This window comes from Vitis vinifera, chromosome 18 (assembly GCF_030704535.1).
Source record: "Vitis vinifera cultivar Pinot Noir 40024 chromosome 18, ASM3070453v1".
In the NCBI taxonomy this organism is placed as follows: domain Eukaryota; kingdom Viridiplantae; phylum Streptophyta; class Magnoliopsida; order Vitales; family Vitaceae; genus Vitis; species Vitis vinifera.
Genome location: NC_081822.1, coordinates 14342334 through 14414422, shown reverse-complemented (window position 1 = coordinate 14414422; position 72089 = coordinate 14342334). Strand labels below are relative to the sequence as shown.

Genomic DNA, 72089 nt, shown 5'->3' with positions numbered 1-72089 from the left:
CACTCAGGAATAAAAAGTGGTTGCAAAGACCCTATTGGTCGTTGATGTTCAGCTTTCACCTATTAACACACCAAACACTGAGCCACAAATTGTGCAATATCTCGCTTCATACCTGACCACCAATAATTCTATCTCAAATCTTTGTACATCTTTGTCCCTCCTGGGTGGATCGCAAGCCTAGAACAATGAGCTTTCTCTTTAGGTCTCCATCATCTGGGACACAAAGTGTCACAACCCAAATTTCAGGCAACCCAAAATTTGGCCCATGACCCTAGGTCAAAGGTTTAACCCTAAGGGTTCCTCCTATTCCACGCTAGCAGTCAATCAAAACACTCTAAATTTTTTTTTTCTTCTACACATACCTCACACTAGAGTTTTCATCAACTAATAATATCCCAAACACTGCTCAAAAGCAATAAGATGTATTAATGTAGACCCCCATTTGGGGCTCATTTTCTGCAGCTTGATTTTGCCAAGTGTCACGATCTCAAGGAGCCACGTGTCCATGCATGGTTGGCTGTTGGGGCATCAGAGTGGTGTTTTTTATGGCCAACCAGAAGTCGACACGTGTCCAAAGAATTTGCAAAAAGCTGCAGACGGTTAGAGGAGCGGGGTGGCCAGCTGCTTGGGCTCTTTCCTGGCTGTTGGAGATTTTTTTCAGGGGTGAAATACCTGGCCTGCAGGTGGTGCTTTTGGAGAGAGAGGGATGGTGCTTTTTCAGAGGAGGGTACGTTTCTGTTATGGGGGGAGAGCCCATTGACGACTGTGAGAGATTCTGGAGAGCTTTTTGGGGAGCTTGGGCAGGAAGCTTCCGGGAGGGGGGTTTTCATCTTTCGGAGATTGAGTTTTTGAAGGAAGCAGAAAAGCTGCTTTTGGGTGAGAAAGAAGGAGAAAGGGATTCCAGAGGTTTTCTTTCAGGTGAGAGAGTTTTCTTTCTGGGAGTTAGGGTGTTAATCCATTGCCAGAAGGAGAGGTTGAAGAAGGTTGCCCGAGGGATTCCCAGACAGCCCTCGAGCTAGGTACGTTTTTGTTTCTCAATATACTGTTGCATTCTTTACTGATTTATGAGGATAGCTTTGATTGTTTGCCGTGGACGTCAAGGGCCACGGGGTTGTTTCGATTGAATATACTTACTCAAATATGATGCTCTGCTTCGTCTCTCCCCTGCGCCTGATTTTCTTTTCTTCTGAAAGTGATTGGATCCTCTTTGAACTTGGTTTGGTTCTGATTTGTTATATTGAAGATTTCCAGATCATCCCCACCAGTTTCTTTTGAAAGTCTCTTAATCTTTTAAAATAGATTTTTGGAGTTAAAGACATCACCCTCTTTCATGCGTGTGTTGTTTTCTTTTTCTTCAATCTCCTTCCACTGTCTCTGTTCTATCGGGTTTCTTAGTTTGACTTGACCGTTTGGATCGGAGCATCTCCTGGAGGATTCATGGTAAAGCAGCTAGTACAAATTTTCACTAGCTTTCATTTTAGAAATCTCATCTTGAACGCCATGATACCTGAGAAAGTTATATCTCTCCAAGGGATGGTTGGGCATAATGTCTATGAATATTTTCTGGAGCATGACAGTTTAGAAATAAAGCAAACAAAGTCGTCATCGAATGGCGCCGGCGGCGAAGCGCCTCCTCTCTGACAACGTCGCGCCTCACCTATCGACTCTAACTGCTGTTTTTTCCAGTCAACGTGTGTTGCCGAAAGACGGCGACGACGATGAATAATCCTGCTTCGGCTGGTCATTTACTGATTTCTGATGATGGAGTTTTTCTTAATAATGTTCTCCATCAGTCGCGAATGAAGGAATGGAGAAATATATCAGAAAAGAAGTTAGTTAACGCTAACATCTTCGATGGAGGTCTTGAAGCATTGGTAGGAGAGGTGGCGGCAAAGGCAACTCCTCTGCGAAGTTCATCGAAGAGAAGCAGGGCCGCCGAGGTCCATAATTTGTCTGAAAAGAGGAGTGATGGCGGCAGTGGCCGTGGTTGCTGTAGCGGCGACATAGGTAGCAACGAAGATGGGGAGGCCTTGGACAGGTTCTCTGCCAAAAGCCGCAGAGGCAGTCCGGCGCTACATGGACTATATGATGTTGTGCTAAGAGTGCATTTGAAACGCCTACAGGAACTGCTCTATGTCCGCTGCAACTATTCTTGAAACCAGCAATTGAGGATTTTAATTTCCCGAAGTTCCATGATGAATTTTCTTTAGATGGATCTCATGGGAACAATGGAAATCTCTCCAGACAAACACCCAATCAAACCTCATCGGTGAAAGCCTTGCATGGTGGCACTGCCACCTTAAGTCACGTGTTTTTTTTCTCTTTATTATTATTTATTCTTATCTGAATTTTGAAATGATTCCCTACACTCCAATTTTCCACATAACTTCTCGGATTCTAGTTTTCTTTGTTTTAATTTTCCCAAACTCTATTTTTATCAAATAATTTATTTATTTATTTATTTTAATTATCATCTTTAGAATTTTTAGGATCACTCAAAATCTCTTTTTAATAAAATTTGCTTCCGCTTTCTATTCGGCAAGCAATTTTTAAATCTTTCATGATCTTTTAAAATGTTTTAAAAATAAGCAAGAATTAATTTCCGTAATTCCGAATAATGGAATTTATGGAATTAATTCATGCAAAAATAAACGGGCTTTGGTGGGGGCCCAACATCAAATAATTTTTTATCAAAATAAAAGTGAATTTGAATGAAGTGTCATGCGTGCCTTTGATGATTTTGTACTCAATTTAGTGATATGTGAGCTATGTTTATGCTATTTATTGTGCACTAACCCTCTCTCTTGATAGCGCATAGTGGTTCACTGCTCAGGTACACACTCATTCCTACTCTATTTAGTCTATGTGCATTTTTTGACTCCCGTATGTGCATGTTTCGCTCTGAGTATTCATTGATTTATTCATCCATTGCCATGTCAGCTTCATTTTAGTAGTAGAGACCCGACTTTAGGGACTTAGAGGGGTGCTACGGTCTTTACCGTACCTTCCCGATAAGTAACCTGACCCCCGAACCCGATCCGGTTTTTCACAGACCACCTTTTCCAAAACAAGGAGTCACACTTAGGGTTTTTCTTTCTTATTTTGTTTACCCTTTAAAAATAAAACAAAAATAAGTGGCGACTCCAAGTCATTTTCAAACAATAAATAAAATCAATTTTTCTAATAAAAATTGAGCTTGCTATCGAGTGGGAAACGCATTGAGCCGAAATGCGGGGTCCATAATTAATTATCATTACAGTCCAAAATAAAAGTTCATAGTTAAACAAATTAATCAAATTGGGGTCTCATTACACATCCATAGTTCACAATTTATCAAAACAAGTCCTAATAGCACAAACATAAGAGATAAGACACGCTCCATTAGACCGCTCCAAGGGCATCCTGAAGTCCTCCTTGCCCCACCTATGGATCCTCATGAGTGATATCTGCATCTAAAAATATATAAAAAGGAAAGGGTGAGCATTTCCATATTGCTCAGTAGGGTGCCTAACACCCAAGGGGTTAATAGGGATTACTAAGTTTCAAAGAACACAAAAAAAAAAAACATTTCTATAGTATTAATCAAGCCACGTAATTTAATACACAATTCCACAACATTCAACAATTAAATGAAATGCATATGAACGTATGACACACAATCATACAATGCACTATTGTTCTCGGGCTTTCATCAAAGAATACGCTTCTACACCCAAAGACACTCCTCATTCGGAGTCTTCTCGGGGTAAACTTTTGGGTCTTTCACCCTAGGGATCTCTCTCCCTTCTTAATTCGCCTCATACAGGCTTTTACTTTTCATCACTATTTTTTTTTTCTTTTTCCATTCCATACACTTTTCACCATTTTGATCATTGCTTCACACAACCATGATGCAAATGAATGCCACAATTCTAAAATTTTCCAAAAATTTCAACAATTCCAGCATTCCCAATAATCCACTAAAATAAATTTTTCACATTAAAATTTCTAAAAATATCCCAACAAATTTTCAAAAAATTCACATATCAATAAACTTAAAATTATACCAAAATTTTGAAATTTTTCAACAATTCTAATAATTTCCGATATTCGAAAATAATTAATTTTCTACAATAAAATTACCAAAAATATTCCAAAAATTCTAGAAATTTCATATATTAATAAATTCGAAATTATACCACGATTTCGGAATTTTTCAGCAATGTCAATAATTTTTAACAACTCAAAACAATTATTTAACAACCAAAAAGAAATTCCTAAAATTACAAAAATTCCAAAAAAAAAAATCCAAATCATCCACAAAAATTCCTACAACACTAATATTACCTACTTAACTCATAATGACAAGATTTATAATTTTTTTTTTTAAGGAAAACGCATTTAATTAAAGTATTAAGGTTAGATTCCCCTATCACAAATTTAAGAATTCGATCGTTAAAATCATGATCGGCCATCGTAGAATCGTTCCTCTCGTCGAGTAGAACACCTCCTCAAAATTTGAGTCGAAACGGACGTCGTTCAGTTGTCCAAATGGTCGGCCAAAGTTCCAGCGGCAAGAAGAATTCTCCACAGTCTCGCAAGTCTCCTTCTTTGCCACTTTTTCCAATCCTTCCCCTTTTCGTTTTTTTTTTTTTTAAAGCCCACTTTCTTGGCCCTTTCATCTCGCCACTACCCAGTCCATGGCCCAATATCCAAGGCCCAATGAATAAATTCCTTTTTTTTCTTTTAAAACCCAATTTCCTTTGTTTTAACAACCCACGGCTCACGGCCACTATCCAATTTTTTTTTTCTTTTGTTTCATTTCCATTTTTTCTTATAACACACAAATTAATTTATTAAACATCAACCCAAAAATTTAATTTTCTCAATTTTATTAACGAACAATTTAATTTAATTTTTACTTAATTAATTCTAATTAATTTTAATTAATTCTAATTAATTTTAATTAATTCACTTTTCATTTTCGTTTTCGTTTTTCGTTTCCGGAAATTTTCAATTTCTAAAATCCTAAGAAATTTTCTAACATAAGGTTGATGTGGCACAAAATTTTCAACTCGCCTAATTAACCAACAAAATAATTTGAATTTCATCAATTCAAAATTAACATTTGTTCTCCAAACACTTTTCTTTTTTACTTTTCAATCACTACTCAAAAGAAGACTTTTCAAACTAAAATTTTCAACGTGGCCTAAATTACCCGGTCATTACACAAAGTCTAATCTTAAACCTCAAAATCCCATCATCTGATAAAACAAAGTCAGGTTTATTACCCCTTTTAACCTCTCTCATAAGTTGCACTAATTTCAAATCGTTCTTTTATAGGGCCTTAATTCTCTCAACTAAGTATGGTTGCACTCTAAAATTCTCCACAAGTGCTCCTAATTCCAGAACTCTAATATGGACATGTAAACTCCTCAAAACCTCTATTAATCGCCTCTAACAACCTTTAATAGCTACTAGGAAACTAACTGATTTCCTGCTTAAGGCATCAGCTACAACATTTGTCTTCCTTTGATGATACTGAATAATACAATCATAGTCCTTAAGTAGTTCAATCCATCTTCTCTATCTCATGTTCAATTCCTTTTGGGAAAACAAATACTTCAAGCTCTTATGATCGATGAATATTTCACAAGTTTCACCAAAAAGAAAATGTCTCCAAATATTAAGTGCAAAAATCACTGTAACTAACTCTAGATCATGAGTGGGCTAATTTCGCTCATAAGACTTCAACTGTTTAGAAGCATAAGCCACAACTTTTCCATATGGCATAAGGACACAACCTAAACCCTGATGAGAGGCATCACTATACACTACAAATCCTCCTAAACCTAAAAAGATAGTCAAAATAGAAGTTGTCATTAATCTATTCTTTAACTCCTAAAAACTATGTTGCCCTCATGACTTTAAAACGCGTCTACAGGATTAAGAGGAGTTCATACTTATATAGCGTCAGGAACTTTCCCCCTTATCCGATGTGGGATGTCACAAACACCCTCCCATGTAGACACAATGTTCTCATTGTGTTCCACGAGATTATAGGGTCAAACAGATAAATACCCTTACGAGGCCAAACAAACCTCACATCGAGGTCGGGGGATCGACTCTAATACCATTTGGAATGCTCGCACCCAATCGTGTAGATATTATCCGCTTTGGGCTTAAAGAGGCCCTCACAGCTTTAAAACGTGTCTACAAGGTTAAGAAGACTTCATACTTATACAGTACCAAGAACTTTCCTCCCTATCCAATGTGGGATTTCACAACCCCCCCACCCCTCCCATGTAGACACAACATCCTCGTTGTATCCTACGGGATTGTGGCACCAAACAAACAAACACCCTTATGGGGCTAAACAAACTCCACACCGAGGTTAAGGAATCGACTTTGATACCATCTATAACGACCCGCTCCCAACCGTGTAGATATTGTCCACTTTAGACCTAAAGAGGTGTTCATTTGTTTGGCCCTGCAATCCCGTGGGACATAACAAGGATGTTGTGTCTGCATGAGGGGTGTTTGTGACATCACACATCGGATAGGGGGGAAAGTTTCTAGCGCTATATAAATATGGACTTCTCTTAACCCTGTAGACGCATTTTAAAGTCGTGAGGGCCCCTTTAAGTTCAAAGCGGACAATATCTACAGAGTTGGGAGCGAGTCATTACAAGAGTCATCTTGATTGCTCCTCATTTTCCTTCTCATACCTAAAACATCTAGTCGTTATTGTACATGACTTGAAACCTTTTATATGTGCTTCTCACATGTGACAACCCCTAATGCCATAGTGGAATGCAAAAAATTGGTGACATCTATGGAAAACTAACAAAAAGCCTATTACTTAAGCATTATTGCACAAACACACAAAGGAAAGAGCCCTCATGGAGGATTTAGTACATTCCATGCAATAATAAGGACAAATAATAACAATATAGAAAGAGGTGAGCATAGAAAGGACTGAGATAATGAGGAGATTGGAGGAGTTAGCAAAAATAAGTGAACAACTACCTAACAGAAAATGCACAATTTTGGATCCAACTAAATAATGTCATTCACTAGCCTACCACCTAGAAATTTAAGAGAAGTCATGTATAGGAAAATGAGTAGAGAAAAAAAAAAGTGAGACAATGAAAGAGATTTTATCGATTCAATTGGTACTGGGTGAATAGAATGATGGACCATCCCATCAACCCTATGCAAAAGAGAGATGCTAGTGGGCAACAAACCTTAGCAAGAGAAAGTGTTTGGTCTGTAATTGTTAAAATAATCAAACCACAAACATTACACATTGTAAAAGGGATTGCGATTACCTTTTTCACACATGAGATTCTTAAGAAGACTTTGAATGGATTTGTTATCCCCAAAATTCAATATGTTTAATGGAACAGGTGACACTTTAAGCATTTGATGCATGTGAGGTAGATAATAGGCAAAGTATAATGATCAACTTCTTAACAAGGTCTTCCTCTCTAGCCTTCAAGGGTTTGTCCTCGTGAGGTTCTATTAATTGTTACCCCATTGGATAGCGAGTTTTGAGGATTTGGAGGTTATGTTCATTGTTTGATATATCCACTCATACAATAGCAAAAAGGGTTAGAGGCACTCTTTCAAGTACCTAAAGCCTCGAGGGAGTTAATATAAGCATACTTGGAAAAGTTTAACATTGAGTTGTCATTAAGTACAAGAATGCATTTGTAGACATCAACATTTTTAGTGAAACAAATTATCACTAAATTGATCTTCAAAAAAATGTGACTCCCCAATTCGACAAAATTCGAAATCAACAAGTGACAGGTTCTACACATATTTGACATGTGGTATGTGTTAAAAGGTGACATGTGACGAAATTTGAAAGACTACAAAATTTAGTCTTTCAAATAAAATTAAATCTTTCAATTACAGTCAAAAGAGAATTAAATATATATATCCTCTTGTTGACATATTCTTAAAGGAAACAAATATTTCAATTGAAATCAAAAGAGAATAAAGAATAAATAAATATTTTCTTGTTAGCAAATTTCCTTAATGAAGAAGACAAATTGGTAAAATTAAGCAACAAAATCTTAGAGAATTTCAAAATTTAATTCTCTAATTTCACCTATAAATAAAGGTGACTTCTTTCAATGAGGAGATTTGTGGGGATCTATAGAAAAACTACACACATGTTCTTCACTTTTCAATAAAATTGACGTCAAGCACAAAGTGCATTTAAAATTGAAATAATAAGAAAATTGAGGAAACTTAACTTTAAATCCATAGTTTCAATGATGCAAGAGTATAAGATAATAATAACTTTGGATGAATTGTCAATATGAGTGTAGAAGGGTACAATTTAACCTTTTATAATTTATTATATACTCAAATTAAGCTAATTATAGATCAACACAAGAAAAAATTAAGTGTACATAATTAATTGAAGTTGTGATCAAATAAAAAATCACCATATATCATAAAGTATATAATAAAATAATAATTGTAGTAAAATAAAAGTTGTCACTTGGTAATAATTCCATCAAATCACATTGTGACACATGCCACATAGACCCATACAATAGGAAGACAAGTTGTCTTCAATTTAAATGTGGAAATATATATATATGTAGTATGATAATTAACATATAATTCTTGGAATAAGTAAAAATATTAAGTTGGACAACTAAAATACTAATTATCAACTTTAAATATTAATTTTAATTAAAAAAATTATTTAAGGATCAAAACTATCTAAATACATCCAAAATCTCTTTAAATGTTAACTTTAATTAAATAATAAAATTTATAGGAGATTAAAACTATCCAGTCATGTCTCTCATAAACTCCCACAAACAAGGGGTCTTCTTAGTTTCAAAATTATAATGACAAATACAAACAGATTTTCACACTTGAGAAAAGTTTATAAAAGTTTGTCTAAATAATTTAAAAAATTCATCAAAATTTAAATATCAAGTTCAAAGATTCGAAAACCAAATTGGAAGATTCAAAAACCAAGTTTGAAGTGTCTTCAATTCGAGATCAAGCATTTGTGCCCGGCCCAACGATTCAAAAGTTATTCAAAGACACACTCGAGAAAAATTGGAAAAAGTTAGCTAGCTTTAAAAATTCAAAGATCAAATCAAAAGATTCAAAAATCAAACTCAAAGATTTAAAAACCAAACTCGATAATCAAGTTTGATACATCTTTTACATGAGATCAAACATTTATGTCCTCTATGAACGTGAGCCCAAGCTAAAGTCGAAGCCTAACTCAAGACATGCCAAAGTCCAAACCCAATCCTACTGTACAATTTTTCTTATATAATATGTTTAAAAAACTCAAACGTTAACAAACTCCATCAAGTAAGCCGAAGAATAAGTCAACTTGAGCTTCAAACCACATCACGTCCATGTAGCATCTCATCTTTAGCAAAAGCTTCATTCAAAATCGAGCTTTTTCATGCCCTCAATCAACAGTAAGGACAAGAAAAGTCAAAAGATAAAACAATGATTGTACCAATATTCCTTAAATTAATCAAATTTTGATTTTGGCTGCTAGTTTTTCTTTAATAGATTTAGACACAAAACTTAAGTATAAAATAACCAAATTCCTAAAACAGAGAATCCAAAACATTTCAAATTTCATTTTATTTTCCCAAAAAGCAAACAAAAAATTAAAATGAGATTTATTTACCAGGGGATTGGTTCTGTTTTGGCAATGACTCCTCATTTATCGTACATCTCTCAAAAAAAATTATTTTCACCATCACTTTCAGGATGTCACGATAGATTGCAAGATATGGTACATCTCTAATGCCTTGCGAAGACTGTCATTCGAATACCACAAAACAAAGCTTTGCCAACATCAACTCTACTTGCAAAATATGTTTGTAAAATATTTTTATAATTTTAATTATTATTTCTAAAATTCTATAAATAAATAAAAAAATTAAAAATCCTCGAAACTTGCTATTAAAAATAATCTCTTTCCGAAGCAAATTCTAAAAATTTTTTTTTTTTTTTTTATGAAAAGAATTTTAAACGTGATGTCTATTTTCAACAACTGAAAGTTGCGTTGAAGCTGATAGACAAATCTAATCTTGACTTTTTCTTTGCTTCAAGTCTAATTTACAAATATCTCCACCTGCCCTTTTTATTAACAATGTCTAAAAGTCAAATCATGAATTAATACGAAGAAGAAACATAGGAGAGAAAAGCCTCTTACAAAATTGTAAGATTAAAAAGCATTCACCCACCATCTACATTCAGCATTGAACCAACAGCATTAGTGGGGGTGTTTGGTTGCTGGAGCACGCAATGACCAGTTACATGGACTGCAACCTGTCCTTGCTTCATTGAGCTGCGTTAGCCACTTCCAAATATAACATCATTTTTTATGAATAATGAACATCACAATCCTAGTAAGTCGTGGTGGAGTCCACAGTCAGATATACAAAATCAGGACGGGACCCAATGTGTTACCAAACATGCCCCACCCCTCCCCCTCCCTATTCAATGAACCACGGCCGTAACATTTAACAACGCTCATGGCTGGTCTACCATTTCATATCTGTTTCTTTACTTCATTCATCATTCATAATTTTCCCCTTTATGATAGCGTCATGTTCCTTTTAGAAAAAAAAAAATGGAACCCATGGTTTTAGTTCTCGAGAACTTTACATTTAATTAAAAGTGGATATACATTAGGGAATTGAAATGCAATAAATTGTATTTAATCGTATAAATGTCGTTTGTTTTGAACACAAAAAAGTCTTTATATTTTTAAAACACATCTGCTCTGAACCCAAACATCCTTAATATAGACACAACATTTTTACATCTCATGAGATTATGGATCAAACAGGTAAATTCCCTTCATGGTATCAAATAAGCTCTCACATCAACCTTTTCTGACACTATTTATAATGATTTACACTTGATTATATACGTATTGTTTGCTTTTGGTCCAAATAAGTCCTCATAATTTTAAAACATGTCTATATAATTAAAAAAAAACTCATATTTATATAATTAGAAACTTTCTCCAACATCACTTGAAATCTCCAAAATTTTAATTTAAAAAGTATAGAAAATTACAAAAAAAAAAATATTTATATGAACTTTAAACTTTTAATATTTTTGTTTTAATGATTCATGGTTTTTCTTGTATTTGTCATTCCTCGCTCAATTCCCAAGGATTTAAATCTTCATTGTTGCATATTTTATGACATGATCGAGTGTTGGAAGTGTTAGATTAATTTTTGTAATTAATCTATACTTTGGGCCACACATGTAAATAATTAAAATGTGTGTGCTATCATTTAATTAAGCCTAAATATAGTGATCTAATTAATAATTGATTAATTGGCTTAAGGGTATAATTGTCATGAGATTATTGTGTAGATACCATTAGACAATTATTATTTCTATGAGGGGCAGAAATATAATTGTGATAAAATTAAAACTGCCCTAGCGGTTTATAAATAGGGTTATGGTCCCCATTCTATGACTACGCATTCCAATTTCTGAAAATCCTCTCAGAGAGAAATTGACACAGAATCTAGTGGCTAGAATTGGAAGACCATCTCAAAGGGTTTTTTTTTCTTATAAGGTTTCTCCTTCAATGGATTCAGGTATGCTTCCGCTATTATTTTTCTACTCATTGTTTTTTAATCAGGAGATTCCAGTGTATATATAAATTAGGGTATTCACCCTGTTAAATATTCCAGTACATATGTAGTTAGGGTATTCACCCTATTAAATATTTCAGTACATATGTAGTTAGGGTATTCACCCAGTTAACTATTCCAGTATATACTAAATCAGGGTATTCATCTTGGTTGAATTCTAACAAGTGGTATCAGAGCCTACTCCTTGATTAATTCTTTGAGTTATTATTTTAATATATATATGTCAATGGATTAAGATTTATGAAATATTGAGTTGATAAATTTTTTTTTTTTTTTATCATTATTACTATTATTATTATTATTATTATTATTGTTGTTATTTAATAGCATTTTATGATATTAATATTTAAGTTATTGATCTAGCATTTTTAAATAGGCTAATTAAAGCGGAAAATCACCAAAGTGACATCTTCCGTGTAGATTAGTCTGTTCGGGGTGTTAGATATTTGTGTGTATGTGATTCATGCGGGTATTGACTGGCCCAAAGGAAAGTTAATATTTGGTCAAATTGCATACATACTTGTGGTGATAAATATGTGATGATTATAAAGGTAACTTAATGTGAATAATAAATCAATCCAAAGATAGATTTATTATTTGACATAACTTATCATCAATGTTTGATCACTACAACAAGAGTACCACTTACAGTTAATATTACTGTCCAAAGACTTGATATTAATGTTGTGCTAGGTATCTTGAAATGTCATAATTTGCTTTTAAATTTAAAGATTATGTGTTTAATTGCTTATTTTATGTGAGCATGATGGTTTATTTGATTCATTTTATTTTGTTCTCGATTCAGCTTTTATATCAACTACTTCTATATCTGCCAACATCAATAATGTCCCTATGTTAAATGGGACTAATTTTAAGGACTGGAAAGAGAATATGATGATTCTCTTAGGCTGCATGGATATAGACTTGGCCTTGAGAATGCCCAAACCTGATGAACTCAATGAGCAAAGTACTCAAGAGGATGAGGTTTATTGGGGTAAGTGGGAACGTTCAAATAGGCTAAGTCTTATGATCATGAAGCGCGGCATTCCAGAAGCTTTCAGGGGTGCGGTAACCGATGAGGTTACTAATGCCAGTGACTTCCTTGCGGAAATTCAGAAACGTTTTGCCAAAAACGATAAGGCTGAAACGAGCACGCTTTTAGCAAGCTTGATTTCAATGAAGTATAAAGGCAAGGGTAATGTTCGGGAGTACATCATGGAGATGTCTCATCTTGCTTCAAAACTTAAGGCTTTGAAACTCGAGTTATCTGATGATTTACTCGTGCATTTGGTTCTCATCTCTCTTCCTGCACAATTTAATCAATTCAAGGTCAGTTATAACTGTCAAAAGGATAAATGGACTCTTAATGAGCTCATTTCATTCTGTGTGCAAGAGGAAGAGAGATTGAAGCAAGACAAGACCGAAAGTGCTCATCTGGCTAGCACTTCGAAGGATAAGGGCAAACGAAAGAATAAGGATAATAAGGTTGCTGCTTCTAATGGTCCAGAACAAAAGAAACAGAAAGTTGAGGTAACATGTTTCTTCTGTAATAAGCCTGGACATACTAAGAAGGAATGTACCAAGTATGCTGCTTGGCGTGTTAAGAAAGGGTTGCCTGAGTTACCGAAAACCAAGTGATGCTGAAAGATGCATCTATGTCGGAGACGGTCAGTCGGTAGAAGTAGAGGCAATAGGGCACTTTAGATTATTATTGAAATCTGGTTATTTTTTGGATTTAATAGATACTTTTATTGTACCGTCTTTCAGACAGAATTTAATTTCAGTTTCTGTTTTGGACAAATCAGGTTATTGTTGTTCATTTGGAAACAATAAATTTACATTATCTATTAATTCAAATGCTGTAGGAACCGGTTTACTTAATGTTTATGATAATCTATATTTGTTGGAAACTGTTCCGTCCTATAATGAAACCTTGCATGTGGAATCACGAGGTACAAAACGTAAATTGAATAAAGATAATTCGGCCTCATTGTGGCACAAACGCCTAGGTCATATCTCTAAATCTAGAGTTGAGCGACTTGTGTCCGATGGGATTTTGGATTCACTTGACTTTTCAGATTTTGATATTTGTGTTGAGTGTATTAAAGGAAAACAGACCAAAACAAAGAAATTAGGTGCCAATAGAGCTACAGACGTCTTAGAATTAATTCATACAGATATCTGTGGACCATACCCTACGGCATCTTGGAATGGTCAACAGTACTTTATAACATTCATAGACGACTACTCAAGATATGGCTACCTATTTCTTATACATGAGAAATCACAATCATTGGATGTGTTCAAAACATTTAAAGTAGAAGTTGAGTTACAACTCAACAAAAGAATAAAGAGCGTCAGATCTGACCGTGGTGGTGAATACTATGGTAGATATGACGGATCAGGTGAACAACATCCAGGACCATTTGCTAAATACCTAGAGGAATGTGGGATCGTCCCTCAATACACCATGCCAGGATCACCTAGCATGAATGGTGTAGCAGAAAGACGAAACCGAATCCTTAAGGACATGGTAAGGAGTATGATTAGTCATTCTACTTTACCCGAAAAACTCTGGGGTGAAGCACTCAAAACGGCAGCTTATATCCTAAATCGGGTGCCAACTAAAGCGGCTGCTAAAACGCCTTATGAGCTTTGGACGGGTCGAAAGCCCAGTTTAAAGCATTTTCATATTTGGGGATGTCCAGCTGAAGCGAGACCTTATAAGCCTCATGAAAAGAAATTGGACTCTAAAACAGTTAGCAGCTACTTTATTGGCTATGCAGAGCGATCAAGGGGTTTTAAATTTTATGATCCTGCTATTAGGTCAATTTTTGAGACGTGAACTGCAACATTTTTTGAGGATGTTGAGTTTGGGGGGAGAAATCAGGCTAGGAATATTGTCTTTGAGGAGGAAGAGGGATCTACTATTGCTTTTGATAATGTACAGGTTTCACTACCTATCATTGATCAAGAAGTAAATTTGGATCCTCAACCAACAGACAATATTGTTCAACCCTTAATTGCAAATGAGGACATTGCTCCTGAAGAACAAACTCAACAACCTCAAGAAAATATGTCATTAAGGAGATCCACTAGAGAGAGGAGAAATGCAATTTCGGACGATTATATCGTATATCTCCAGGAACGTGAGGTAGAAAGTGGAATGATGGAAGATGATCCAATCAACTTCCAGCAAGCCATGAAAAGTTCCAACTCTCAGAAATGGATTGAAGCCATGAATGAAGAGTACAAATCTATGCAAGACAATAAAGTTTGGGAACTTGTCCCATTACCAGTTGGTACGAAACCCATTGGTTGTAAATGGATATTTAAAACCAAGCGGGATTCAAATGGTAATGTAGAAAGATATAAAGCACGTCTTGTAGCTAAAGGCTTTACTCAAAAAGAAGGAATTGACTTCAAAGAGACCTTCTCTCCAGTTTCTACGAAGGACTCTTTCAGGATAATCATGGCACTAGTTGCACATTATGATCTTGAGTTACATCAAATGGATGTTAAAACAGCGTTTCTCAATGGTGACATTGATGAAACAATTTATATGGTACAACCAGAAAATTTTGTGTCCGAAGACTCAAAGAATATGGTTTGTAAATTGACTAAATCCATTTATGGGCTCAAGCAAGCTTCTCGTCAGTGGTACTTCAAGTTTCATCAAATTATTGTCTCATATGGTTTTAAGGCAAATCTTATGGATGAATGTGTGTATCACAAATTCAGTAGGAGTAAGTATATTTTCCTGGTTTTATATGTCGATGACATATTGCTAGCCACAAATGATATTAGCATATTGCACGACACCAAGAGATTTTTATCAAAACATTTTGAGATGAAAGATCTTGGTGATGCCTCCTTTGTCTTAGGAATCCAGATACACCGAGATCGTTCTAGGGGTATTTTAGGATTGTCACAAAGGACCTATATTGATAAAGTCCTCCAAAGGTATGGCATGCAAAATAGCAAACCAGGTGATACCCCTGTCGCTAAAGGAGACAAGTTCAGTCTTAATCAATGCCCTAAAAATAGTTTAGAAAGTCAAGAAATGCAGAAGATTCCTTACGCTTCGGCTGTGGGGAGTCTAATGTATGCTCAAGTATGTACACGTCCGGATATTGCGTACATTGTTGGCATGTTAGGCAGATATCTAAGTAACCCTGGAATGGATCATTGGAGAGCAGCCAAGAGGGTTATGAGATATTTACAGAGAACAAAAGAGTACATGCTTACATATAGGAGATTGAATCAGTTAGAGTTGATTGGGTATTCCGACTCCAACTTTGCTGGATGCCAAGACAGTAGAAGATCCACATCAGGCTATATTTATCTGTTGGCTGGTGGAGCAATTTCATGGAGGTCTGCCAAACAGACACTCGTAACTTCATCCACCATGGAAGCAGAGTTTGTAGCATGTTATGAGGCATCCAATCAAGGAATATGGCTACGAAATTTTGTCACTGGGCTGCGTGTTCTGGATGGTATTGAAAGACCACTGAAGATATTTTGTGACAATAAATCAGCAGTTTTATATTCCAATAACAACAGGAGTTCTACAAAATCAAAATACATTGATATCAAGTTCCTAGTTGTAAAAGAAAAAGTACAGAGTGGACAGATATCCATAGAGCATATTGGAACAAACTCCATGATAGCGGATCCGCTTACAAAGGGATTACCACCCAAGGTCTTTCATGAGCACACTGCTCATATGGGTGTTGTCTCATTTGAGGATATCCAAATTTAGTGGGAGTTTGTATTATTTATTGTATATTGCTCTATGTTATGTATAGACTTTATCTATACATTTGGATTGTGTTCTGCAGAAATAAAGTATTCATTTTATTGCACTCTGTTAAAATATGCTAAAGATTTGATCTCAGTAAAGTTAAGTTGGACCAGTTGGAAATAGGCATGAATAGATCACATTGCATGTAATTTCCATGCTATGCACTCATGATTGATCTATGTCATTTAGCTGTGCAGATATATGTGACCATTGATTGGTCTAGTAACAATTGATGTAACAAAGGCCACCTTGATCCTATGTCAGTATAGTTAATGGACGAGATTGTTCGGATATACCCTAAGGACATGATAGCAAATTTTGAGCTCATAAGGTTAAGCACATTTATTTGATTACATATGCATGTGGCCCAGTGGGAGATTGTTAGATTAATTTTTGTAATTAATCTATAATTTGGGCCACACATGTAAATAATTAAAATGTGTGTGCTATCATTTAATTAAGCCTAAATATAGTGATCTAATTAATAATTGATTAATTGGCTTAAGGGTATAATTGTCATGAGATTATTGTGTAGATACCATTAGACAATTATTATTTCTATGAGGGGCAGAAATATAATTGTGATAAAATTAAAACTGCCCTAGCGGTTTATAAATAGGGTTATGGTCCCCATTCTACGACTACGCATTCCAATTTCTGAAAATCCTCTCAGAGAGAAATTGACACAGAATCTAGTGGCTAGAATTGGAAGACCATCTCAAAGGGTTTTTTTTTCTTATAAGGTTTCTCCTTCAATGGATTCAGGTATGCTTCCGCTATTATTTTTCTACTCATTGTTTTTTAATCAGGAGATTCCAGTGTATATATAAATTAGGGTATTCACCCTGTTAAATATTCCAGTACATATGTAGTTAGGGTATTCACCCTATTAAATATTCCAGTACATATGTAGTTATGGTATTCACCCAGTTAACTATTCCAGTATATACTAAATCAGGGTATTCATCTTGGTTGAATTCTAACAGGAAGAGGATGAGACCACAGTTAATTAATGTTGCCTTTTTACTCTTGCTCGTTTCTCTACATTCCACGTTCTGCAATCAATGCTTCTCCCTATCTTTTTCTTATTTGGGGGACATGATCAAATTAAACTAAAAAAATGCTAAACTTGTAAGTATACTTCTTGGGTTTTATGGGGTAGGTATAATATTGACATAACCAAATTCCTATTATTTAAATTTATTTACATCTGTAAAATTAAAAAGAAGTATGAGAATTTATCATAACTATTCAATTTTTTTGAAATAATTAACAATTGATTTTTTTATAAATAAATAAATTTTATTTTGTTGAGTAATTATATTTTATTTTATTTTTGTATTTTTCATGTGTAAATCAAATATAAAAAAAAAAAAAAAAACAGGATAAGTGATTCCTTTGTAAAGTAATGAGACATAATAATGATTAGTGATTGTGTGATAACTTTTGTGCATCCCATTTATTTTTATTTAATGGTAAATGACGCCCCTGTCCCATCCATATTATACCAGAATATACTTGATGACTTTTCCAAGATTTTCTCCGAGTGGGTTTTACTCAATGTCCAAGAAGAGATATGCATGTCTTTAAATTTGTGGAATGAAAATTATTTGATATGATGGGGATGTTTAACGGACACTTAAAGAGGGCCCTCGAGATGGGCTTTTTCTTTAGTCTATCAAACTCCGGAATCCCATGATTCAAGGACTGGACCGGACAAGATGCCCTCGGTTGAGGGGAACGATTTGAATTCAAACAATCAATTTTATCTTAATTATACTCTAGATTGTTCCATTTCTGTAACAGTCATTTCATTTTTTCGCATTCCACAAACCATAATGAAACCTCTGGTCCCATGCATTGATTGATATGGACCATTTGTAGCTCGTAAAGGAAACCATTTACTGGAATTGCGGACTTTTCTCGATAGTACGGTAATTTTAAAAAATTATTCTTAAATTATTATAGTAGAAAAAGTTATTACAAATATATGGTAGTTTTTGCCAACTAGAAGAGAGGATGAACGAATAAATTTTTTTTTAAACCAAAATCGTCTTTTCAAAAGACGATTTTATTTTCATTTAAAAAATAAATAAATATTCAAAAGAGAAATCGTCTCTTCAAGAGATGATTTTTCATTAAAAAAAATTAATATTTTTTTTAATATTTATTACAAATTATAAAAAAAATTCTCAAGACGAATTCCCATGAAAAAAAATAATATTTTTTTTAAAAAATCCCAAATTAAAAAAAAAAAAAAAAAAAAAAAAACCTCAAGAGAATTCGTCTCTTGAAAAGAGGAGTTCCCATAAAAAAAAAATTAATTTTTTTTTTAAAAAATCCCAAATTATAAATATATATAAAAAAATCCTCAAGAAGAGACGATTTCCCAAATTTTTTTTTTATATAATTTGGGACTTTTTTAAAAAAATATTAATTTTTTTTAATGGGAAATCGTCTCTTCGTCTCTGGAAGAGACGATTTCCCAAATTTTTTTTTATTTTATAATTTAGGATTTTTTTTAAAAACAAAATATTAATTTTTTAAAAAAAAAATATTAATTTTTTTCATGGGAACTCGTCTTTTCAAGACACGAGTTCCCTTAAGGATTTTTTTTTTTTAATTTAGGATTTTTTTAAAAAAAATATTATTTTTTTTCAAGGAACTCGTCTCTTGAAACTCGTCTCTTCAAGAGACGAGTTCCTTTGAGGATTTTTTTTTTAAAAAAAAACAATAAATAAAGGCCCGCGAAATTGGGCATAATTGTGGCCCAAAATATGGCTTGGTGGGGGTGCCACGTGGAACACCCTCAAAATTCAAACAAAAAAAACAAAAGAAAAGAAAAAGGGTGGGGGGCGATCTGGCCACGCTTGAGCGCGCCACGTGGCAGCTGGGTGCTCAGGTGTGGCTACTGCCCCTGCCCTTTTGCCCAAGAGGGTTGCCGCCCGTCCGTTCTTTCCATGGCGATTCCTGCTATCTCGGGTGACTTCGGCAGCCAAGAGGGGTCTCTTCAAAAGACGAGTTCTCTTGAGGAAAAAAAAATTAATATTTTTTTTTATATATAATTTGGGATTTTTTTAAAAAAAAAATGAGGATTTTTTATTTATTTATAATTTGAGATTTTTTTAAAAAAAAAAATTAATTTTTTTGCATGGGAACTTATCTCTTCAAGAGACGAGTTCCCTTGAGGATTTTTTTATTTATTTATAATTTGATATTTTTTTTAAAAAAAAATATTAATTTTTTTTCATGGGAACTCGTCTCTTCAAGATACGAGTTCCGTTGAGGATTTTTTTTTTTTTATTTGGGATTTTTTTTATGAGAACTAGTCTCTTCAAGAGACGATTTCCCTTAGGTTTTTATTTTTTATAATTTGTAATAAATGTTAAAAAAAAATATTAATTTTTTTTAATGGAAATCGTCTTTTCAAGAGACGATTTCCCTTTTGAATTATTTTTTTTTTTTGTAAATGGAAATAAAATGGTCTTTTGAAAAGACGATTTTGGTTAAAAAAAAAATTATTCGTTCACCTTCTCTCATAGATGGCAAAAACTGTCATATATTTGTAATAACTTTTTCTACTATAATAATTTATGAATAATTTTTTTAAATTACCGTACTGTTGTGAAAAGTCCCTGGAATTGCCCATTTTTCTCACTTTATGGGTTTTATATCATGACATTTATTCTGTCTGTTTGGTTGGGAGTATTTTTATTTTTATTTTTTAAATTTTTTATTAAGTAATATTTAAAAAATACTTTTACCTAGAAGTAAAAGAAGAAAAAATGTTTGTCTAAGAGCTATTTTTAAATAATTTAATAAATTCTTAAAAATTAATTTTTAAAACTTTCTCAAACCAACATTTCAAAATGTTAAGAAATACTTATAGTAGAGTCACTCTAAACAAGTTTTTCTTATCCTTAACGTTAGACTATATTTAGTTGTCGAAACTTAAAATAAAAATAAATAAAATAAGAAAAAAATAAAAATAAAATATAAATGAAATAAATGAATTTAAAATTAATAAAGTAATTTTATATGTTATTTTAAATACATTTAGCTTATTTTAATTTTTTTTTATATGAAAATGAAGAGAGCGTTTGGTAAAACTTAATACTTACTACTTAATAACTTAAATTGAATTTAAGTTAAATTATATTTAAATTGTCGACTAAAAGCTTTTACTTAATTCTTACTTTTAATATTAAGATTGTTTGATAAAATTAATTTAAAATTTTTTTTAAATCATCAAATTGACATATTTATCCTCATACATTATAATTAAGATAAATGAGATCGAATAATAATAAAGGTCGTAGAGTAGCACCAGATATTATAAAGACAATTAGGACAAATGAGGATAAAAATATAAAATAAATATGTGAACTTAAGAATAAGTTACTTACTTTTTACTTATTATTTAAAGTTATTTTTTACTTTAAGTTATTTTATCAAATATACTTAATTTACTTAATGACTTAAATTAAATTATTAAGTGATTAAGTTGATTTGCCAAACACCCTCTAAATAATTAAAAATATAAAAGTTTTTAAATAATTTTAATTATATTTGTTTTATAATAAAATAAAATGTAATTAATATTTTTCTAGAATATTAAAAAATATAATTATCATGATTTATGATTACTCTAATAATATTTGAGGTAGAGGAGTCAAATGTAAGCATATAATTCTAGAGCTTTCCCCTATTGATTAAGAATTATTGAAGTGTGAAACTTTTTCTTTCACTTTAATATAATTTTTATAAGAACAAGGACTTTTAGGTGTGACGTGACATTATAAAATTCAGCCATCTTTGGACATGCAATGTGTTTCAACATTTATATACTACCATTGGATCTAGGCCTTGGGTGTTACATGACATTATCAAATTCTTGATTGATTTTTAAATTTTATTTTAATATTGTCTAGACTCCACCCATCACAATAGGTAATTAATTATTTCTTTTTATATATGTTAATAATGTGGTACTTAATTGATGACTCCACTTCTCAAATCAATTTTAAAATATACTTTTTATATAGTTCTATGCTTGTTGCTTTGATAAGATCAGTACATATATCTTGATGATTAAGACTAAGATATTAAAATGAGGCGTGGATCATGCCTACCTTGAAATAGTCTCAATTGACACACTTATTGATGGTTAAAGGTTTAATAAGGTCATAATTCATGTTAAGCTACCTATTTCAAGTGATGGTTAAAAAATCAAATATTTTAAGTAATATTGCATTTAAAGTTGTTATCAAAAGTTTTATTATTAGTTACACCTATATTACCAAAAAAATAGAATGATTTATTATTATTATTATTATTATTATTTGATAATTGAAATAATTTATTAATTTGTTAAAAAAATTTCCTCTCATCCCCTTCTCTTTCCTTTCTTTACCTTTTATTTTCACTTTCATAGGTTTATTAGTTGCTTATTTTCAATTTGATAAACTTTATGAACTTTATACTTAGAGATGACAACAAGACTGGTTCGGAATAAGTCATTTATATCCCAATTTCATGTTATTTAGTTATATATATATATTCTTATTCAAGAAAAAAAAAAAAAAACTTTATGAGGCAAGGTGGGATGAGTATAGGAAATTTTCATGCCTATCCGAGTACCACCTCATTTAAAAATTTTCAACATTTTTTAAAAGAAATTTCTTTTTAACATTTTAAATTTTATTAAAAATTAAAGATAATTTACAAATAAAAATATTATAAATATTAATGATTTATTTTTATAAAAAATAATATTTTATTTATGTTTAAAAAGTTAAAAAATTAAAAAAATCAACTAAAGTAATTTTTATTTAAACTTATATATAATCAAACAAGATGTGACGATGCAAAGTCATATTCAAGCCCACTTAGAACTCCTTTTGGAATTTTAAATTTTTTTAAAATCTACTCTAAACTTATTTATCTTTATCACAAACTATTTTTATTATAAACAGAACTCGTCTTATTATCATCTTTATTTATACTTTCCTTTTTGTTAAAAATTGGTTTACCTAAGAAGCTAAAAATGAAAGAAAAAAAAATAAACCCATGCATTTTAAGCTCCAAATCCAAACACCCTTCTTGAATTGTTGACACCTTTTTAAAAAATAAAAATAAATAAAAGGAAGGGAAGGAGAGGAAAGAGTGAGGATTAAGATTCAAAAAGTATAGATGATTATAAAAACATGAAGTCGTTTTTACTCTTTTATAAGTTATAATTATTTTTATTTTAAAAAAGCAAAGAACAAATGGTGTAAAGAGATAAGTATATTCAACATTTCTTTTAATTTTTTTAATAGACACGTCTCCTTGTGTAATTTACTCTTTATTTTTTCCAATTATCATTTAAGAAAATATCTAAATACAATGAGATAGTGACCTCAATGGAATCTCATAAAAGAAACAAGTAAAAATATATGTATAGAAAAAGAGGTATGATATCTTGTATACACTAACACTAAGATTATGCTAAATGGGTGTTGCCATATTCTTTTAAAATGTGCTCCCACGGATAAGAGGACAAAAGCAAGAAATAGTATATTCTTAGTTGTAAAGCATGGATTCCTTGGAATCACTAGCCATTAATTGTATAGAGTATAGGGTGCTGAAATGGATTCATAAAGTCTTCCCCTAATGGACCCAATTCCACAATTAAGAAATCCTAAAAGATTTGGGAGCAATCCTTATCTAGAGTGTGACAACATTTATTATAATGATGTATTCTTGGTTAAGTCAGCTTGATTTTGATGTCCCTAAGCATCCGATTAATGGGGAGATTCTTCAAAATTAATTGATTTTGTTTATTCCCCTCCAATATTTGTCCATTACAAATGCCAAATGGGGCATACGTCATGGACTCACCATGCTTGGATGGAGAAGGGTAATTTTTAATTAACTTGTTTACTGTTGGTTTTAATAATAACTTTTTTATAAGCTATGATGTACGAGTCTTTACCATTGGTTTTGATAATAGCTTTTATATAAGATATAGTATACAAGTCTAAAAGACTTGTATAAAAAAAATAATAATAATGATTTTAAATTTTGTTTAAAAATCTGAGATGTCAAAAGATTTCAAATCAATGGATATCAGATATTATAATACCGTGCTGTACATTGATATATATCTTGTTATTGGAAATTGAGAGGAAAAATATAAGAAAAATAAAAAATATATTCAAAATTAATAAAATAATTATATATTTTCAAAGTATTTTTAAAATGCGTTTAAGAATGATTCAAGAAAGTATTTTTAACATTTCTAATACTTGAAAGATAAAAATTTCTAAGTATTAAAAATATTAAAAACACTTATTAAAATTATTATCATGCGTTCTTAGTAAAAGTGTTTTTAATAATCACTTGTCTAGTGTTTCTCTGTAATATATTATAATTGATTTTTCAACTTTTTAAAAATGTTTTTTAAATTATGTTAAATGTTTATTTTTATTTAAAAAAAACACTTTTTATACTAAAAGTGCTTTCCACTCTTATTAAACCCTTATTGTCTTTATAAAGATCAAATTGTTTAAAAATACATAGTTTTTAATTAATTTCAATTATATTTGTTATCCTTTTATATTTTTCATGGTAAATCAAACTTGAAAAAAAAAAAAATCATTTTCTTATAATAAGTTCGGTTCTCAAAAATTTGAAAAAAAAAAAATACAAAAGAAAGAAAACAAAGAGAAAAGATAGGAAACAAAATGAAAAATGAAAAAAAAATAAAAAATAGATTTAAAGTCAATAAATTATTTTTATTTATTACTTTAAATCCATTTCACTTATTACAATTCTTTTATACAAAGATTATAAAATTTTAAAATACATTAGTTTCTAACTAATTTTAATTATATTTAATTTTATTTCATATATTTTTATAATAAAACCAATATAATTCTTTATATATATATATATATATATATGTATGTATGTATTGTCTTTTTTTGGTGCTAACCAAATATAACCTTTAGTTTTTCTTGTTTTTAAACTATTTTTTTTAATGCTTTCTAGGAACCAAACATATAAGATGTAGTGTAAATAAATGAGAACGGGTAAAAATGTTTCTTATTATTATTGTAAATTTATGTAATAATATTTTATACTGAGTCAATAAAAAATTGATTTAATTCTAAATAAAAAAGAAACAAGTTTTGTAACTTCCTATTTATTTTTAATTAGTGGCATGAGAATAAGAAATACAAAGTCGTAAATGAGTTAAAAAAATTTAAATTTGAGTTAATTTAATATCAAGGAAATTAAGGTTGTGTTCGCTTTTGAAAATGCAAAGAAAGAAAATAAAAAAAAAAGATTTAAAATCAATAAATTATTTTTATACGTTACTTTAAATTCATATAATTTATTTTCCCATTTCAATGTAAAAATTAAATAATTTAAAAATACATAAATTTCTAACTAATATTAATTATAATATATTTTCTTTTGTATTTTTTATAATGAAATCAAATACATTTTAATCAAAATATAAAAAAATAATTTGTCAAAGTTGAAAATGTAAAACAATAGTTGAAAAAGTCAAATAATTTTTCCCTTTTATCTATTTATTTAATTTATATATAAATCGTATAAAAATAAAAATAATTTATATATAAGATACAATTGGATCTATATAAATCAAGTATGTGACACCATCTCATTATTAATGCATTTTTGGATTAAAGAAAAGAAGCATGGCCTAAGGAAACAAGTAAAACCATGCCACGTGAGACATGGGCCAACGTGGAAGCGAGGAGTGTAGAAGCTACATTTTTTTATTTGTGAATTTGATTCCAGGTGGCAAAGTGGCAACCTTTCTTGTACTCACATTTGGCAACCTACTTTGTGGATTTTAACTCCTTCCTTTTTACCTCTTTTGGACTTGACTAATAAAGTCGAACCAATGCCATGTTTTTTACTCTGCTTTGGGAGACCATCCTCTCCTTACTTCAACTTCATTTTTGTTTTTTATTTTTTATTTTTTTAAATAATAAAAATCAACAATTTTTTTATATTTTCATCCTTGGTGGGTGGTTGTGCTGTGGTGCTGTGATGCTGTGAGGCCGTGACTCTAACATTCCTCCTCAGTAGAACGCCTACGGCGTGAGTCTGAGCCAGTTTAGGCTACGTGATAAAAATGGCATTCTCTTGAACTCTTTGAATCTTGGACCGTTTCAGAGTCACTTGGAGTTCGAGAAACCCTTTGAGGATACCACTTCTGTAATTTTCGGGCCAACCGAGGGTATTCTCGTGACTTCAGCCTCCCCTCTATTTTAAATATCCCAAATTCTCAATCCTATCCACTCCACTTTATTTCCAAAACCAAAAAAATAAAAAATTTTAAATATAAAAAAGAGACCAAATCAGTGGAATCAACGAGTCTACGTCTAGACAACCCTCTCTCTTTCTCGCTCTGACATTCTTCAAACCTTTCTCTCTCTAGAAACAGCAGTTACAGAGTCATTCTAGAGAGAGAAAATCACGACCTTGGTCACCACAGTAATGGCGGACGAAATTGCCCTTCGTTTTCTTCAAAACTCCTAATCTCGCCCTTTCCACTCTTAGATTCCATCAACCGTCAAAGATCCTCCTTGTCTCTCTCCCTCTCCTTGCCCCTGCCATCGAACTTCATCGGGCTTTCTCTGATTTTCCCGGAAAGCTTCTGCTGGTCAGAGGGGCCCGTGTTTCTTGAGTTTTATTTTATTTTATTTTATTTGTGCTGGTACGGTGGAGAGGCATGGATTTGATTGAAGGTGTGGGGGAGAGTTCGTCTCCTCCGCGGAGCTTCGGGTGCTTCGGTGTGTATGATGTGAGGAACGATGTGTATAATCGGTTGATGGAGAGTGGGAACGAGGAGGCAGTGAGTAATCCCGAGTTTCGCGAACAGTTGGATGCTCACTTCAATCGCTTGCCTCCTAGGTATCATATTCATTCTCTCAATTTGATTTCTTTGTTTTCTTCTGTTCTTTTTGTTATATTATTGTTGCTTGGGATTTTGAAAGGCAATCCTCCTGCGAAGTTTTGAACTTAATTTTGAATCTTTGATGGCGGTTGGATTGTCACTAAGAAATTTAGTACAGCGGGATATGAGACATTTTTTTTTTCAAATAATGTTTATTAATTCTGAAGTTTATTTTTGCATATCCAAAATTTGTGGATGAACTATTTTTTATGTTGTATGCTTACACAAAGACAGGCTTAAATTGATTTTGGTTGCTGACAATGGTGATTGTTTTTTAATTTTTTAAAAGTTTTTGCATTTACCTTGATTTTTAAGGTTTTTAATTTTTTAAGGTTTCTTTTCTGTATTTACCATTTTGAGTTATTTTTTAAAGATCCTGAATTTCAGAAGGTTTCTCAAATTTCTTGAATTGTAGTCTGGAATTGTTGAATGATGACTGCACCTTTATATTTTGTCACCACATGCATAGATTTTATTATTCACTTGGATTTTTTTTTATGTTATACTTGCAATTTTATGAATTTAGATTTGTCATATGTCCATGAAAGGTAATACCATGATAAGAGTTTTGAAGTTGGTTATGTTTTATAAAAGGAAATATTGCTAAAGTATTAAGATCACAAAGGGTTTTTGATATATATATATATATTTTGATAAGTAACAAAGGGTTTTTGATATTTTAAATAGCAAAGTGGAGTTAGTTTCAACTCTGAAAGGGCATTTTGCCATGTGGGTTAAAATTTGTTGCCTTGCATGTGTGGTTTTTTCAGTTATGGACTAGATGTCAATATTGATAGAGTGGATGATGTTCTGTTACATCAAAAACTGCTTGCTTTGGCGAAGGAACCAGATAAACGACCTGTTTATCATGTTCGTTTCTTGGAGGTACAGTCGTCTTCAATTTTCAGTGAATAAATGATTCAACTTTTGTTGTTGTCTAGTTCTGTTTAAAGTCATATTGGAAGCCTCATGTTTATCATTTTCTCATTGAGAGAAACCAATGTTAGGATGTTATATCTTGTTTTTGATTCTTTTTCTAATTCTCTTCTCATGTTTTTGTCATCAACAACAAATAAAAGGGATATTTCAATTCGAGGAAAACAATTATTTCTAGATAAGAATGTTAGGTGTTATGAAAAGTTAGCATTTCAGGGTTCATGGCAATGGAAAAAACAAAATAAAGATGATGACTAAAATACTATTTCAATAGAAGAATAATTTTCATGGTTGTCTTTTGCACCGATTGTCGTGTTCTAGGCCTTAAATTTCAGTTTCATGGTAAGTTTAAGTCAGTTTGTCTGGAAGCTCTTGCCAAGTTTAATTGGTTGAAATGTAGTGCTCATAACGGTGATATTGTAGGTTTGAGCCCTACTAAGCCTACCACCCCCTTCCTTTCTCTTCACTCGATACAAGGCAGTATGCACTAGTGCATGCTCAATGAATGTAATGGAAGGATCAAAATCATAAATGTTTTGTTCTTGTTTTCTAATTTGCATAGATTGCCATGTTTTAGGTATTAAATTTCAGTTTCATGGTACATTTCACATGGGTATATCTCAGTTTGTTAGGAAGCACTCTTGACAATATGCACTAGTGCATCAATCAATTATGAATTAAGTTTAGTGCATTTGGATACTGCTGGTCCAGTTCATTGTTATAGAGACCCAAAATATTCATTTGTCCTAAAAGCTTGGCTTGGTTTAGATGCCCATTCTTCAAATGCCTCACCCCTCGATGCTTACCTAGCCCCAAAAGAGTAAACAGGGGCAATTTTAAAACTGACTTTTACTGAATGCTTGCTTAAGGCCCTTACGAGTAGTGCTTTCTATTGGCTAGCTAGATTCCTAAAAGAATATTGGTTTCTTGGGAGGACGGACTTAGATCATATAATAGACAGTTGACCCAATAAGAACAGTACAAAATATTCCTGGTTGCATTAGAACAACTTATCAATGACACTCTCTGGCCAAGTAGTTGCCGAGGCTTGCTGCAGGGTGGGATAGCCTGAGGAGGGAAGTCGATGTGGGCAAGTTGGAGAGGAGAGGGAAGCTGGTTTCCTATGGTAGGAAGGATTGCTTTTGACTTGTCTCTTTCTGAAATCTATTAGAAAAAGGTGAAGATGCATTTGAAGCAAAAATTTGTATTCCTACAAGCAACAAATTTAGGACTAACTTTTTGGTTGAATGTTGGGTTTTGGGGGTGGGGAATTGCTCTGAAACATTTCTTCTCTGACTCGTGTAACACGACTGCCAACAAAAATGCTTGAGTAGTTGATTTGTGGGGTGGGGGAAGGATGATTGGGGTCATCTAAATCTATCATTTGAGCATTTTTACAATTAGGGAAGTTGATTTTGCAGCTTATCCATTAAGTGGTCGTTTGTGGTGGGGATGATGATAAGATGGTGTAAAGATTTCCAAGACCTTTTTTTCCCTCAATGAAGTCTTTTGCAAATCTTTAGGCTCGGGAGTTACTTGTTGTTTTGTGGATAAGCAGGTGTGATGTTCTAGCACTCCTTCCTAAGTTTATTTTTGTTTGACCCCTTGTTAATGGGTGTTGTTAGTGTAAAAAGGGGAGGAATTGGTGATTCATCCTCATCCACTGCAAGTGTGTGTGCTTGTGATCTTTTTTATATCCTCATTTGGAGTGTGCTGGGTACTATTTGGTTTGGTGTGAAGGCTACAATGTTGCTAGTTGGTATGGAATTTTTTTAGGCAAGGACAAGAAGTGAGCATGGATGATTGCATCTTTGTGGTTGTTTTGGTGTTTTTGAAAAGATGGGAATTGTTGGGATTCTTGAAGGATTGAAGCCCTCTATTTGTATGGAAAGATGGTTTTCTTCCAATTCACATTAAGGCATGAAGTGAGTTTTCTATGAAAAAGGAGAACCGTGGAAGAGTACATTATTTTGTGAAGAAATTTATGGGTCCAAATGACATGAGAATGGGTGCAATGAGAGCGTCCTTGGTTGATTGGTAATGTTAGTAGTCTACTTGGTATTAGGATAGGCGTAGGGTTTAGAGGTGCAACAAAGATATTAAGTGATGTGTTGGAAGTGCATAATGTACCGACTTATAATTACTAACTAATCATCTACAAACTATTGATGATGAGGAGGTTGAGAAGACCACTAGAAGCTCAAGAAATGGTAGGATCAACAAGTCACTCATCATTGTAGAGCTTCAAACGCAACTTATTAAGGGTAGATAGGGGACTGTTTGTCAAATGAGCTTGAGAAATCAAATTAGTTTTATATATTTTTCAGAAAGTAGATAGCCACACTTAGTAGGCATTTAGCATCTTGACATTAGAATTTTCAAAGAAAATGAACATCTTTCATTTTGAATTGGGCTTGTGAATTTGAAAAGAAAAAGATTGGGGTCTTTTTATAAGATGAAGTGAAGATAAGCATAGCTTGATTGCATGATTAAGGCTTCATTTGGGATAACTTCTCGTTTTTGGCTTTGGTTGGAAGTTGAAACTAAAGCCAAAGTCACAATTTCTAAAGGGGAATAATGATATTGTAAAAGTTTTATTAAACATGAAAGAACTTCTTGCATAAGCCAAATAGAGCTTCTACATGAAGTTATATTTTCCTAACCTCCATATTAAGCTATTTTTTTAAGTCATAGGCTCTTTGAACAAAACTAGTTAAATAGGCATAGAAGCTCTTATTTTTTTTTGATAGGCAGGCATAGAAGCTCTTATTGAACTTAAAAAAGAGATTTTGGCTTCTTAGAAGTCTATCCAAACAGAGCCTAAGCTTGTGATTATAGCTCTAAGCTTTTTTGAATTTCTAGTGAAACCCTGGTGACTGCTAGAAGATGGTACCAGTAAGCCAGTTAGTAGTAGTGAGACAGAATGATCATGGTCCAATGAACTCCATTGATTAAATTGGTATCAGGGCCTTCAGAAGGCATTTTTGCCTCATCTAGTTTGCTTTATATGGAATGGTGTTGAGATGTCTTATTATATGCTAAGCGTCTTGCCTTTGGATGGGATGTAAAGGGAGATGATCAAGATGATTTTGGAAGCAAACTCTTCAAATGTCATTGGGTCAATCATCATGTTTTGGCTTCTTGGAGAATTTTTTGTTTGCTTAATGAGATTATTTGTGTATCTATAAGGTGATGATTACCATATCATGGAGCCCTTGGTTTGCACATTCAAAAGGATTCAAGGAGTTGATGTTGGTCAAGTTCATATCTTGCTTTTAGGTTTATGTCTCACATGTTGATTTTGAAAGTGCATGCCAACATTTGTAGTTTCAAATCTTTTGTAAGGACTGTCTTGTGCTTCCCTATTTTGATGGCTAAATCTTTTCTAGCTTGCAAATATGCTTTTGTGCATGACAATGGTATTGTTTGTCATTTTTCTTGCTTTATTTTATTTTTCCAAAATTAAACTGTACATTACAAAAACTATGGGTGCCTTCCAGTTTTTTTAATTCCAAAATAATTTGTAAGTGGCTCTTTTTTTTTTTTTTTTTAATTTGTGAAAGAATTTGCAATAACCCCTCAAATGAATTTCTTGGCCCTTGTGGAACTCAAGATTTTGCATAAATATTGTTGAAATTTGAAATCTTTGTTTGTTTAGAGTTGGACTTAACATTATAATATGGGCCTTCTAATATGGTAATCTCTGTTGCCCAAATTTATTTTCTTGGAGTTTCTGGACTTTTGATCAAGTTTTTGTAAATAGTTAATATCAAAATGTGTAACACTCCAGTGTTTTTTTTTTCCTTGTTTTATTAGAAAAACTGGTTGATAAGGACTTTTTTCCTTGTTTTATCAGAAAAATTGGCTGATTTTTTTTTTCCTTTTAGACTAAAAGAAACAACCTGGTTATAATATTATTATTATTATTATTATTATTATTATTATTATTATTATTATTATTTTCCAAATTCCCATTCAAATGAAGTCTGGCACCCATTCCAAACTTAAATATTTTAAGTGCTCATAGAAAAGTTGACTCATAATAAAAAAAGGAAGAGGCTGCTTTTGCTGTGTCCTTTTAATTGTACAAATGCTTGGGTTCTATTAGTTTACAAAATATTCGAAAGTATTTCTATTTTCCTATGGTGTTCTATTTTCTCTTCTTTTTTCACCCGTTTAGTTAACAATTCCATGACTGCAATCAAGCAGACATTTGTTTATACATGCTTTCACAGGTGATCCGTTTGTGACTTATTGCTTGTGTATGCTCAGATCTTTTTTTTTTTTTTTTTCCTTTCCTATTCTCATTTTCAAATGTATGGCTGTTCAAATCTTTTTCCAACTTTTGCTCTAATGTTGTCGTACAATGTAGAGCTGTTATACATACAATTGGTTTCATAAACTCATCCTTTCCAAGTTTTTGCCCTTTTAAGAAATAAATCCCTATCAGAAGTTCCTAATCCAAAAATTTCTCTATCACCTGACTTTTAGAAGCTTGAAGCCATAATTCTTTGATTTTCTGGACAAACCAATATTCTTTTAGTTAAAAAATAAAATAAAATAAAATAAAGTAGGCAAGGTTGTGACAATTAGTTTGATTTTAGTTGATGATGATATCAGAGTGATTCATTTTTACCAACGGATCTGCTCTAATCACTCTTCCTTCAAGTTAAAAAATTTGGATTGAAATAGCAAACCCAAAATGTGAAGAATCTTATAGCATGAAATCTTTGTTTTTCTTTTCCTACTGACACATCATTGCTTATCTTTTTAGCTATTTGGTTTAATTGATTTATCCCATGTTCTGGTGTTCTTTATTTATGTTTGTTCATTTGTTTTGTTTTGTTCATTGCTGGGTAGAATTTATCAACTAAAGTAGATGGTAATGATGATCAACAATCTATGAGTGTTCTTTCTACCGCAAGGCCATGTTGTAATGCAGATAATGAAGGAGTTGTGCCATCACATAACAGGTATGCCATCTATGGGTACTCTTAGTTATGATGATGTTTTTATCAACTTTTCCTTTTTAACTTTAAATCAATTGATGTTCAGGATGGTCTGATGAAAATATTAGGGCTTGTTTAGTAACTATTTTCGAAAACAATTAGTAGCTATTTTCAAAAATAGTTTTCTATTCTATAGAATAAAAAAAAGGAAAATGCGTTTGGTTATTGGAAAACAGAAAACGGTTTTTTAAATTTGAAAAACAGAAAACAAGATGTTCTTAGAGAACAGCTTTTAGTTGCTTTCAGTTGTTTTATGAGGGTTTTAAAAAATAATTACGCAAATATGGAGAATGATTAAAAATAAAGCACTGCATCTAAAAATTGTTTTTAAGACATTTAAAAAAAAATTAAAAAACATGTTTAAAACATATTAGGTTCCTAAACAAACATTTGTTTTACAAAATATCAGAAAACAGTTTTCAAAAACAGTTCCAAATAATTGTTTTCCAAAACTATTTTTGAAAACAGTTTCCAAACTAGCCCTTAATAATTTTGATGTGTGCTTTGCTAATAAGGGTTTCAATTTGCATCATTCCAAACGTCCATCCTTGGATGCTTCTATCTTTCTTAGTTATTTATGACGTTGTTGTAAGTTGATACAGGAATGAGATTGATTTTGAACCTTGCTCTAAGCTTGAGGACCTAAATTTGGATGTTAAGAAGGATTCCACAGACATGGAGAGAAGATGTCTTATGGAGAATTCTTCTAGAAGGTACATCGTCAACAACTTTTATCTGCATTTTTGCTCTTCCAATTCATAAGTTAAATTCTTATTTAACCTACCAGTAAATGTGGAAGATTTTGATAATTAAGAATCTGGACTACAACTAGCTATTTAATTTTTCATAGATTTTACCCCGCATTACTTCAATAATCTCCTACTTTATGCTTCTTCTTTGCTTAAATATTATTTTTCTGTCAAGAATTACTTGTACTAACTGGATTTAAAATTACAAAGAAGGAAAAAAGGGGGCTAGTGGCTAACAACCTGTTTTTGTTTTTAAAAATTTATTTAGCCACATTTTACTTTTTTTTCCCTTTTATTTATTTAGTTATAGCATAAAATATTTAAATGTGTAACTAAATAAATAAATAAATAAATACATATTAGAGCATGGGGGATGTATCTGTGTGAAAATTCCTCAGGTAGAGTGTTCAAACCATGGATTGTACAAAATACAAATGCAAGTCTATAGGCGCCACAAAAAAAAAAACCCTAGCTTGATGAGTGTTGAAGAGAAGAAAATCATGGGAATTATGGATTGATTATAAAATTATGGTTATTTTTTTTAATTAAAGTTGGAAAAGTATATTCTAGAGTTGATTGTATTGAGATATTTCTCTCGTTGTGACTATTTTCTTAGGATTCTTTCTTTATTGGTAAAAGTTGATTGTAATTGGGATTCTTCCTATATTAGTAGTTGTATTGTTTATTATTATTATTATTGTTGTTGCTATTGTTGTTTTGCACTTCCTTTCGTGGGCACCTATCAATGAATTTCTTTCCTCTCCATGGATGTGTACACATTGCCAAATATCTGGAAATTTTTGTTTTTCTTGTGTGGATTGTTTGCATATTTATTTCCTATAAAGAGATTAATGAATTAGCCTAGAAAACCTATGGTGAACTAGGAATGTAATAATTTATTCATATATGGCATATATCTTGTGTATTGTTTCCAATTGTAGTTGTATAGGAAAATTACTTGGGTTCTTTATGGTTTTTGAAGTTTCCATGTAAGGTAGCATCTTCATAGTTGGCTTCTCTGTGTTGATTTCTCTTGTTCTGTTTTTATTGTAGCAAATCCTTTCCTTTTTCTTTGAATTCACCTCTGTTTAAAGAATTTTTTTTCTTCTCTAAATAATCCTTTTAATAGGTAGAAATATTTAAATAGATGCTAACCAAAAAAGGGGGTGCAACCATAGTACGTAGAAAGTACACAAAGAGTGTCCATAGGAAAAATCTACAATCTTTGAAGAAAGCTTTACCAGTGCTTATATCATGCTATTCAATCTATAACTCCAACTATGAAAAGTTATGAAGACTTGGCTCAAATGACAAGGGATTAGGCTATGGATGTGGAAGGTTTCAAGTTCCAGATTTTAGTTGCAAGGGTGGACAACTTGGAGGAGTTGGCCTATGAATTGGGGTGTAGGGTAGGAGAACTTTTGTTTTCTTATTTGGGGCATCCATTGAGTGCATTTTTTAAATCAGTGGAAACTTGGGATAGAGTGGAAGTGGTTTAGCAAAAAAGCTATTGATGTGGAAAAGACAATACATTTCTAAAGGGAGGATGCTTTCTTTGATCTGGAGCACATTATCCTACTTGTCACCTATTTTATGTCATTGTTTTCGATTCCAGAAATAGTTAGAATTAGATTTGAGAAGATTCAAAGAGGCTTTCTTTGGGGATGTGGGCAATTGGAGAAATAATTTCATCTAGTGAAGTTATCAATTGTTTGCATAGAGAAAAGAAAGGGAAGTTTGGGTGTTAGAAGTCTTTCTTTGCATAATAAGGTTCTCTTGGACAAGTGGAGTTGGTGATATGCATAAGGAAGGGAGATAGGTTATAAGTGGAAAATATGGGGAGCAAGAATGGGGGTGGCTGTCTTGTGATGAAAGAGACGGGTGTAGAGTTTAATTGGTGAGGATATGATTGTCTACAAAGAAAATTTAAATGGTGTAAATTAAAAGAACTGATATGTTTCTCTATAACATTGAGTAAAATATGAAAGAAAGCACATGCAAGGCTGTGGTAATCATTCTTGGACTAAGTCGTGTGGGTTTATGATTTCATAATTTGGCTCTTGAAAAGTTGTTTAAATGCCAAAAATTGTTTAAATTCCATGTGTTTGATATTGTTGGAAAGATTATCCACATTAGAATGTACCCAACATTAAACTGAGACATGATTTCAGTAAGTTGTCACCAAGATCCAAGTTGTAACCTATTGTCAGATTATTGAAGCTTCTTTACTTTATGTTTGGTTACAAGCGTGTCAAAATTTTGTTAATTCGTGGAATTAACTTCACTTCCATGGTTCTTAGGGCTTCCAAATCATTAAACATTGTCTACTTCGACTTAGTGTCTGGTTCTCAACTTCTATACACTTCTTTGGTCTTTCATTTCTACCAAACAAAGGTGTTACTTAGTAGTTTGAATCTTGTTAGATATCCTTTCACCATGTCTCATGTGGTGGGCAAGTTTAGAAAGATTTTAAAGTTTAAACCATGTACTAAGGCTGGCTGGATATGTTTATTGTCTAATTGTGTATTCACTTCATTTCTCCGGATATCCAAGAAGTTTTTTTTTTTGTTTTTTAATTTTTGCATGGCTTTCTTCTTTGTTTTAGTTTCTATTAGATTCAAGCCACTTAAACATCAATCTGCACATATACCTAAAAACCTGTGCAAATGTCAGTCAAGGGCTGTCATAACTTTAGGGGTTCAGTTTATAGCAAATAGAACCATCTATACTTCATTGTAGATTACTTTAGGTCTATGTGGTCCTGCATCATTGCAGAATCTCAACTTTTATTTTTGATTAGTAAGCAAAACGAATTTATAAATAACACTAAATAAACTGTACACTGAAGTATTCAGGATGTATGCCACGGGTACCAAAAGACTTGCAAAAACTCAACTTGATTACTGAAAGGTAAAGATTTAAAAAAAATAATGCAGCTGCCTTTAAGATGATGATTTTCATTTGGGAATGGAAATTGTGGTTCACTGAAATGTATCAAATGGATAGAAGTATGCTTTAGGAGCTAAATCAGTAACATGCTGGCATAATGTCCTAGATGACAGTTGTAGCCTTGCATTCCTCTATATTTCTATTTTCTGTTGGCAGATGTTTTCATAAATTCTGCAAAATGGTCCTCAATTGAGTTCTTATATACAGAAAATTTATTACCTGTTGTGCAGCCGACATATTTTAGTAATTTATTTATAGCTGAATTTTGACTACATAAATAAGATAATGCATTTTATTTTGAGCATTGGTGGGGAATGAGCTGACTGTTGTAGTGTACAGCAGACAGGAAACTTCAAATGTTCCAATTCATGAAGTAATATTTTCTACCATTGACAAGCCCAAGCTTCTTAGTCAGGTGTGTGCAAGAAGAGCCTTATTTATTTATTTATTTATTTGCTATTGAATTTATATTATTGTTTAGAAATTTGCTATTAGAGTCTAGCCTTTATTTTATGTTCAATTTCAATTTTAAATTTTAAAAATTTATTTTAATCTTACTTTGCCAGTTTAGTTTCCATGGACTTGAATCATTTTCTTTGTGAGAAAGAGATTGAGGTTTTTATACCTTTCCTTCACCCTTTTTTTTTTTGTCAAAATTCTAAGTTAGATGTTCAACTTTTGGTAAAATCTTCTTTGATATTGCAAATAATGGGGAAAGTTCATGTGGCAGATAAAGGTTCATCACTTAGGCTGATAAAAGGGCCTGATGGCACTCTTTTTCTATTTGACTGTTGCAGTTCTGTATATTTTAGTCTTTATATTTATACAAATTTTGTAAGCTCATTTAATTGTATTCTGCATACACTAGTCGTTTTATTCCAGCACATGGCTGTATTTTTTCTTCCTTTATGGTCCTTGCTTTACTACTGTTTGAGTGGAAAATGCAGATTTTCAGGAGATATAATGGTTTTCAGTGGTGCTGAAATTCATTTTATAAAGTTGATGACTTAACATACCTTTACAAGCTAATATCTGAAACCTCATTCCAAGTTCTGAATATGGTAATACTTTTGTCAAAGAAAAGTTTTTATCCAGTGGTTGCAACTTCGTGGTGTTGTTTTAACCTGTTTTTATGATTTGAGCATCATCATCCTTTTGCTTGACCTAACTAATTTTAATACTTGTATAAAGAGTATACTAACTCCTGAAATTTCTATTTTCCTCTAGCTTTCTGCTTTGCTTTCCGACATAGGACTTAACATCCGTGAAGCGCATGTCTTCTCGACAATTGATGGCTACTCCTTGGATGTCTTTGTAGTGGATGGATGGCCTGTTGAGGTAGTACTTGATTTTTGTATGATATTTATCTGTTCTCCTTCACTTTCAGGTTTTTGTATTTTCAAGTTATTTTGGTGATTAGTAACCAAATTGCTTTATTTTATTTTTGATATAATTTGTCATTGCCAATGAATGTTTACTTTATTGATGGAAATGCTTATTCTTTCCATTGGTTGTGGCTTCAATTTCAACTATTGAGAGAACATTGAGTCTTGTGCCTGAACTTTATGATGATGTCATATATTAGCATCTGACCATTGAGAATATTCAATTCCCATGTACATTTGTCTTCATTTGTTCCAGATGTGAAAGTTTGGGCATTTTCTTCTTCACAAGTATTCTCAGTAAATTCTGTTTTCTTGGCTTTGTTCAATTTATTAGAATTAGTTTCTTTCCATCTAGCTAATTTTTTGTGGAAACCAAGAGTCCCTTCTAAGGTCATGGCCTTTGCTTGGTTAATGGTACATAAGAAGGTAAATCCCAATGACATGCTACAATTGACAAGGTCATTCAAAGCCCTTAGTCCTAATTGGTGCATCCTATGTAGGGGAAGTGGAGAGACGATTGATTATCTCTTCCTACATCATCCGATTATTTTGGGGTTACGGCACAGGTTATTCTCATAGGTTGGGATGATGTGGGTTCAACCAAGGAGTATTTGCGATATGATGACTATTTCTTTTATGTGTTTTGGGAACTCTACTAGAGGCAAAACGCTTTGGAAGATTATTTGTCTCACCTTGATGTGGATTATGTGTACATTTTTTTAATAAGGAAGTAACGATTGTATCAGCAACAATTCAAACGCAGGAAAGTAAAAAAAGGCATAGAAGAACCCAAAAAACAGCAACCACACTCTACTTAGATCCTAACCAAGTCACTAAGTCCAGCATAGATAAGGAACATTCCCCTTTAGACATTCTTGACCCATTCCAACCACATATACAAGAATGAATATTTAATTGTTGGATCTATTTTTTCACGATTTTCAAAAGCTCACCCATTTCTCTCTCCAAAATGGTCTGAAGCAAACATAAGGGGGCCGCTTTTCAAGTCTTTTGTCTCTTCTTTCCGGTGAAGGTCCTGCACCAGCTCTAAATTGGTGGTATTCAGATGCTTATTGAGGAAGGGACCGTAGAAGGATCCATAACATAGATAACATTGAGTTCATCTAACCTAGATGACTCTAAGTTGGTGGTTATTCAGACACATTTCTCATGTATATACTTCCAATATTGCAATTTTCCAGACTAGAGGGAGATCATAACATTAAACTGGTGGTATTCAGATGCTTTTTGAGGGAGGGAGGATGCATACTCTAGAGAACTTTGAGTTGATCTGATCATGAATAACATTAAGTTGGTGGTATTCAGATGCATTTCTCATGTATATATACTTCGGATATTGCAATTTAGCAAAATAAAGAGAGATCATAAAAAACATTAAACTGGTGGTGCTTAGATGCATTCAGAGTGAGGCAGGGAGGGAATGCATACCATAGATAACATTGAGTTAATCGACTGTATATAACACTAATTTGTTGGTATTCAGATGCTTTCTGAGGGAGGGAATGCATATCATAGATAATGTTGGGTTGATGTTTTGAGCCCTTCTTCTCTTGTTAGTTTTTTGGATTGGCTAGGCTCTAAGTAGGGGTTTCGTGCCTGTGGGTTGCTTTTGTATACTACCTGTATACTATGAGGGCACTGTTTTTTGGTGCTTCCTCTTTTCGTTGAATACATTTCTTTTTATCTATCAAAAAAAAAAAAAAAAAGAAGATAATGTTGGGTTGATGTGACCCTAAATAACATTGAGTTGGTGGTATTCAGATGCATTTCCCATGTATATGCTTCAACTATTCCTATTATATTGGTGGTATTCAGATGCTTTTCTGAATACCATAGATAACATCAGGTTGATTTAACCACAATGTTAAGTTGGTGGTTTTCAAATGTATTTCTCATATATATGTATGTGTGTGTGTGTACAAGAAGTGGTTTATATGGATAAAACTGACCTCTATCCTAGGACAGCAGCCTTGTTATTAAGGGGCATTGTGATTATATTTCTTTTATGACAGGGAACTGCTGAGTCCAAATGTTGCTGACTTTGCAATGTTGTGGTCAGGATACAGATGGTTTGAGTGAAGCTATGGAAAAAGCAATTGCTAGAAGTGAGGTAAATTGTTTCTCAGTGTATTCAATGATATAGTTTTTGGATTTTATTTTTGAGTTTGGTTATGGTTGCTCTAGAAACAGATTTGAGAAAAAAATGTTGTTCTTAGTGTTACTAGATTTCAGTACACGATTTTCTTGATAATCATTGGAAAAATAATCTGGTAGTTATGTTTCATGCTGCAATTAGTAATTGAACATGTTTCAACAAGATTACAAAGAAACTAAGAAAAAATGGAATAGATGGATATTCCCTCCTGTTAGAGCTGTAGCCCACATAAGTTGGCTTGATAAACATTATTAGATCATTACTCAACAACTTAAACTTTTTGGTCAAATTGGGAGCTTTTAATACCTTAAAATACTGGATTAAAATTTTTTGTAGTGATAACATCTTTCATCCATGGAAAAAAGTTTGCATGCAAAAGCTTCCTATATTCTAGCTATTTAAATCTCCCCCTATTGTCGTACTTCTGAGATTTAGTGTAAATGCATCTGCTTGAGATATGACAAATAAGGCATGGTAGATTCATTAGTGTGTTTCATACTCTCTCCAACTAGTCGCTCTTGTTGTGTCAGAAGTCCATTAAAGTAGTGATATCAGTAAAAATTAGAGAAAAGTTTGAGCAGTAGAAGGTCGGGTACCAGAAAAAAAGAAACCTAGTTTGCCAAAAATCTATCATTAAAATAAACCCATGTTCCATTTTCCAACAATTTGTTGTCTTGTTTTGGTAAACTTTTGGTGGTTGTAGTCATTGATATACAACTCTTAGGTAACTCTCCATTGCGCTTTATGAGGCATGACTCTGGCTTAACTATGATTTGCTTGTTTATCCTTTTCACAATTCACAATGCTGACATGGGGTAATATTTTTTTTGTATCTTCTTATTGCATATTGTTTAGATCTTGCATTTTTTCCTCTAATTCTCTCTCTCTCCCCTTTTCATTATTAGAAAGCATGCCTTTCTGTCAAACTTTCCTAGAGCAGTTATATCTGATTAATGAGGTGAAGATTTTCAACGAAGTATCAAAAGCATGTCTATGAACATGTTTTCATGATTCCGTTTTCTTTTTTTTTTTTCTTCTTTTTTCTTTTTCCAGATACTGAGTGGCCTCTGTGGCTGTTCTTATTTTATAAAAATTTACAGGATTGGGCCTTGTTTTCATAATTCTGTTCTTATTTTTAGATACTGAATTTACTGTGGGGTCCTGTTCTTATTTTCCTGGTCAGTGCTTGTGCTAGTGCTTCATGAAAAGGTTGTGTTAGTTTTCTGCACTTAACTGCTTGTCTTTTTGTTCAGCATTTGAATTTCTTATTAAACAGTAAGCTGATACTGGAAGATATGGCAAGGAGAAAGTTATCTTGATTTAAGAATAACTAAGATAGCTGATACTGGATGTTAGGAAATGAGAGGGGGAAAGTGTTGGTTTGCGATAGAGTCGAAGACATTTGACGTTTCATTAGAGGAAATTAGAGGGAAGCTAAGAGGTACCATTGTGGAGAGGAGTAGAGGTTTCTCCTCCTGGATCAGATTCGGGGTGACAAGTTTGAGAAAGTTTCTGGAAGGTCTTGAAGAATGCTGCAGGGAGGAAAGGAAAGGAAGATTAGTTAAGGTGTGGGAGGAAGAGGGTAGAAAGTTTAGAGTGGAAAGACGTGAAAATGGGGCGGGGAGATACATCCTTTGTTCTGTTGTTGATGTAGAGACGAAGAGATTTGCTTAGTTGTTCCTGAAGGTAAGGGTTTACTAGGAGGTTGGGCCATTTTTGCTGAGAAACTCCGGGATTTAGGGGTAGTTACGCAAGAGGAAGTAAAGTTTGAAGAAGCTCTACAAGTTGAGCCAAAGCCGAAAGCGGTGATAGTAGAAGGGAAGGATGAACGGTGCCTTGGAAAGGTGGAGGGTGAGAAGAAGTCTTTTGTGGATGTGGCTAAGGAGCCGACTGGAAGGCAAGGAGATGCTTTATGGCTTTAGGTTAGAGGGAGAGGGTTGAGAAATAGGGAGGAAGGACTAGGCCGGTGCCTTGTTGGAAGATGGGATGATGGGTCAGTGGTGGAGACGGAGTTGCTTTCAGTTAGAAAATGGGGGGAGCGCAGTTGGAATATAAAAAATGGAATGAAAGTGTTGAGCATGGGAGGACCTTTCATGTTGCTGGAGTTCGAAGATGAAGAGGAGGGAGAGAGAGTGCTAAAGAGGGGGACGGAACGATTTAAAGACAAAGTGCTGCAATTAGAGGGATGGAGCGAGGAGGCAGGATGGTTGAAGCCTATTTTGATGGTCATTCAAGCCTATTGTGATGGCCATTCAAGCCCTCTTTGGGTCGGGCCGGGTGGGGTGGATAGCAGGCCCAGTTTGGGTTTAAAAGAAGGATAACCCACTGCAGAAGCTACGTGGGCTCTCTCTTTTTAGGCCCACAAAGGAAAGACCTTTAAAAGAAGCTAGGGCTTCTTTTGGTCGGTCGCGATCAGAGAGGTGGTTTGACGAAGAGCACTTGGCCGGTAGGATGGTTTTTGCAGTGGAGAGAGGCGAGAAAGGAAGGGTTTCCATTGCAGACATGTGGCTGTTGGAGGAAGATGCCAAGTATTCCACTTTTGAGCCTTCCGCTGTTTGTTTTTGGGGGGGACGGGTCTCTTCTTCTTTTCCTTTCTCTGGGGTGGAGGGGGCTATGATCATGGTGGAGGAGAGGTGCGGTTTTGATGCCTTGATGAAGGAAAGTGAAGGGAAGTTAAACTTTAGTCATTTCAGAGTGTGTCTGGCGAAAGGAAAGGGCGATCAGAAGGGAGTGGGTGATTTTTTCTGTTAGAAGAGGGGAGAGACGACAGGGCTGAGAAAGAGGGAAATGACGAAGAGTCTTGGAGGTATAGTTGCATGACAAGATTCTGTCAGTGTTTGGGAATGCCTTCGGAGGGCTTTGAAAGTGAGATCCTAAAACTCCTTAACAGAATAAGAGAAAGAAGGGCTTGTTTTGAGAGGGTCACCGGAAAAAAGCGGAAAGGTCAGAGACCTTCGAGATTTGATTGTGAGTTGAAGAAACTTGAGTGGTCGGTGAATTATGGTGGAAAAGAAGGGGATTAGGGCCATCAAGAGTTTGTTTGATGAAACTTAGAATTCTGTCGTGGAATGTAAGGAGGGCAAATGATAGAGACAAGAGAAGAATGATAAAGGATGTGATTAAATCACAGAAGGCGGACTTAGTGTGCCTTTAGGAAACAAAAATCCAGGAGATGTCTAATGGAATGGTAAAAAGCCTTGAGGTTGGAAGATGCTTGGAATGGGAGGCGGCGGGGGGAGTTGTGGTGTTTTGGGATAATAGGGTGTTGCAATTGGTGGAGATGGAGGTGGGCAAATTTATAGTTTCTTGTCGATTTAAGAACTGCGAGGATGGGTTCCGTTGGGGTTTTTCAGGAGTTTATGGGACCACAGTAAAAGTGGAGAGAGAAGTTTTTTGGAGTGAGCTGGGGGCAATTTTACGGAATGGTCCATGGTGTGTAGCAGGAGATTTCAACATGATAAGATTCCCTTCTGAGAGGAGTAGAGAAGGCCGTTTGTTCCTGACGATGAGGAGATTCTCAGAGGTGGTTGAGGAGTTAGAACTAAGGGACTTGCCTCTTCAGGGGGGGTGTTCACGTGGTGTGGAGGTCTCAATAATCGGTCAAAGTCAAGAATTGATCATTTCCTTATTTTTGAGGATTGGGAAGCTCATTTTCAGGGGGCTATCCAAGTTGTATTGGCTAGGCCGGTTTTTGATCACTCTCCGATTCTTCTTGATGGGGGAGGAATGAGGAGAGGGCCCACGCCCTTTAGATTTGAGAATATGTGGCTGAAGGAGGAGGGCTTTAAAGAGGTGCTAAAACAGAGGTGGGAGGGGATTCAAGTGAGCGGTTCATTAGCTTCATTTTGACTGAAAAATTAAAGGCTTTAAAACCGTTTTTGAGAAGTTGGAATAAAGAGGTTTTTGGGCAGATTGATTCCAAGAAGCAGAATGCGTGAAATTTAATTGATTATTGGGATAAGGAAGAGAGGGTTCGCTCTTTGTCAATGGAAGAAGAAGAGATCAGGAAGGAGGCAAGGGAGTTATATAAGAAGTGGGCCTTATTAGAAGAAGTGTCTTGGAGGCAGAAGTCTAGGGAAATCTGGTTGAAAGAGAGGGATAGAAACACCAAGTTTTTTCATCAGATGGCTAATGCTCATAGGAGGAGGAATTAGATGAATAGAATAAAGGTGAATGAGAGGTGTTTAACTGAGGAAAGTGAAATCAAAGAGGAGGTGAGTAGAACTTTCCAAGGCCTGTTGACAGATCCTGGTGACTGGAAGCCTAGTATAGAAGGGTTAAATTTTGAGAGGCTGGAAGAGGTGGATGTGGAGAGGCTGGAGAAACCCTTCTCAGAGGAAGAGGTTTTTGAAGCGCTGACAGGCTGTTGCGGAGAGAAGTGCCATGCCCGGACGGTTTCTCTATGTCCTTCTAGTAGTTTTCTTGGGATTTTGTGAAGGAGGAGGTTATGAATTTTTTCAGACAATTTTAGGAGACGGGGAGATTTATTAGAAGCCTGAATGCAACCTTCTTAGTTTTGATTCCTAAGAAAGGGGGGGCTGAGGACTTGAAGGACTTTAGGCCAATAAGCTTGGTGGGAGGGATTTACAAATGGTTAGCTAAGTTGTTGGCTAACGGATTGAAAGGAGTGTTAGTTAAGGTGATATCAATGTGTCAAAATGCTTTTGTGGAGGGGCGGTAGATCATGGACGCAGTGCTAATTGCTAATGAGGCAATAGATTCCATTTTGAAAAGTAATAGAGGGGCAATACTTTGCAAATTAAACATTGAGAAAGCCTATGATCATGTGGATTGGTCGTTTTTGTTAGCGGTGTTGGGGAAAATGGGATTTGGGGAAAGGTGGTGTAGTTGGATAAAGTGGTGTTTATCCACTGTTAGATTTTCAGTCTTGGTGAATGGTAGCCCAATGTGTTTTTTCCAGAGTTCAAGGGGTTTAAGGCAAGGAGACCCCCCCTCGCCTTATTTATTCGTAGTAGTGATGGAAGCCTTTAGCTGTTTGATGAAAAGAGTAGTTGCTGGAGGTTTTTTTGACTCCTTGTATGGTTCGGGGAAGAATGGGTGAAGAGGTCTAGATTTCATACTTATTGTTTGCTGATGATACATTGATTTTTTGTGAGGCTAAAGAGGATCCGTTGACACATTTGTGTTGGCTATTAATGCGGTTTGAGGCTTTGTCAAGGTTAAAAGTGAATCTAGAAAAAAGTGAATTGATCCCAGTTGGTAGAGTTGAAAATGTGGAAGAGTTGGCTGATGGTTTCGGCTATAAAGTGGGAAATTTGCCCTCCACCTATCTAGGAATGCCTTTGGGTGCTCCTTTTAAATCTATTGGTGTATGGGATGGTATGTGGAAGCGGCAGTACATTTAAAAGGGGGGAGGATTACCTTAATTCGGAATACTCTGTCCAACCTACCGATCTATTTCATGTCCATCTTCCAGTTACCTAGGGCGGTTAGGATGAGACTGGAAAAGATATAAAGGGATTTTCTGTGGGGAGGTGGGGCTCTTGAGCAAAAACCTCACTTAGTAAGGTGGCCGATTGAATGTGAAGACAAAAGTAAAGGCGTTTTGGGGGTTAAGAACCTTGGTTTGTTCAATAAGGCTCTCCTTGGCAAGTGGGCATGGCGCTTTGCAAACAAAAAAAAGGCCCTTTGGAATCAGGTGATTAGAAGGAAGTACGGGGAGGAAAGAGGAGGGTGGAGATCTGGTGAGACTAGGGAGGCCTATGGAGTTGGTTTGTGGAAAGCTATAAATAAGGTGGGACAACTTTTGACCCCTTTTTTTGGCTTTGAGGTGGGGGATGGAAAGAATGTGAGTTTTTGGAAAGATAAGTGGTGTGGAATCAACCCTTTATGTGAGGCTTTCCCTTCATTATTTGCTATAGCAACGTCTAAAGAGACTTGGGTAAATGAAGTTTGGACAGCCGAGGGGGAAAGGAGGGGAAGTTGGACCCCTACTTTCAATAGGCCGTTTAATGATTGGGAGATGGAAGAAGTGGGAAGGTTACTTTGTTGCTTGGATGGGAAGAAGGTGAGGGCGGATGAGGAGGATAGGGTGAGATGGGTGGGATCAAAGGATGGGGTATTTTCAGTAAAATCCTTATATAGGGCGTTGCAGCCGGTGTCTTCAGCTTCTTTCCCTTCAAAGATTATTTGGATGTCCTATGCTCAGCCCAAGATAAGCTTCTTCGCGTGGGAGGCTTCGTGGGGTAGAGTTTTAATCTTGGACCGTTTGCAAAAGAGGGGTTGGGCTTTAGCAAATAGGTGTTTTCTGTGCCAAAAGTGTGGAGAGTCGATTGACCACCTCCTCCTTCATTGTGAAAGAACGAGGGAGGTGTGGACATTGCTTCTCTCTCTTTTTGGTGTTTCTTAGGTTTTTTCGCTTTCGGTTAAGGAAACTCTCATAGGTTGGAGAGGCTCTTTTGTGGGCAAGAAGAGGAAGGTGGCGTGGCTAATGGGACCGTTATGCTTGTTTTGGGTTATTTGGAAGGCTAGGAATTCTATTGCTTTTGAGGATGGTGTGCTGTCCATCCAAAAGCTGAAAATTTCTTTTGTGTAGTTACTTTGGTTGGAAACCAAATTGTGGATAAAAGATGATCCTTCGACCTTAATAGATTTTATAGAATGGGTGTGTATGCATTAAGGGAGAGGGTTTTTTGTGCTTTCCTAGTGTCTTGGGTCATTTTGTAAGGGGGTGAGTTGATCTATACTGTAACTCTTTGGGTTGCTTCTTTAGCATCTCTTATACATATTATACTTATTGATAAAAAAAAAAAAATTGCGCCCAGTGTGGAGTAAGGTCACTATTTCTATACTTATTTAATTTTGGTGTAACCAAAATGATCAATGTTAAACTGAATGTCTGATGAGTCAGATGACACAAACGTTGCCACTAAGCATTCATGTGCTCTAATTCAAACCTTTTCTGAGTGAGAAATGGTGAGACATGATAACACTTGTTGAGATTACGATAATAATTATAACTGTGAGTGCATTATCCTTTGATCTTGTCTATCTGGAGTAACATGATTTACTCCATCATTGTCGTCATGTATGAAGCACCATATCATTTGTTGAAGCATGGCAATTTTAACAAATAAAAGGAACTAATTGATTAAAAATAAAATGTTCATTATTATGTACATGGAGAGAACAAAATAAAAGGTAAAACATAAGAGGTCCATCCCATATGAGGGTCCTAAAAGACTGAAGAAATAGAACCTTAACAACAACCTCCACCAAAGACTCTCAAGACTCAAAATTCAAACAATTACTTTCCTTTAGAAAGACCAAAGCACCTGGGGTCCATCCTCCAAATCCTTCTCTATTTCTTATGCCATGCTGAATGTTACAGGACAAGAGAACTTCTTAACAGATACCAAAACCTAGGAGAACTTCTTAACCAGATGGCAAAACTTTGCTGATCTGAGAGAAACAATCTACTCAATCCTTCGGGACAAAGGGCAAATGGCTGAGTAGATCCAGTGAATCAGAATTAGGGCTCATCATGCATTGATTAGGAACTGCCCAGGTCCATCAATGAAATGATACATGATCAGAATACTACTCAGTGAACAACACAAAGACTAGAAATGTAAAGGAATGCCCTTATCCAACATCACTTCTTACTTGAAAGACCAGGCCCTTGATATATTCTAAATCCCAGGGAAAAAAACAAATTATAGAATCAGTTCTATCCCTTATATATTTCTAATAGTGTTTGTAGAAGCCAACTCTGAAAGCCCTGATCCCCTTTTGAAACATCTTTAAATACTCCTGGCTTTTGCTAATATGCTAATCCTAGTCAGTGTTTGCCAGATAAAATCAATTCAGATCATAATGAGACATTCCTCTGCTTTCATTTGGAAAGGTGGAAGCTAAGACAATAAAAAAAGAATCGACCGTTTGAGTAGTCTCAAATTGTATGAGAAAGATGAGAAGAAGGGAAGCATATATATGTGGTATATATCTCATGTATATTGAATTGCAGATACAGAAATGATAGAATCATTTCGGATTGGACCAAATACAAATATGGTCCTCGAGAGAGATGAGATGAAAGAAGATAGGCTTTTATATTACCCTTTAGCTCTGTCTTTAGCCTCTCCTGGTTTGATAGAGGATTCAACAATGTTCTGCAATCCACTCTTCAATCCTCATGAAGAGGCTGAAACATCAACTTTGCCTCAAAAGGAAAAGCAAACGTCCAATAGTCCAAGGGCATATTCTCTGGAGGAAAGGGGTCTGAAAGACCTCCACTTTCTGCACCTTCAATAAAATTGAGTAATGTTCTGAAATTGGCCTCAGAAGAGCATGCTGATATACCTCTGGAGGCATCCCATGGTGTTTTTAAGTCTTTCCAGATCAGTGCATTAGGTTGGTTGAATGTCAGAAGGATTGGGGTTAAGTATGAAACCACATAGGGCATTGCTTATAATGAGCAAAGGATCCATATTGTAAATCTAAGTGTTATGCATACAAATAGAGGGTCATCCTCTCCAACTTCAGGTACTAAAATATGTTAACATATGTTTCAAGCATGGATGATTAATGTAAGAGATTTCCAATATAACATAAGAATATAGGATTAATGTTCTTGAAATATAATAGACCAGCCAAGCCGGAAGTACCATGTATTTGTGTGTTTTGGTGGGGGGAAGAGATTTTCAGATAGGAAAAGGGAAAAAGAAAATGGCATACAAGATTGCTAATTAACCAAACAAAACTAATCACATAATCCCTTGTAAAATACATATCAGTTAAGTAATGTGAAAACCTAAATATCTGACTTAAATATAACAGAGATAAACTGAGCTGATCTTGCCTCCTTTTTTGCTTTAAATCGTCTACCCTGTACTGCATTTTCTTTGCATTCTATTATGTGGTGCCTACAGTTGTGTGATTTTTAATTATTAGAGAGAGATACTGAGCTTTACCTCCTCCTTTTTGGCTGTAGTTTGTCAATCGTGATCTTACCTCCTCCTTTTGAGCTTTTGTTTGGCTGTCATGATCTTACCTGTTGAAGTATTTCAATTATTGTCTTTCTTAACCCTTTATTTTTTCTTGCATGAGTTATTCTAATTCTTATTATGCCATGATTTCTGCAATGTTAATTTGAGTAAATGATGAAAACTAATAAAAATATATAGGGTTCGTGGTCTGGTTCTTCACATTCTCATTCAGCAGTGGAAAAAGCATTAGCAGCACAAGTCAAATCTGGAGATTGGGAAATAGATAGAAGATTATTGAAGATAGGAGAAAGAATTGCATCTGGATCTTGTGGAGATTTGTAAGTTGGGAATTATGTTATAGACCTACCACCTGATCAATGCATCTCTCTTTTTTTCTTTTCTTTTCCCTTTTTTTTTATTTTTTTTTATTCATCTTTCTGTTGTTCACTTCTCCTTTGTTGTTTATGCAAAGGTATCGTGGAGTTTATCTTGGTCAGGATGTTGCTGTTAAGATTCTTAGGTCTGAGCATTTGAATGAATCTCTGGAGGATGAATTTGAACAAGAAGTGGCAATTCTGAGGTGAATAGTTTTGTGGATGTTAGTATGAAGTATATGTTGTAATACAGCTTGAGTATTACTGTTTTGCTGACCTTTGTTGCGGAGAAAATCATGTGAGAATTTTATAACGATGCAAATTTTCTTTTCCTGGGTTATTTATTTATTTTTAAGTGGTGTGAGTTCTTTCAGAAAATATCCCTTCCTTTTTACCCAAGCTCTTTCCTTCTGATTCGGGAAAAGGGAAAAAGGAAAAGAATTAAATATCCAAAACTTTGCCTCACAAATTCTAGAAGTAGACCCAGGGCTGGTTTTTTATTCAAATGACTCAAATCTTGAGCATGAAAAATCTACTAATTTTGTGCATGGGTTTCAAATCATTCTGTGCTCCCCACCTTGCCATAGTTCTAAATTTTGTTTTAAGTTTAGCTGGCATTCTTTAGTTCTAAGTTTACATTTGGGGTGAAGATCCTGATATTGTATATTACTCATTATTCTCATATGGATACAAAATATTTTATACCTGACATTCTTCTTGTTCTAAATTTAATTTGGAGGTGACTAGCCAGATTTTGTAGATCACTCATCATTGTCTTGTGGATATAAACTATTTTTTTTTTTAATTATTTTTATTACAGGGAGGTTCAACATAGAAATGTTGTTCGATTTATTGGTGCCTGTACAAGGTCTCCACATTTGTGCATAGTAACTGGTATAGAGCTCTACCGAAATTAAACAATTTGGCATCATCTTATATAGTTGTATTTTTGAGATTTCTTTTGGAGTTTTATTGAGATTTGCAGTCTCTTCAATTCAACCTTTCTGCTAGATTCTGCTAATTTGATTATGTTTAGCAAGTAGTGTGATGGCTCTAATATTAATATGTGAGATGCATATTTTGTTTAATTATGATAAATATTCTTAGTGTAAAACATATGCATTTGGTTGGTTGAGAATAAAAAATAGGTCTACATAGAGTTAATTTTAATTATATTCTTTACCTAAGATGTTATTTTTAGTGGTTTTGTATAATTTACTTATGCTTTTGATTTAAACATGAAGCTTGATATTGTTAATGCCACTAAACCCTAACTTTAGTATTAGCTTTATTATATGTTTTATTTTTAAAAACCATTTTAGTGATTTAGTTAGGATTTTAAATGTTTATGTAAAAAGAAAAATCATTTTAGTGAATTATGAGGTAATACCAATTATGGCATCACAGAGTAATGCATAAATTTGTGATTGTATTAATAACTCTAGTGGACCGTATTTTGTTATATTATTTTTTTTATCAGAAAAAAGGATATATTAATTATGGATAAAGAGTACAAGAGAAGGTGAGGGGTCCTCCCCACAAAATACAAGAATTTGAATGACTAAAATTCCTCCACTATACAAAAAATTTAGTCCACTAAAGGCTATACATCAATTCCAAACAATTGTTGTCCAATCATGTTGAATTACAAACTGAACGCCAATTGAGCTAAATAACATTGAAAGGAGTGCTTTTAAATGTAATAGTACAAGAGGCCTAGAAGGAGGAATAAAAGTGAACTAAATCCCACATCATCTCTACTGTCCTCCACTTTTCCTCAAAGATTCTAGCATTTCTCTCTCACCACATGATCCAAGGCAATGTGAGGTAAGTAATTTGCCAAAGGGTCTTGCCTCTAATGGAACTTCCCAATCCTTTATAAGAAATGGTCATGATGTCACATCTACTCTTAGGCAGAACCTCAATGCATCTTGGCTAGATCAAGTAACTTGTGTCATAGTGTAACTTTTCGCTCCCAACCGTGTAGATATTGTTTACTTTGGACCCAAAGAGCCCTTAAGACTTTAAAATGCGTCTACATGGTTAAGAGAAACCCGTACATATATAATGCTAGAAACTTTTTCCTCTATTTAATGTTGGATATTACAATCACCACCTCATGTAGACATGACATCCTTATCGTGTCCCATAGGATAACAGGGCCAAACAAACAAATAACCCTCTAAACAAGCTCCCATACTAGGGTTAAGGATTGATTCTAATACATTTTTAATGACTTGCTCCCAGTCATATAGATGTTGTTCGTACTAGACCTAAATGACCTTCACGGCTTTAAAACGCATTTACATGATTAAGAGGAGCACATACTTATATTATACTAGAAATTTTTTCCCCTACATGATGTGGGGTATCACACATAGCCCTAAAGTTGTTGGTCAATGTAGAAAGAGATGGTCAATCTACTCTCCATTCTCCATACATAAGATGCACCAATCAAGACTAGAGGATTTGTAAGTTCGTATTTTGTTATGTTATTAATTCCACATTTATCTGCATTTAAGTTTAGAAGAAGTAGAAACTCGATAATATTTATTTATTGTTGACAGTGGTCTGCAACCCAATAAAAAATTCAATGCCCGTAGAAGATATATAGGTAGAAAAAAAGATCAGTATTAAATATTAAAAAATGATTTTTTTTTTATGGTCAGGACTGAAATACATGTATCCTTGTGTTCTAAAAATTTCTGTAGCTCAAAAATTTTCTGAAGCCCTAACTGATCAATATGTTTCAAGTTATTTGGCATTTTTTGTTGGCTAGGACTTGTAGTTTTTTATTTTTTATTATTTCCTTAAATTATTGTCCTGTGTTACTTCTACAATTTGGTATGTTTGCTGAATACATGCGCTATGGTTTTTATACACACTATATTTCTAGGAATTATGGTGTATTTTCATGTTGTTTATGCTATCACATGTTTTAGAGAAGTTCTATTCATTATCTGTTTCTATAACATTGGCAATTATTTAAACATATTTGCTTTTATTTTTATTTGTTTCCTTTCCATCGATTTTTTTTTTCACTCAAACTATTTTTCATGCTTGCAGAGTATATGCCTGGAGGAAGCCTGTATGATTATTTGCATAAGAATCACAATGTCTTGAAGCTCCCTCAATTGCTGAAGTTTGCAATTGATGTCTGTAAAGGAATGGGGTATTTGCATCAAAACAACATAATTCACAGGGATCTGAAGACAGCAAATTTGCTAATGGATACTCATAATGTAAGTAATCATGAAGATCAATTATATGAGAGTATTGCTTCATGCAAGCTTCAATACATATTATCATGCACCACAGAAAAAACGACTCCGATATTTAACTAATGTGATTATTGTTCTTGATATTTTTCAACATGATGAAGGTTGTAAAACAGTAGAAAAAATCTTATATTTTTATAAATTAAATTTTTTTCTCAAGGTTGTTAAGGTGGCAGATTTTGGTGTTGCTCGGTTCCAAAATCAAGAGGGAGTGATGACTGCAGAGACTGGAACTTACAGATGGATGGCACCTGAGGTTTGATTTCATTTTATTTATCATTTTGTTTTATTTCTTCAGCTTGAGCTAGTGCTAATGGAACATTGGGGCCTATATGAATGTTACTGATTCTGGGATTTTACTCACAATCCTAATCTCACAGTCCTAATGTTTAACTATATATTCTTTACCTGCCTATTGATGGAATACACCTCAATCCCCTGATTCTTGTAATAGATTCTCTGTTGTGATGTGTGGATGATTAGTCCTGAATATACAGTTATGAATGTTACTGATTCTGGGATTTTACTCACAATCCTAATCTCACAGTCCTAATGTTTAACTGTATATTCTTTACCTGCCTATTGATGGAATACACCTCAATCCCCTGATTCTTGTAATAGATTCTCTGTTGTGATGTGTGGATGATTAGTCCAGAATATACAGTTATGAATGCTCCCAGCCAAGATAGGAGAACCCAGTTTAGCGTGCTTGAAAATTTCTGGATGTAGTGCAATCTTAATGTTTAACTATATATTCTTTACTTCATGCCCTTATTTGCCATTTCTAGAAAGTTGATGTTAAGGCTAGAAAAGCTGCAAAGGGATTTCCTCTTGGGAGGTGGGACTTTGGAGAAAAAGTCTCATTTTGGAGGACGAGACATTCTGTGCATGGATAGGAGGGAGGAGGGGGTTTGGGGGGGTTGTGCATTAGAAGTCTTTTATCTCTTAATCAGGCTCTCCTGGGTTTGTGGGGTTGGAGATTTGCTTTTGAAAGGGGAAGTTCTTTGGAAACAGGTCATGGATGGGAAGTATGGGAAGGAAGAAGGGGGGTGGAATTCTTGTGAAGTGAGAGATGGGTACGAGGTCAGAGTTTGGAAAGCTCTCAGGAAGGGGTGAGACCTCCGTAATATTAAGGTTGCTTTTGAAGTGGGTGATCATAGAATGGTGAAGTTTTAGTAGAACATTTGGTGTGGGGAGGAACCCTTAAGGGTGTCATACGCTTTATCTTCTCTAAAATTGCTTGGTTGACAGATATTTGGGATAAGATAGGGGCGGGAGGTTGTTGGAATTCATGTTTCTCTAGACATTTAATTGATTGGGAGTTAGGAGCTGCTGAGACTTTTCTCTTGAGGTTGTAAGACAAGTCGTTGAGGAGGGAAGATTTTGATCGGATGATTGGGAAGGAGTAAAAAAATGACGTTTTTCAAAGAAACCCCTATACTCTCTCTTGGAGCCAGGGAGGTCAATCCTCTTCTGTTTGGGCATAATTAACATTCTTGAGTTTTGACGAAAGTGAGGTTTTTTTTTTTGCTTGGGAAGCCACTTGGGGAAAAGTCTTGACATTAGATTAGATTCAAAAATGAGGATGACCATTGGAGAACATATTCTATCCATGTAAATCCAAAGGGGAATCAATCAATCACATTCTTCTTCATTGCACCATGGTCTAGGGTTTTGTGGCAATTATTGTTCTCCCTATTTGGGGTAGTTTAGGTGCTTCCTTCCACAATCTGAGAACTCTTTTAAGCTGCTATGACTCTTTTGTCAGGAGAAAACTCAAGAAGGCTTGGCATGTGGCTCCACTATGCATTTTTTGGACTTTGTGGCAGGAAAGGAACCATATAGTGTTTGGAAATGAGGAGCAGTCTGAGAATAAGTTGAAATGGTTGTTCCTAAGTAATATGTTAGCCTGGGTTAGGATGTACATAAAAGAAGGCTTAATGCCTTTAATTGATTTTGTAGACTGGCTGGGATCATGTTGAGAGAGAGTGGTTTTTTGCTTCTCTTTGGTGAACCTGCCACTTAGTGCCCGTTGTATCCGGCCCTTGTACTTTGGCTTACATATTTCTTTTTCATTCACACACACACACATATTCTCTAAGTGCCCGTTGTATCCGGCCCTTGTACTTTGGCTTACATGTTTCTTTTTCATTCACACACACACACACACACACACATATTCTCTAAGTGCCCGTTGTATCGGGCCCTTGTACTTTGGCTTACGTATTTCTTTTTCATTCACACACACACACACACATATTCTCTGCTTATCAAAAAAAAAAAAAAAAAAACAAAGGGTTATGGAACAAAGGGCACACTATTGTTGTGTTTGCTGTGTATGAAGTTCAGTGACTTTTTAATAATTCTTATTTTGGAAACTGAGACTTTGCTTTCCATGATTTTCTTGGTTGCTGCTTTCCAGGAAATAGGCCTCCTTGCTGGGCACTTTAGACTATTTTATCTTGAAAATGTGCATCAACATTGTGCTTTCAAGTTCTTATCCACACTTTTATCCAACAGGTTTTATTAGACATATTTTTCTTCAGGACCTTTTTGTGAAAACAGATAGACCTTCTGTCTTTTTATTCGAGTTTTAAAGATCTTTGTCCCAAGTAAGCTAATGCCTTAAATGCGATATTATGCATCTTTATTCTTGTTTTTAACATTAATTTCAACATCATGTCTGATTTTCCTCCTCCATTAGGTTATAAATCACCTACCATATGATCAAAAGGCAGATGTATTCAGTTTTGCCATTGTACTGTGGGAGCTAACAACGGCTAAGGTATATTTCCTGAAGTTGTACCAAGCTTCAACTCTTGTTTTTCTGAGCAACTAAAATATGAACTTGGGAAGATAATCTTTACTTGTCTCTGGTGTTGGGATTTCAGATTCCATATGATAACATGACTCCATTACAAGCTGCCCTAGGAGTGAGACAGGTCTGCACATCTTTACATTGAATTATATTATGAAATATTCTAGAACTTTGGCATCGTCCTAGAATTCAATACCTAATTGAATTTAAAATGGTATGGTTGCTCTATAACAACTATCATAATATCCTCTCTTATGTTTTCTCTTAGAAATTGTGTGAATCCAATTGCATGATGTAGCAATATATAGCATCTATTAGTGGATCTTCAGAAAGGGTTCTGCCTTCAAAATTTTCAAGCCTTTCTGTGACAGTTCATGCAATTGAAATCCAATTTTTCTTGCCAAATTAAGCATGCTGATCCAAACCATTGCTAAAGTGATATCATTTTTAACCCTCCATGAGCTTCTATCATATGTATGTTAAGCCTTTAGACTGAATCTTATTTCAAATATTAGAAAAAAGAAGGAATAAATGGAAAATCTTGTAACAAGTGATGTGTGTTAAGCCAAATTTTTCTTGTGCTTGTACGGTGAGCCACGCAGACATGTCTTTCTTTTTTCAATACAAAACTGCAGCTTGAAGTTGCACTTTCTACATTACCATTTTTTGGTAATTAAGTTTGCATCTTTAGTAAAACTCAAAATGGGAACTTCAAGAAAATCACTATAAAACTCTAATTTCCAGTTGCATTATTATAATGGCAAACTGCAACTTAAATTTGTTTTTTATATCAAGAAAAAAGAGATCATGTGGCTTGAGCACAGGAAATCTAATGTAACAGAAAAAGGTATCAATTGCTATCATATTTTCAATTTCATATTAGATCTTTATTTATTTTTTCCTTTTGGAGTCTTTTGGTGGAAAGTTCCTTTGAACTAGTAAACCTTTTTTTTTTTTGATAGACAAAGAGACAAAATTAAATTAAAACATGCCAAAACAGGGGGTGCTCCCTATGTACACCGGCAGTATACAAAGAAAGCCAAACCCAAGGCAACAAAGGAGGGAAAAAACCTAGAAAGGACAAAGTTAACCAACACTCCAATCACCAAACAAATTCAGAAAAGAGAGATAGGCCAAGTCCATAATCTGTTGAGACCACTCAAGAAGAGACCGTAGAAAGAGGTTCCTCAAGCTTGTATCTGACATCTCTTCCTCTTGGAACATTCTTCGATTTCGCTCTCCCCAAACACACCAAAACAGACATATATGCGCCATTCTCCAAACTACACTCCAAACTAGTAAACTTTTGTGATTAGCATGCAGTGAGTTGGAGAACTATTGTGCCCAACAGTAGTCACAACAAACACAAAATATCTGAAAGTTTGAGTTTGTTATTAATCATGTGGATAGGATTGACATTGACATGATAGGAACATTCTGTTTATTAAGGAGGATTCATCAAATCCCTGAAATAGAGATGACTGTAGCAAATGACATAACTTTGTAGACTGAACATTTTAACCCAGAGAAATCTATCAAAAAAAAAAAAAACATTTTAAACAAGAGAAGTGCCCATGTAATGGTGATGCAGAACATATTGTCAAAGGATCGGGAAGCATGGGTTTGTTTAAATCTCCTATTTATATGAGTTTAATTTTGAGTTTCTATGGACTTGCAAACCAGCATGCTGGGTGGTTTGTATAATGATTAGTCTTGTTTATAGAAGAGTTTTGCTTGCCTAAAAAGCTTTTAGGAGTCTATAGTTTAGTTATAAAATGTGATTCAAGTTTGATTAATGAAACTTTCAATCCAAACAAGAGAAAAAAATTCTAGGTCTAGTATTGTTTAGAGGTCCTGCCACCAACCCCCTCAAAAAAAAAAGGGAAGGAAAAAAAATCTAAGTCTAGTATTGTTTAGAGTTCTCTAGACTTCCTAAAAAGAAAGAAAAAAAAAAAAAAGGAAAAACAGAAGAAGAAGAAGCTACAAAAAATTGAAAAAAAAATCATCAAACTCATTGGGGCATTGTACAGATATTTCAAATGTGTAAAAGAAAAATCTCTTCATAGACTAAAGGAACAACTGTGTTCTTAATGGATGAAAGAAAAAAATGAGGGGAGACGAGGAAAAATGTATCACATTGCAGAACCAAGATGACATAATGAGAAGGATACTTTTGAAAGGAATGAAGCTATCTACCAACTTATAGGTTATGTTTGGTTCCCGGAAAATACTAAGGAAAGAAAAAAAATGTAAAGGAAAATGATTTTTTAATGTTTGGTTGTCCTATGAAAAATATAAAAGAAAATCTAATGTAATTAAAACTAATTAAAAACTTATGTATTTTTAAATTATTTAATCTTTATATTGATGAGTTAAAATAAATAAAATGAATTTGAAGTAACAAAAAAAATAATTTATCGATTTTTAATCTATTTTTTATTTTCCTTCACTTTTTCTTTCCTTCTACTTTTCCTTTGTATTTTCTTTCCCTTGCATTTTCCTTTAAATTTTCTAGGAATCAAACATAACCATATTATTAATGAATTTCAAATCCTCTCAAATTCTACTTTTTGTAGGCATTAAAAGGTTTAAAAACTCTTACAAAATTATCTGAAATCCCCCCCCATGTACAAATTCATTTTATTTTCAATCCTGGAATGGAAGATTTTAATTCAATTCCTTTGTTTTCCCTTCAAACACTTGCATTCCAAACATAGGCTTTGTTGTTTTTTTGAGCTTGCTTCGATTCTACTTTTTTTTGTTTTTTTTGTCTTTAATTTTGTGATTGTTGTGCTCACTTTTGCGAACAACCAACTGCAGTTTTATTTATTTCTCTGACATAAAACTCTACTTTCACTATCCTAACTATTTTTCTACTTTTAGGTTGTCACCTAAACTCATACTGTAAATTAGTTGCTGTCCAGAAATTCCTGAATTTTATCTTCTGGAATCTCAGCAGCTATTTACTTCACAACTTGCCTTTCCATACCTCCCTAAAATCATAACCCATCAATAGGGATTGTAGACCATTATGAGGTTTAAGTATTATTGTATATCAAGTGGACACTTGGCCCTTCTAAATTCCATTTTGCATTGTTAATTAAGATCCACAATTGCTAGGTACTATGTTTATTCATAGGTGAAGTTTAACTCAATAACACACAATTGTCAAGCATGTTAAGATTTGATCATGGTGCACTGTGTTAGATGTTATACTTCTCATCTGAAGTATCTTGTGAGTCTTATCATCTCTGACATACTTAAATTTGCTACTATGAGAATGAGTGCAGAACTTTTGAATTTATCAACTCAACTCCATAATCATGTCAGGTTCCAAGATTTGTAAACCTATACCTATGAATCTACATTAATAAATAATTCTACCCAAAAAAAAAAATGAAGTCATGGACCAGGGAGGTAGGGATTTTCAGATGTTTCTGCTGCATGAGATTTAACTATAGATATTCATCTGCTTTCATTCACAGATCAGATTTAAGAAATGAGGATTGGAACCCCATGTTCAGAAGCATGCTTATGTAGATTAGTCAGAAGGAGAAACAAAACTTGTTCCTATATTTGGTAGAATTTTCTTATTCAAAGTATACAAAATTTGAGATAATTTCAGTGACATAATGTGGTGTGTTGTGGGATATGGTTGCATGACAGATTATATGCCCAGAGTTATGCAAATATCTGCAGAGACTGCCTAATCTCAATTTTATATGACCATGATGTTTTGAGTTGTACAATTTGATACATGTGAGATTGATTCATAACAAGCATTTTTTTTTTATGCTGTTATAGATAATAGGAACCTTGAAGTTTTTTTCTCCTTAACTGTAATGTTCATGGAAGAAATAGCATTAACCATTTATGTACAATGCGTGATCACAGCACCTCCATATAAATCAGGGTTGATGTAAGATAAAAGCTTATTTCTTAAATGATCTCTCCCTATAGATTTTCTTTAATATTATATTTTCCAGGGACTGCGACCAGATCTTCCTGAGAATACACATCCCAAACTGGTGGACATGATGCAGAGATGTTGGGAGGCAGTTCCTGGAAATCGGCCTTCCTTCTCTGAGATAACAGTTGAACTTGAAGAATTGCTACAAGAAGTTCAGGTAGAACCTTATTATTATTATTATTATTACTACTACTACTACTACTACTACTACTACTACTACTACTACTACTACTACTATCTTTCATACTTCTAGTGTGATCCATTTTGAACATTGCATTAAGATGTACATTTTACAGGGAACTTCAAGAGCATCAAATGGCAACTGAGCATTTTGGATTCATAGTATTTCAACCGGCACATTTTGATCATATCTGAGGATTTATTATTATTATTTTTTTCTTTTATTTTCTTTTCTTGTTTATTGTTCTTCATTATAGTTATAGAGGTTAAAGTTATGACTCAGAAAAAGAGTAATTCATGTGGGCTCTCCAATACATAAGCAGTGCAAGGGCACAATGAGTTGTAATGCTCCAGTGATACTAGTCTTGTTCCGGGGACATGAACAAACATCACCTTCGGTTTCCCTGTAAAAAAATATGAGTAATGGGATATGATGATGCTTTCCCTCATAGTAATACACACAGATAGCCTTAAGCCTCACTTCTGTTTTACTCTTCTATTGGTAGCTTTACCATCTTCCAATAGATTATAACTTGAATCATTGATTTGGCAGCATCACTGCCTGTGTTTAGTTCAAGAAGATACTAATGGCTCTTGTATGTCCCTTAAAGTAATTGTTCAATATATTCGATTTAATAATGTGTATTATAATTAAGAGATGATGCCTGCAATTTTGATCATTTAGTTCAAGCTTGATATGTCACGTATCATAAGGATAATCAGGAGTCGGAAGCTTCTGAATTTATAACCGAAGCAATTTGAGAGTGAAAATAGTTTGGAAAGTTTCAAACTAGAAAATCCAGACCGTGGGAGATCAAAATTAGCCATTTTTTTTTTATTTTATCCAAATGATATACGACTGGATCTACGTTCATCTTTGCGTCAGCAGCATAATTTGTATGTTCTTCAACCGAGTTTAATATACCAGAAAAAAGAAAATTTTCCAATTATTATAAAATCTGTTTGAGGGTGTGTGGATCCCACATTTTGCTTGATGCATTTTCACTTGATGACGGAACTCGCTTTTTTATTTATTTGTGAAAAATTGATTTTAAAAAAAAAAGACTTGGAATCGTAACTTATTTTTGTTTTATTTTTTAAGGGAAAAATAAAATAAGAAAGAAAAACCCTAAGTGTGACTTCAGAAGGAAAAATAGGTCTGTGAAAAATCGAGTCCGGGATCGAGGGTCAGGTTACTTATTGGGAAAGTACGGTAAAGATTGTAGCACCCCTCTAAGTCCTTAAAAACGTGTCTCTATTAATAAAATGAAACAATCATGACAAATAGTAAAGAAATCAGTGAATACCTAGAACGATCATGCACACAGGGGGAATTAAAACATGCATAAAGAATAGCCATAGTGAAAGTGGGCACGTACTTTGGCAGCAAACCACAATGCGCTATCAAGAAATGAGGTTAGTGTACAATTAATGAACACAAAATATGTCACGCATGCAACTAAACTGAGTAAGAAATCATTAGACATCACAATTCACTCAAATTTATTTTTAAAGAAAACATTCACTGATGTTGGGCCCCCACCATAGCCTGGTTTATTTTTGCATGAATTAATATCATAAATTCCATCACTTGGAAATACAAATTTAAATTCAAGCTTATTAAAAATGTGAAAGTTAGAAAATTATTAAAAATCAAGGAGGGTTTATGAAAGATGTTTGCTGGGAAGAAACGTGGCAGCCAAATTTATTAAGGAATGGAAAATATTTAAAATCAAGGAAAGGAAATAAAAATAAAAATAAAAATAAAAATGAAAATGAAAATAATAATAATAATGATAATAAATAAATAAATAAATAAACAAACAAAATGAAGCATGCATGCCTGGTTGAAAATGGCAAGAGTTGATTTGTTAAAATTGGATTTATTTAAAACCAAGAAAGAAAAAGAAGTGAAGAATTAAAATCATGTAAAAACGATTTTTTTTTTAAAATCAGTTTTTGAAAGCTTGCATGAGAATAAAGGAGTGGGGCACGTGGGTTTTAGGAGTGGCCCACCAAAGGTGGCAATGCATAGAACGTTTTCTCCTGTAGCTTGTCTTTCTAGTTCTCTTTAAGGAATGAGTTTGTGACCTCTCATCTTGTCAACCCACCAAACAAGGGAATTTCGGGAGCTCCTGAAACCCAAGAAGCGTTCCTTGCTCTTGTTCATAGAGTTCAATAAAGACTCTCCACCCAAGACAAGGTCTATAAACCACCAGTGCGCAACATCTTCCAGTTTGGTTGGAAGCAACTCCTTCTCCCTCACAATAGATGATTGCCTCACAATCAACTCTCGGCATTCAAGGTTCCTTAGTACATAAAACATGTTGTTCGCTTTTATGCCAAACTCCTCACATAGTTGACTTTGGGTTATTCCATTTGTTTTAGCAGTGGTGAGTTGCTCAAGCACGCGGCGCTGCACCGCCGAGATGCCGGTGACGATGGATGCCTTCGCATCATAGAGGCCAACGAACGAGTCATGAAGATGCTCAGTAGCAACAATCTTCAAATTCAACTTCTTGCATTGCTTAATCGGTTGAATTGCAGGATCATCGGCATCACGAAAGACATTCCGCGACTGGAACCCAAGGCCCAGAGTTTTCAAGAGGTTAGCCCAAATTGCTGCCTTGACGCCAGACGAGAGGTTGAGTTCGGCGGAGGAGAGAGCAACATGGAGATTCGGCCACAAAGACTGGAGAGCGAGGCCATTCGCGCCTTGGGAACAGATCTTTTCGAGAGCTGCGAACATTATGGAGTCCATTCATGTAAACAGATTAAAATTTTTAGGCTTTCTCCTGATCGAAGGATTTGATTTCCCGGCGGTGGTAGTGGTGGTGGAGGGATGAGTGGGGTATGTGAATGAACGATGGGTTTAATGGGTATGGGGGGTGGAAAGGGGTGGTGGACGTGTTAGTGAGAGAAATGGGTACGAAGGTGGGTATGGAGGATATAGAGAGAGGAAGGTGGTGACGGGTATGGGATTAGTAAGGTATGAAGTTGGAGATGAGTATGGGGATTGAAAATGGAGTTAGATAGAGGCGGCCATGTGCATAGGATGGGTGTGAAGTATAGCCAGGGGTAGTGAAAGGAAAATGAGTATGAAAGATGGCCACATTTGCATGGCTCCCATGCACGCATGGAGCTTCATGCATGTGGGGAGTGACGGAAATGAACGAATGGGGGATGCATGGGACGGGTGATGGAAAATGGTGATGAGAAATGGATTAGTGGGCATTTGAAGAATGGTGGTATGGGTATGATGGTAGCGGGTGATAGATGGCGAGATGGGTATGGAAGAGAGTGAAAACGAGTAGAGAGAGAAATTGGGTATGGAGATGGACGTGTTGGGTCTAGGTAAAGACTCCTGTGGCCAGCCCATAACTAATGGCATCCACCATTCTTATCACCTCATCAAGGTCCTTGAGTTTCAGGATGGACTGATCGGGTCCAAAAATATGGTCTTGTGCTATCAACATGCCGTCCTGAACAATTGAGAAAACTGTAAGCTTAACGAAGAAGCCCCCATTGCCAAATCTCTTACCTCCAGTTTCAAGAGTGGCGCTAGCTTCAATACCAGATCTCTATGCAGCCAAGGGTCTTGTTGAATTGCCGAGAATCAATCTAAGGTCCTCGTTCAACTTCATTCTCGAAAGAACCACCACACTTGGGTAAGTTTCTACCAAATACAAGCAGAAAGTTCTGCTAGGTGTAATTCCCACGCAAGGATAGGAACTGCATCACTTCACCATTTGTCACAACTCAAGTTCATTACAGTTTCTTAGGCAAGTTATAGGTTTTCTTAAGGAACTTTGAAACAACTTCACCACTATGGTAACATAAAACACGCAGGAGTGTGTTCGATTCAGTTGAGTTCCATTGCCCCGGAGCAGGAGGTAATGGGAGTCTGGGTCGGACAGAAGAACTATATGTCTCCAAAGTCACATGCCTGAAGCGCTGAATGAGGCTCTCTATGTCAGTTCGGAACAGAGAGAGCACACCTCCCACTGTGCCTAAGAATTTGTCTATCAAATCACCTGACAAGTCATCTCCATTGGACCATAACACATCTTTAAGGGATTTGAAATCATCCTCTATTGTTTGGAGAGTTCTGCCGAGAAAAAGCACGAGATAGACCTCCAGCAAGCAAAGTCAACAAGAACCCATCAAAGAAAGCTCCCATTATGTCGGTAATAGCTTATGTTCGGACTTTTTCATATATGGCATCCGATACAATCATCAAGTTCTACTCGAGTTCCCAAAGTAGAGGCTCAATCCTTGAAGATGATGGCTCACCAACATACAAACTCTCCCATAGGACATGACTAAGATCATGGAAGGTGATTTTGTATGCCAATGCCTCAGAGAGTTGTTGGATACCCTCTAGACAAGCAGCTGGTGATGTACATACTGATATACACCCGAAAACACACATAGAAAGCAGGGGAAAACAACCAAGAAAACAAAGCATGGGAAAAAGAAACAAAAACGAATGAATGGAAGCCACATTTCATGATTGCTCAATGGACTCATACCGGTGGAAAAGCCACAAACCGATTCAAAGCAAAAAAAATGCAGCCAATAATCTCTAGATACCTCATAATGAACATGATAAGAGCCTCACTGATCGACAAATCAAATACCCAGAAAAGCAGTTGAAAACGAAAGAAAATCAGTGTGGAAATAAAAGGTAAAAAAAAAAACTCATGGTAGTCATACCTGAGAAGCTCCTCTCAAGCTATCCTCATTCTCAAAACCATCAACGCGCTCCTCCTCTGTAACCCCCATCTCTTTCTCTGATTCTCTCACTCTCCAGCTATCTCGTTCTTTCCCTTTTTTCTTCCCCACCTCCTACTGTCCCCCCTAAAATTGCAAAAAAAACTCTTTGTAACTGACATGCTCCATCTTTTCCAAATAGATGTGTTCGCTTCTTGCTCTACCGTGCCTCCTTTTTGCTCAATTTTGTCTCCTCTTTGCCTAGCTGTGTCCCTCATTTTTGAAACAACTTACCATCAATTGCTTTTCTTCCTGTTTTCCATCCCATCTAGCCACCAAAAAATAGCTCATTCCCAATCCTTTTTGGCTGCCCGAGAATGGATCACCCATTAACCGCTTTCTTTCACTTCCAATTCTATCTTTGGCTGGCCAAGAATAACTCCTTCTCGGGGTGGCTAGAAGGAAAAATGAAGAAGAAATAAGAAAAGAAAAGAAAAACTAAAAGAAATGCCCTTCATCAGAAGGGGTTTATAAATATGCCCCTCTTTGATAGAGTTCACGAGTGAAAGGAATATGAATACTAGAGTGAATAGAAAGTGTGAAAAGTGAGTGGAATGAAGTGAACTCTATTGAAGAACAAAGAAAGACCCTCGAAAGGTACATAAGTAAAACATAAGATCGCTCAAGGGTCTAAAATCCTAAGAGGAAGGTAATTCTCAGAGTGTTCCCAAGGCAGCATTAGGGATCCAGACTCTATTTAAGATTTCTCCAAAAGTGACTCAAAAATCGGTGTCAAAGATGAGTAATGGTTGAACCATCTCCAAGTGCAGGAAATGATTCATCCAAAGGGGCCTGCCCTATGTAACTGCACGAGGACGCTAAGTGTAGGGTGCCCAACAACATGATCGAGATATGTGTCGTGAACTCAAGGGACCATGTCATGTGCAAGGGGATGGGAAGTTTAGAAGAGCATGATGAATAAGCGACAAGCACAATGTAACGAGGTGAGGAAAGACTAAGGACAAACGCAAAGCCATGAAGGTAAGATGTATAATGCCAGTGAATATGGATGTCAGGAGCTGTGACTCTGAATGACATGGTTGAGGAAAAGTGACTCTAAATGCCAAAAATGAGGAAAGATGGTGACTCAAAATGTCAAAATGAGTATGCACGACAACTCTGAATGTTAAAACTAAAGGAAGATGGTAGCACCAAATGCCGAGTTGGATGATGACTTTGAAAGCCAAAACGAAGACACGACTCTAAATGCCAAACTGAAGAAGATGGTGGCTCTAAATGCCAAATCGAAGACATGGCTCTGAACGCCGAAAAGGTGGCGACGAATGGCTGATCATGATAGGATGATAGCTCTGAACGCCAAACTGGATATGTGGCTTTGAACACCCAAATTGAGAAGAGATGGTGGCTTTGGATGTTGAACTAAGGAGAGATGGTGGCTCTGAACTCCGAACTGGAAAGAGATGGTGGCTCTAAACGCCAAACTAAAGAAAAATGAGGGCTCTAAACGCCAAAATATGGAAAGGTGATGGTTTTGAACGCCTAAATGTGAGAATGATGGCTCCTAACGCCAAACTATAGAGAGATGATGGTTCTGAACATCTGAATATGAACGGTGGCTCTGAATGCTTGAATGTGAATAATGGCTTTGAACGCTAGGAATTGTGAAGAGATGATGATGACTTTGAATGTCGAACTAAGGACAAATGATAACTCTGAACGCCAAAATGAAGATGCGACTCTGAACATCAAAATTTGGATGACGACTCTAAACGTCGGAACTGAGAAGCGATGATGGCTTTGAATGCCAGAACTGAGAAGTGATGATGGCTTTGAATACCGAAACTAAGAGGCGACGATGGCTTTGAATGCCGAAACTGAGAAGTGATGATGGCTTTGAACGCCAAAATTGAGAAGCGATGATGGCTCTGAACGCCGGAACTGAGATGATGGCTCTAAACGCTTAAAACTGAGAAGCGATGATGACTCTGAACGCCGAAACTGAGAAGCGATGATGGCTTTGAACGCCGAAACTGAGAAGCGATGATGGTTCTGAACTCCTAAATTGAGAAGTGATGATGGCTCTGAATGTCGGAATTGAGAAGAGATGATGACTCTGAACACCGAAACTGAGAAGCGATGATGGCTCTGAACGCCGAAACTGAAAAGCAATGATGGCTTTGAATGCCAGAATTGAGAAGAGATGATGGCTTTGAACGTCAAAACTGAGAAGCGATGATGGTTTTGAACGCCGAAACTGAGAAGTGATGATGACTCTGAACGCTGAAACTGAGAAGGGATGATGACTCTAAATGCCGAAACTCAGAAGCGATGATGACTCTAAACGCCGAAACTAAGAAGCGATGATGGCTCTGAACCCCGAAACTGAGAAGCGATGATGACTCTAAATGCCGAAACTGAGAAGCGATGATGACTTTGAACGCCGAAACTGAGAAGCAATGATATGATGACTTCGAATGCTGATTGAAAAAAAATGCTAGATCTGAGTGCTGAAACTGAGAATGCGGCCTTGAATGCCAAAATGAAAATGCGACTCTGAACGCCAAACGGAAAAAGAGACCTGATGGCTTCGAATGTCAAGCTAAAAATGCAAGAAGATAATGAGGGGAAGATATGCCCCAATGTAGCGTGTTATTACAACTCTCAATCCATGGGAAGGGTTTGAAAAAGACTCCATGAGTCTCAAAAGATGCTCCGCTGACGAGTCGGAATAGTCAAATCGACTATAAATATGGCCTCACTACCCATTTGACTAAATCGTGAGCCTGACAAAGTGCCAGAATAAGTCGAACGTTTCCAACTCAAAATACTCTACTGGATGAATCCATCGTCATCTCAAATGAATGATCCAATGGGGAGTCTCAAGCGAATAGTTCACTAGGGTAACTACCACGATCTCAATCTACTGAAGAGTCATGGATAGTAGGGCAGTCAAATCCTTGAGGTTGTGCTCTGCTTAAGGCTTCTTTAGGCAAAAATCATCAAGACTACGACCATCAATGTGAATAAACATCTCTTGACCGAGTAATGTGGACTGTAACAAGTCTTTGAGAAAACAATCATCTCCATAGCTGAAAGGGGGGAATATGCCCCAGTATAGCAACTAGGGCATCCGGTCTGTCCTGATAACTCGAGAATGACTCAATGGGGACGTATAGGAGATCCGACCTGTACTCCACTGAAATGATGATGCGAGAGTCTATGCATCTGAGATAACTATATCCAAGAATCATGACAATATAAGAAAATACAAGCTCGACCGAATGTCTCAAGAAAGGCTCCACTGGAGAATCAAGGCCAAATGAAGTCAAATCATCAGCTCGGTGGGTATCTCGTAACTGGGGGTGATCATGCAAATCCATGAAGATCTATAAATCTCAACCAAAGAGGAAATATGCCCCAGTATGTCACCAGATGTGTAATAGGTCAGAAAATCAGATGACCTCAAATCATCCATCATCGAATGTGTAGTCCTAGTCATCCACGTTCATAACTGAATCAGACTCACAGATAAAAAAAGTGTACCTCAGAAGGGGAAGTATGACGACATTTGAATGCCGAAAAATGCGGGCCTGACTAAATGGCTCAAGAAGGGCTCCACTAGAGGACCATGATAAAATAACGAACAGGTCCTCGTCTCGGCGTGTATCTCGTAAGTGGAGATGACCGTTTGACTCCATGAAAATCCATAAATCTCATCCGAAACCAAATATGCCATAGTATGGCATCAAATATATGGTAGGTCAGGAATCAGGTGACATGAAATCATCCATCATCAAATGTGTGATCTCCGTGATCCAAGTTGAACCCAAATGTCAAGGAGATGTCTCCCGGAAGAAAAAACATGATGATATACAAATGTCGAAAAATACGGGCTTGATTGGATGACTTAAGAGAGGCTCCACTGAGGGATCATGATAAAATAACAAACACGTCCTCGTCTCGGCGTGTATCCCGTAAGTGGGAGTGATCATGCAGCTCTATGAAGATCTCAGAAGGGGAAGTATGATGACATTTGAATGCCGAGAAATGCGGGCTTGACTAAATGGCTCATTGAGGGCTCCATTGGAGGATCATAATAAAATAACGAATGGGTCCTCGTCTCGATGTGTATCTCATAAGTGGAGATGATCGTGCGATCCATGAAGATCTGTAAATCTTATCCGAAACTAAATATGCCCCAGTATGGCATCGAACGTATGATAGGCCAAAAAAATCAAATGATGTCAAATCACCTATCAGCAAATGTGCAATCCCGGTCATCCACATTCGTGATTGAATCAGATCTAAGCGTCCAAAAGGCTCTCCTAAAAGAAGGCATGATGACATCTGAATGCAGAAAAGTGTGGGCCTGACTGAGTGGCTCAAGAGAGGCTCCACTAGGGGATCGTGATAAGATAACAAAAATGTCATCGCCTCGACGTGTATCTTGTAACTGGGGATGATCATGCAAGTCCATGAAAATTCGTAAATCTCATCCAAAACGGAAATATACCCTAGTATGACATCGAATCAGGCAACACCAAATCATTAATCATCAAATATGCAATCCCGGTCATCCAAACCCACTGTTGAAACGAACCCAAACATCAATGAAGCATCCCCCAGAAGAAGAAGCATGATGACATCCAAATATCAACCAAATCTTAAACACCTGTCCAAGTAGGGGCTATCGAGAACGACATCTGATCCCATGGCCTCAAGGTGGTCTTAAAACATGGGACGTAACGTAGGCTAGGGTGATAAGGTAATAGAAATGAAGGGAAACTAGGCCCAAATACCCAATGATAAAAAAACCCATGCCCTCATGTATAAAATGCAACATGTATAGAAAAACTCGTGAGCCATGGACCTAAAGGTGCCCAATGTGAATATAATATCAATAACGAGGCAATGAAGAAAAATGATTTGGTAACGAGATATGTAAGGATGATGCACAGGAAGTATCAAACTGGGAATAAGGGTCGCTGTAAGAAAATGATAAGGGGTGAGATGAGGATGATGAATCAAAAGCAAAAACGAGGATAATGGTGAAGCGAAGAACACAAAGAGAAGTGATGATTCGCTCAAATCCAACATGAAGTGAAGTCACATCAGTAATGAATGTAATGATGGAAGATACAATGACATAGAGCTCCTAAGAGAAAGGTCACTTATTTCACTCTCAAAATATATGAAACATGAATACAAATAATGAAGGGTCTCGGAAAGCTTACATACGAGCTCCCATCAACATACTTAATGAAGTGACCCTCAAACATCAATATACATGCCCAATGATGGAAAATACTATGCACATACACACATGTGCTTATTTTTTTTTTCTTTTCATTCATTTTTTCATCATTTTATTTTTATTTTTATTTTTATTTTATTTTTTTATTTTTATTTTATTATTTTATTATTTATTTTTTTACATATATACAAATGCATATACCTTAAATGTGAACAAAATAAGCCCAAAAAACGATATCAATGATGGATAGACACACTCTCAAGTGCTAAGGTAACAAAAACTCTCTCTGGCAAGATGACCTTCTCAAACTAAGAATCTCCGAACCAATGCCCGTGGGATAGATAGTGGAAATGATGTGACTATCCTCTATGTAATGAACTGAGAAGGATCACCACTTAGGGTAGAGCGAATATGAAACAAAACAAGTAGTAGATAGAATAAAAAAGAAGAGATGAAGAACACAACCAATGAGATATGATGGAATGCAGTAATGTGATGGTAGGAAAAATAATGAGAGAAAGATGCACATGTAGGTCCAAGACTCATGAGACTCCCAAACAATGCATGCATACACTAAAGGGCCCCCATTCTAGTGCAAAAATGTGAGCAATGCGATAAGAAAGAAAGACTATAATGCACACATGAGGCTCAATGGGCTAGCAATAGTCTATATGTCAAAAGGGTGAAAGAGTATATGGCTAATCGAAATGATGGCCACCCATCCTATGACCATGGTCTCAAACATAGTACCTCTTTAGTCGATCCACATTGGTCGGCTCTGAGAATCGGTTTCCATCTAGATCCATCAACCATGCAGCGCTCTTTGGGGTCAGCTCCCTAATGAAGTAAGGTTCGTTCCAATTGGGTCTGAATTTCCCTCTAAGATCTCTGATCAATCCCCTGATGACCTTCAGAACCAAGTCACCTTTCTATAGCGGTCTAAGCTTGATCCGCTTCTTAAAAGCACAGACCATCTTCCTCTGGTAGGCACAAACAAGTCTACTACCCTCAATCTCCTCTCATTTGGGAAATTGAGCTGGTCTAATTGAGTCTGAGCCCAATCTGCCTTTGGAATCTGCTGCTCCGATGCTACCCTCAACTAGCCCATCTCAATCTCAACTGGTAGCACTGCCTCCATACCATACACCAAGAAGTAAGGTGTGACTCCTATAGAGGTGCGAAAAGAAGTCCAATAAGCCCACAATACAAAAGGGAGCTTCTCTGACCAATCCCAAGAAGTCTCAACCATCCTCCACAAGATCCTCTTAATATTCTTATTCGCAACCTCTATCGCTCCGTTAGTCTGCGGCCTGTACGTAGACGATCTATGATGCTGAATACCGTATCTCTGTAACAAAGTGTCAACATCTGTTTTGAAATGTACTCCTCTGTTGGAAATCAACTCATGAGGGACTCCATAACGACAAATAATGTGTGATCTGATGAAGCTAGCGACCCCAGATGATGTCAATCTCGCATACGAAGCAGCCTCCACCCACTTGGTGAAGTAATCGGTGAAGTAATCGATGACGACCAAAATGAACTCATGAGCACTGAAAGACTTCGGCGAAATCTTCCCAATGATGTCGATACCCTATACTGAAAATGACCATGGTTAAGTCAATGCATGTAACTCTGAAGGTGGCATGTGAATGAGGTCCTTGTGTATCTGGCACTTTGGACATCTCTGAATGAACTGACAATAGTTTGTTTCCATGGTCAACTAGAAATAGCCAGTCTTCATGATCTTACGGGCTAACATATGTCCTCCCATATGTGGTCCACAAACTCCCGCATGAACCTTTCTCATCACTCGATTGGCGGAGGCGCGGTCCAAGCACAATAATAACATCCCATCGACTGATCGTCTGTATAATGTCTCACCACAAATCACAAATCGGGCGGCCAACTGTCTCAATGCTCTCTTATCCTTGGCCGTGGTGACCCCAGGATATGCGCCAAGTCTCAGAAACTGGTATATGTCATGGTACCAAGGTAAGTCATCATCAAACTCTGCCTCATCAATTAAGCAACAATAAGTAGGAATTGATCTCGGCTCAATCAATAAAGGGCAAACAATGGTACCAGTGGGAATATCAATCATGGAAGCTAGACTAGCTAAGACATCAGCAAACTGGTTCTGTGCTCTAGGCATATGTGTGTATCTCAAATCATCAAATCTCTCAACTAGTAGCTCTAAGTATGCATGGTAAGGCCTAAGCTTAACATCTCTAGTCTTCCACTCACCCTGAATCTGTCTTAATACCAGATTGGAGTCACCAAACACCTCCATTTGTCTAATCCTTAGCTCAAGAGTTGTCTCTAATCCCAAGATGCAAGCCTCATACTCAACAATATTGTTCGTGGTAGGATGTTGATCCGAGAACGCTAAACGAACAAATCTAGGAATGTGGTTACCATGAGGGGATATCAACAAGACACCTATTCCATATCCAGAATGGTTTGCCGCACCATCGAAGTACATGCACTAACCTGATAGACTAGTCACAACAGCAACATCCTCATCTAGGAAATCATCATCAATAGCTCTACTATCTGAAACCGGTAGTGAGGCTAAGTGATCTGCAACAATGCTCCATCTGATAGACTTCTGAGTGACATAATGAATGTCAAACTCAGTCAAAAGTACCAACCATCTCATGAGGCGACCGACCAAAGTAGTCTTATCAAACAAATATCTCAGAGGATCAAGATGGGATATCAAGTGCACTGAATACTCGGTCATGTAATGTATCTTTGAGTAGCCCAAACCAATGCCAAATAGTAGCGCTCAATCATGACATATCTCGTCTCATAATCCAACATCCTCTTAAATAATAAATAGCTTGCTCTTTGCCCGAATCATCGAGTTAAACCAACATG

At 35.2% G+C, this 72089-nt stretch overlaps 1 protein-coding gene across 2 annotated transcripts; it reads left to right on the top strand.

Annotated features, from left to right (window-relative positions):
* The first annotated feature begins 25655 nt into the window (after nucleotides 1-25655).
* LOC100246204 (serine/threonine-protein kinase STY17) lies at nucleotides 25656-59698 on the top strand. Of its 2 annotated transcripts, none has more exons than XM_059734423.1 (16): nucleotides 25656-26403; nucleotides 27217-27331; nucleotides 32243-32355; nucleotides 32994-33104; nucleotides 36432-36504; nucleotides 37317-37427; nucleotides 39555-39605; nucleotides 48797-48936; nucleotides 49071-49178; nucleotides 49793-49866; nucleotides 52039-52214; nucleotides 52411-52506; nucleotides 54955-55035; nucleotides 55142-55192; nucleotides 59055-59195; nucleotides 59335-59698. In XM_059734423.1, the coding sequence occupies exons 1-16, from the start codon at nucleotides 26222-26224 to the stop codon at nucleotides 59362-59364; spliced, it is 1653 nt and encodes a 550-aa protein (XP_059590406.1). In that variant the 5' UTR covers nucleotides 25656-26221; the 3' UTR covers nucleotides 59365-59698. The 2 variants fall into 2 exon arrangements, with proteins under 2 accessions (XP_059590406.1, XP_010664982.1); XM_010666680.3 differs by having other exon boundaries at nucleotides 36429-36504.
* The last annotated feature ends 12391 nt before the right edge of the window (nucleotides 59699-72089 follow it).

Coding starts and splice junctions, on each gene's coding strand:
- LOC100246204 (XM_010666680.3), top strand. CDS start 26,222: ATGGATTTGATTGAAGGTGTGGGGGAGAGTTCGTCTCCTCCGCGGAGC. Junction 26,404..27,216: donor TTCAATCGCTTGCCTCCTAG/GTATCATATTCA, acceptor TGGTTTTTTCAG/TTATGGACTAGATGTCAATA. Junction 39,606..48,796: donor AAGCAATTGCTAGAAGTGAG/GTAAATTGTTTC, acceptor AAAAATATATAG/GGTTCGTGGTCTGGTTCTTC.